Below are 72,089 nucleotides of genomic sequence, written 5' to 3'. Positions count from 1 at the left end.
CATGTGCGGGCTATCGATGCCCATGATACTTCATAAATGCACAAATAATTCTGCACTGTAGATGCAAACTATATAGAAATCTTAAGTAAGAAATGTGCTGATCTATGTTCACAGTGGCAAACAAGGATAATGTTGTTAAATATGCAATGTGTATTGACACTTAGAATTTATGTAATAATAAAGATAAAATGCAATAAAGATATTTAAAAAAAAAAAAATTAGACCTCCCTATTAAAGGATCCGTTGAAGCTTAAAAAAAAATGGGAAGAGCAATGAGGCAGGCATGTATACCAGGACACAAACTGTTGAATATATCTGATGACTTGGTATTGGAATATTGCAAAGAACTGGCTGAACTAGTGTGTTCTATCTCTCACCAGGTTGGAGAAGACGCAGTTGCCAGGCAGCTGAATCAAGCACATGATCTGAATCCTGGTGATTGGGTGGTGGTGAAGGAACACACTCAAGAGTCGTGTCTAGCACCCAGGTGGAGAAAACCACATCAGGTTATATTGGTTACAACCACAGCAGTGAAATGTGCGGGCTTGCCTAATTGGATTCATGCAAGCGATACTAAGAGGTTACAACCACCTGACACGGAAGGTTCCCAACTGACACAAGCAGTTGAGGCTGCAGAAGTTTGTGCAGATGAATGATCTAGAATATCAGATCCTGAAGTAGCTGATCGAGAACAACCGAGCACAAGTCAGGATGACTGGATACCAGTGGTTGACATACCTGAAGTAATTGTAAGAACAAGAAGTCAAACCAGGTTAGAAAGACAGGAGAATAGTGAGGACCAGATAGGTATAGAAGAACAAGCTCAGGAAGGTGAAAATACAATTAATGGAGAACCTGAGCAGGACCAGATAAGGAAAGAACAATCTACTCAGACGGAGGTGGATGAAATCAATCACAAAACTGAGGAGGGACAGATAGGTCTAGAAGAACACGTTCGGGCTGCAGAAACCCAAAGTGCAATAAGACCTGAGCAGGACCAGACAGGAAAAGAAGAACAAGTTCAGGTAGAAGAAGAAGAGAAAAACGAAATAAAACCTGATCAGGGTCAGGTCAGGGAAGAAGAACGCATCCAGGCAGAAAAAGATATTGCAAAAACAAGCCCTGGACAGGGTCAGACAGAAAGGGTTTCTGAAAACGAAAACGATCAGATTGTGCCACAACTTAATGAAAATAAAAGAACACTTGAAGACAGTGACAGTGCAGTACAAGCAAAAAGGGTCAGAAGAGGCGATAACAGGCCAAGTGTTGTGAAAAGGTTAAAGTATCATTTCAAAACAGTTAATGAAAAACCTGACCAAGTAAACAAACTTTCTAGTCAGTCTGGGATATCTGCTGAAAGGCCCATAAGACGAAGTCAAAGATTAAAAGTATTGAACAATAAGTTTAAAGGTCCTGAATGGACCTATGTAATTCTTGAAGATTTCGAGAATTTAGATTTAAATGAAGAAAGTGATGAAGAAATAAATGCAGAACAGGTTGCCGAAGAAGTGAGATCAACTTGAAAATTTCCCAAGAAATTATATTTCAAAATGTAATCTGAATTAAAGAAGAGAAATCTTTTTAGCCCAAGATGGCTGATGATAGGGCTGCTGGAAAACTGAAACGAAATTGTGTACGAAAATGTTGTAAAATATGCATATGTAGTATATTTTTAGTGCTCATAATTTGGTTAGTACTGACAGTAGCCATTCCTTATTTGATGGTTACAAAAGAAAAGAATAACACAAGTACGCATGAAAGGGTAGATAACATTAAAGGAGATAGACTAGTATTAGAAGCACCACATGAAGTCAAGACTAAATGAGATAGAGTAGATTTAGAAGCACCAGATGAGTTAGATGTACACCACACTGCGACAAATAATGACACTGCTTTAAATGTTTTCACAAATTTATTAGTGCAATATGTAGACACCATGGAAGTGAGTGATTGTTATGTATGTATGAAATTACCAGCATCAGTAGCAGAAGGTGTAGCAGATCACCATATTCCCTTAACCTATGGCATTTCTTGTAGCATTTTAGCAAGTTTGTTTTATAGAACAGAAAAGTTACAGTATTATTATTCAAATGCAGATGGGATTTTTTCTGAGGTTCCTATGCAAAAGAACATGACCCCAGTTCTTAGTACTAAGGATGCACAGTTTATGGGAGAATATTTTCGTAATATGAAAACAACAGATATAGCTGAAGCACACAAGCACATTTTAACATATAAATTACGCGGAGAAGAAAATATATTTTTGAATTTAGTTGAGCAAAGGAGACAGGACTTCCAAAGAAAGGCTTCTGAACCGAAACCTCAGATACCTCAATGGACTGAGAAAGAAAATATGTACACAACTGGCAAGACTCATTCTGCTATGTCTCTGGACTTTGAAAAGAAAGGTAAGATCTGCCTCCATCGATTAAAGACTGACTATAACAATTTATTTATTGTTTCCAGTGAATGCAAACATAATGTTCTTGTAATTGGGGAATGGGGACTAAAAGGTGAAACAGGTCCAGTATTTCCTGGAATTTATTATGTATGTGGTGACAAAGCATATTTTAGGCTGCCTGATCATTGGTACGGAAGTTGCTATTTTGGAATAGTATTCCCAAAGGTGTACCATGGTAAAAGAATCACTGAAAGCAATGAAAACGCAAAAGAACTAACACGTATGAAGAGAGCTAGTTTTTCAGAAATAGTAGGTGATATATTCAGTGCATTGATACCTTCAGTGGGAGTAATTCTAAACTCACATAGAATTTGTCAATTATCTACAGTGGTTGACCATCTATCGACTGATACTGCTGGAGGGTTCTTGATGATTAATACAGAAATGGTTGCGATTAGATCTATGGTTTTGCAAAATCGACTTGCTCTTGATATATTATTGGCAAATGAGGGCGGAGTCTGTAAAATGCTGAAATCGCAACATTGTTGCACATATATACCTGACAAAACTGTCGAAATTGGAGGATATTTTAAAAATATTACAAAATTGGAGGGAGATCTGAAACCACTAGAAGTTGACAGTGTATTGAAGAAGTTAACAAATAGTATTACAACCATAGGCGGCTGGTTTTCTAACTTAGGTAATAGTATTATAGGTCAAATAATACTACCAGTATTAGGAATAACATTATTAGTTTTAGCAATAATGACATGGTTCAATTGTTGCAAGAAAAGAAAGAGATATACAGTAAACAAAAAAGGAAAGAAGAGAAAATACAATGAGATACAGTTAGAGGAAATGAAAGGGGATCTATACAAAAAGATGAGAAATTTACAGATTAATAACGAAAAAGAAAGAAAAGAAAGGATTGAAAAGATTAAAGAAGGAATTGAGATGTGCTAAAGTTTGCTTCTGATTTGGTGGTGGGAAATTAGTCATGGCATTACATGCCATCAGAGACCGGATTGATGGAGCAAGGACTCGTATAAAAGGAGACGTGCTCGGAAGCAATTCCCTCAAATAACTCGTAACTCCGTAATAATTGTGTTTGTAAATACTAATTCGCACTATAAATATGTACATTTGAATCTAGGGGAAGCTTGCCTATGTGTTTTACTAACAAGTAATCTGTGTGTCACTAAAGATGGCTGCTAAACGCGGGACTCTGCATTGCGTCTACTGCATCTACGTAGTATGACGTGCTGTCGCTTGGAGGGAAATCTTTGCAGCTGCGCAGTTGCTCTTAAAATGGCCGCTTGAAACCCACATGATAATGCGCATGCTTTGCTGAAACTAAACCATGCAATTTTACTAAAATGCTAATGCGAAAGGTTATTATAAGTAAATGGGGGTAGAGTAGAGATAGGTGGTATACAGTGAAATCATTTATTTTTTATTTTAACATTCTTTTCTTTGACCTTTCTATTAGTTCGTATTTGAGCCTCTGAAAAAGACCGAAGCTTGTGTACCATGTGATTAGTTCACATGCGCAGTAACGAGAAGCCAGGAACCGCGATGCAAAGCCTTGAATGCCATCCAAAAGAAAACAGTAACATGTCCTGGGAACAAGCATGATGACCTGTGAACAGGAACCAAATTGCATACAATGTATTGATTAAGATGTGAATGCGGGTGGGAAATAAAGTTTGGGAAAGTAAATTAAGGGGTGGGAACATTGAACAATAAGCTTTAGAAAATATTCAAACTTAGCATGGTGTGATGATCATCTCCTCTTGCTTGTCCAATCAGAATTAGGCGTTTCATGAATTTGAAACATTTAGGGGTGGTGTCTACCATTAGAAGAGTATCATTGAGGTAGTTTAGTTAGTTAGATATGCATGCAAGAGAGCTTGTGCTGCAGAGATGGTGAGAGACCGAGATGCTGTCCGAGAATTGAGCAGATCCTAAGCAGAACCGAACTTCAGAACTTAGAACCAAAGCTAAATTAGAAGAACATCGCGGAAGAATCGAGGAGGGAACTAAGTAAAGAACTAGAAGAAGATCACGGAAGGATCCAGGAGGAAAAGAGTATCAGAGAGGGGTGTGACGCAGGTGTCGGATCTAGAAGAGGTCACCTATCCTGTCCTGAATCCGGTCCTGAATCCTTTGGTCTCCTGACCTGTCCCAGGTGATCCTGTCCAGCTCCTAGGCCAAGGGGTTGGTTTCCACACCATTTTAGGTAACTATAATTCTGTGTAGTATATCATTGTACTACGCTTTCTGTTTTCTCCCTTTTCAGGTACTGTCATTAATATAACTTAGTCTGAAATTTCTGACTTAATTTGATTTTCCTTCCTTGAAGAAAACAGTGTTCGAGCTGCACTTTCTATTCATTGGTTCACATGAAATTTACTATATAAACATTTTAAAACTCTCTCGAGTCAGTGGTCATTTAAAGTATTTACTTTGATGATATTACACCTATACTGCTAACAACTAGGTCCATTGATCAGAGGAAATTAACTACGGACAAAAGGGTTGGTAAGAATTGATGAGGTAAATTCATCTCGCAGGTATAAGCACACTAAATTGATCCGAGCGGAGCTTACTAGCTTATGTATGAATGTTTATGGGCCCAGGTGAGTATGTGAATTGTGTGAATCTCTAGCTGGTAGCCCTCCACTGCATCACTACGACGCAGCAGTCACAGTGCTCAATTCGCACTTCGACCTCCAACTGAGTCCAGACTATGAGAGATTCAAATTGCGCCAAGCAAGACAACGGGAAGGGGAGTCCATTGACGCCTTCCACACAAGATTGAGGGAGTTGGAGAGCACGCACCTAGTCGACGATAGGGCCGTAGAGGAGATTCATGCCCAGCTTATACAGGGGTTGCGCAGCAAGGTCCTACAAGGACTCAGCCTGAGGCAGCCGAACTTACCCCTAAATGACATACTGGTCATGGCCCGGTCACACGATTTGTCGGCTGCACGAGCAGACGAAATGGACCTAGCGCTGACGCACACGACCGAAAAGAGCACAACCATCAAAACAGAGAGAGCTGACGCCATCACGACGTGGGATAAACTGAGCAGTCCACAGGACCACCCGCCCCAAATTCCGAGAGGCCAGTGCGGATACTGTGGGCATGAGAAACATCCACCACACAAGTGCCCTCCCCAAGGGAAAGCATGCACCAACAGTGGAATTCCGAACCATTTCGCGTCCGTGTGCCGGCGGAAGGGCCCGTGATAGGAGAACAGGGGAGCCAGGCCCATGCGCAAACTCATGAGACAACTATCAAGCGTGTCTCTGGCGTCATCCCAGGGAGGAAGGAAGAATGAGAGAGCCACTTACCATGTCGAAGACTCGTCCACTGAAGACGATGAAAGAGAAAGGTACCTCGTGTCTTTCACGCAGGCACTGAAGAAAAGCAGAAGGCCGCAACCCACGTTTACGGTGAAGATCACCGGGTCAGAAGTAAGCGTGGTAATTTACACCGGCGCGTCAGTAAATGTCATGGGGATCTAACAATATAACCCGGTTGAGACCCAAACCAGAGCTCCAACAATCAAAGACGAAAATGTTTGCATATGGGAGCTGTGAGCAGGTGGGTTGGTATATGCTGTCCACTAGTTAAAGTGGGCACCTTGTACCAGGCCACACGACCCGTATGATGTATGAGGTCAAAGATAACCTTATTGAAAGCTATCCTAGTGGTAGCTATGGAGAGCAGCCTTCAGGCTTAATCTTGAAGGAATGTAAAGCAGCTTGTTTTACCAGAATATCACCTCCTAAATGATTAAATGAAAGGAGAACCACACAGTGTTTATATAAAAATGTGTTTATTAATATAACACTCTCTACTAGTCTCTACACGGGACTAGGGCATAAAGCACACAATACTAAATCAATAGAACAGTCTCAAATAGTGAAATACACAGCGGGCTCCAGGGGGAGACCGAACCATATACAAAAAAAATTGGTGTATCAACAGTGACTTCAATAGACACAGTGCCTAGAACATGTAGAATCGCTGGGACCCCAAGAAACCACTCAGAGGAGTGACACAGGGAGCCCACGGAGGACGGGTGCAGTGAGGAAACACAGACGCGTGCTCCGTACAACTCTATGGGAAAGTCGCAGTTGGAAAATTACAAGTTAAGGCCACTTTTAAGAGGACTTCAAGCAAACCCTTTGGAACTTAGGAGGTTCTAAGGCCAACCCACCAGTGAGTACCAAAGTACCCGTGTTACCTATCCCAGAGGAGCCGGTTGCATAGGGGTCAAGTGGTGTCGGAAACCTTATCATTTTCAATGGAGAGCTGCAAAGAAGTCCTGCTGGCAGGAGGGCGAAAGATGTCCGGTGGAATCCAAGCCTGGATTCGAGGTGAGAAGAAGCTGAAAACAGAGGGGACAGAGTCTGGGTCACTTCAAGTGACCAGGGGCTCGGTAGTCGAATGCCCACCGATGTGGGGTGCTTTATGGATGAAAAAGGATTGCTTGACTCTGCAGCCACAGGGACCAGGAGACATTGAGGACAACCAAAGTCTGGAGGTGAGCTGTCCCACAAAGGATGTTGGGTCGATGTCCGGCTGGAGGATCAACAAGCCTTGGCAACTGCAACCAACGCGGTCAAAGGAAACAGGTTACGGTGTGGACCAGCAAGGTCCAGGGGACTCTCCAAGCAATGGAGAGTCAGGGCACGTCTGAAGCAACCAGATAAGCCCAAGAATTAGCAAGGTGACCCTTGCCAGGACCCATGCCCCAACGACCAGGGATCCCGAGGAGACCTCAAGCAAGTCTGCAAAGCACCAGCCCACAGGACACTCAGAGAGTGAAGGCTGGAAATCTTCAGTGCAAATACTGCTCAGGGTCAGGACTACACGGAGTCCAAAGTACAGGCTCAGGAATCATCACTAAGCACATGCACTTGCAAAAGTACGAGGTGTACAGGGGTTCGGGTTGCATGGTACCCACGAGGGATACCGGTCTCAGAATCGCTGAGAGGGCAGATCGACCTCAGGGACCTCCGGGAATCCACTTCCTGTGTTGCTGAAATCTTCGGAGTCCTCAGGAGCTTGGGAGAAGCAAACCGGTCAAATGCATTTAGGTGCCTGCTTTTGCAGGGGAGTAACTCCTTTACTCCAAGGGAGATTCTTCAGTCGTCCAGTGTCGTGCAGGCAGTCGAAGTACTTGGTTTCTTCTTAGCAGAATCTTGTCCAGGTAAAATCTAAAGTCCTGTAGTCAGGTAACCCACTTTATACCCAAGGGAAGGGGTTGGAAAGATTCTGTGGAGCCTCCTAGGGGAAGGGCAGGACAGAGGGGTGGCTACACTCATGTCCTTTGTCCAGTTTTGCACCAGAGCAGGAGCAAAAGGCTCCTGGAACTAGTTTGAGCTGAACTATGCACAGGGACACCAAATGTGCCCCCAGTGCAGACTTTCTGGCACTCTAAGAGTGCACCCGCCCAGCCCCAATACACTAAATCCTGTCTGGGAGGTGGTTACACCTCCCTTTGACAGGATACCTATTGTCATGCCTCCCTCTGAGCGAGCTTGGCTCAGCAGCAGGAGAGCAGAATCGTGTCTGTGGCTGGCAGCATCTATTTTGTGCTGCTCAGGTCGAGAAAGTTGGTACCGGGTATATCGGTGACCCACATATGTCCCTTTAGAAGGGTGGAATCATACCTCCCACACCAGTTACTGGTGTGGAGGTATGATTTGAAGGTGTTTGACACCAAACACAACATGTTTCTAAGCAACCGTTTTACAGTTAGCATTTACCCGGAGGTTATAATGCACTTAAACATATATGTCTGGCTGCATCACAGACAACCCCGGAGAATGGTCTCCGAAGGCTGCAGAGGGGTTCTGCTCATGCAGGGGCACCCACTCATGTAAAACCCAGCACCCTGCCTTCAGGATTGTTAAGGCCTGCCATAGGGGTGACTGAAAGGTATTTAAGTGTAGTGATTTAGATAGATATAGTGAACCTATATCTTAATTAAGTGATGCAAGCACCAGTTTACACAGTCTGTGGTAGCAAGCTGGTCGTGTCAATTTGGATGGCCTCTCAGGGGGGCACAATACATGCTTCAGCCCATGGGAGGCCTCTGGGGTACCTATGCCTTGGGTACATGGTGTACCATATACTAAGGACTGATAAGGGTACCCCAGAATCCGATCTGGAGTGTACCTAAAGTACATGCATCTCAATTTACAGGAGAAAGCAGATAGACTGGGGTCCTGGATAGAAGGATCCCAGTCAGACTAGGCCAAAAATAGTGTGACATCAGCAAAAAGTGGGGGTAACCATAAGAAGCAGATACTACTTTCCTACAGGAGCGACTCACCCCTACCACTCCGGGGCTTAATGACAGTGCCAATACGGTCGGAGGACAATGAAATCACGACTGACATTCACGTCATCAACCAAGAGGCTGACAATCTACTGAGCAGCCACCCAGCGGAGGACCTGGGACTAGTAATGTTTGCAAGAAGTGTACAGGCGAACCAAACCAAAGAACTACTAGACCAATTTGCGGGTTTGTTTCAAGACTTGGGTTGGATCAAGAAAGCACCAGTCAAGTTACACATTGACCCGTAAGTCACACCAACAGCACTACGACACAGGAGGACCCCTAGTGAAACAAGAACTGCAAAACCTAGACGACCAAGGGGTGATCGAAAAGGTCTCCCCCATGGTGATAGCCGAAAAGTCCAGACAGCCAGGGAAGATCAGGCTATGCATAGACATGCGCCTACCCAACAAGGCTATAAAGCGTGAACGTCACATCACACCAACGATGGATGACATCGTGGCTGACGTCAACAGGTCCCACTGGTTTTCTAAACTAGACCTGAACGCCGGCTATCACCAGCTGGTCTTAGCCAAGGAGAGGTGCTACATAACCACGTTCAGCACCCACCTTGGACTACGAAGATACAAACGCCTCAACTTCGGGATATCGTCCACAGCAGAGGTATTCCAGGACGCAGTGAGGGAGATCCTAACTGGCCTACCTGGGGTGCTGAACGTGAGTGATGATATCCTCATCCACTCGGAGACCGCTGATGAGCACCACCGCCATCTGAGGGCAACACTGAAGTGGCTTCAAGACCATGGCTTCACAAGGAAAAGTGACTCTTTTTCCAGAAGCAAATTGAATTCTTCGGCTACCTATTTAATCAGGAAGGCATCCAAGTGGACCCACGTAAGTCCCAAGCGATCAAGGAAGCCCCAGCCCCAGTGACAGTATCCGAGGTACGAAGCTTCCTGGGGATGGCCACATACTGTGGCCGGTTCATCCCCGATCTGGCCACCATCGCAGAACCACTCCGCAACCTCACCGGGCCGACGCAATGTGAAAATGGAGAACCCCGGAAGAGACAGCATTCCTGAGGATCAAGACTGCCCTTCTCGACCACACTACCCTGGTGTACTTCGACCCCACCAATCAGACGGACATACTAGTCGACGCCAGCCCCGTGGGCCTCGGGGCAGTACATACCCAAGAACCCGGAAGATGGGTGGCCCTGGCATATGCCAGCAAGGCACACTCACCCACTGAGAAGCGCTACGCGCAAATTGAGAGGGAAGCCCTGGCCACCCGGTGGGCGTGCCGTTACTTCCATTTGTACATCTGTGGCCAGCCGTTCAGGGTCATTACCGACCATCAACCCTTAAGGCCGCTGTTCAGAGGGTCTGCACCACACCCACCCCCGAGGATTGAGCGATGGGCCATCGGGCTCCAGCAATACGAAATAGAAGTGGCCTACCACTCAGGCGCCAAGAACCCCGCCGACTTCCTCTCGAGGCACCCAGCACCCCAAGACGAACAGGAAGATGAGTCGGTCATCGATGCGCTGGATGCCCACCTAAACATGATTTCAACGATTACTTGTCCTAAAGCCTTGGCGTTGGAAGATATAGCCACAGCTGCAGAAGGAGATCCTGTACTGTTCAAGGTGCGAGCGGTCGTTCAAGGGGGGCACTGGCACCAATTCCTACAATCGGCCAATGACTTGACTGGGCCTCTGAGGGAGTGCCTCCTGAAGATGTGGAGGATAAGGAACAAGCTGAGCATAACTCAAGGAAGAAATTCTGCTAAGAGGGTCCCGGATAGTCATACCGACGTCCCTACAACATCAGGCAACCCTGCTGGCCCACGGAGGACACCAAGGAGTCGAGAGAATGAAGGCCAGGATGCGAGAGAAGGTATGGTTTCCGGGGCTTGAGGCTCAGGTAGAAGAAACCATGAAAAGATGCCCAGCCTGTCAGTTGACCAGTTCCCTGGAGAGGCCAGCACCAGTCCAAACAGAAGAGCAGGGAAAAAACCCATACGAGAAGGTGAGCATCGATTTCGGGAGCTTCCCTGACAGTCGGACGACCGAAGTGATGGTCGACAGCTACTCCAAGTATCCCATAGTAGAGGAGTAGAGGTAGTCAGCTCCACCGCGTTCTCCCGGGTTGCCCCAGTGCTCGAGAAGACCTTTGCAATGTTTGGGTGCCCGGGGGAGATCAAGAGCGACAACGGGCCTCCCTTCCAAGGGAATGAGTTCCATGACTTCATGCAGCAACACGGCATACGACATCGCGTCATCACCCCACAATAGCCACAAGCCAACGGGGAGGTTGAGAGGTTCATGAGGACCCTCAACAAGGCCTTACGGATCGCTGTGGCAGATTATGCAGACCCTGAGCGACACCTGCAACTATTCCTCCGGGAGTACAGGAGCACCCCCCACAGCACCACCCGGTGCCCCCCTTGGGTGCTGATGTTCAATGGAGTCTGCCGTGATATGCTCCCCGTCTGCCCAGGATGGACCCCGCCACCATACCGCGAGATAGATGTCTTAGAGTGAAGAAAGAAGTAATATCGCCCAGATAACTACGAAGGAGAGACTCCATGATCATGAAAGACAGGAGGCCAGGAGGAAAATGTTAAACCAGATACGAACCGGGCCACTGGACAGTGGTCAATGTGACGGGGACCATGGTGACTGTGGTGAAAGGAGGATAGAGAATGATACAGAACATCTCCTGGCTCAAAAGAGTGCCTGAACCTCACTCTATCCCGGAAGCTGTCAGCGCCCAAGGCACGGGAGAGCACAACGAAACAGAACAAGAAGAACCCTCGGCGGATACCGTGCTGCCACCAACCTTAGCGGCATACAGCAAGGTGCGTCAGGCATTTTAACCACCGACCACTGGTACAGGTGTGACGGCGATGACAATCCCTGATCAATCGGAGTCTGGCGTGGGTGCTGGGGGTGGTCACCCCAGGGACCAGCTAAGAGAGAACCCCAGACCAAACTCCCAACTGAGAGACTGTGCCTGTCAGGTGGTGTAGCAACCAACCTCTAGCAGGAGAAAGAGACTGAGTTGGGAAGGGATGTAATGAATGAAGCAGTCTAGTTGTTGCCGACCGCCGCTGGATATGTCGCACCCATGCGCTCCCGCCAGCGAGCGGAGCGCGCACAATAAAAGGAAGGGGCGTGCCCACTCGGGGGCAGTCCGCACCCACGAGACAACTGGTGTGTGTGTTTATTTGCATGCGCGGCACGCATATTATTCAGCGTGTGGCTGGCTCAACGTCGAAACTCTTCCAGTAGGCATGGGGAGATTGAGTGATTTGCCCAGAATCACAGGAAGTGGAGTGGACCCCGAGGCTCGAACCTTGGTCTCCCAGCTCCAAAGTCGGCAGTCTTGTCTAGCCATAAGACCACATGCTCTTCCCTACATTGACACCCTAGATGAAAAATATCGATCGTTCTTTTGCACGCTGAGACTGTTAAAAAGATAGATTTATCTTGTGACATGTTCACCCACATCACGGGGAAGAAGGAACTGCTTCCTTGTGCAGACCAATATAACACCCAGGAGGAGAGGCAAAAATGTTCTGTGCACCCAGGAGGAGAGCTAGAATTCTATTACAGGACCGGAGGATTCGGATTATGCTTCTCTTTCTTTTATTTGCTACTCACAGCAGCCAATGAAAATCGTTTTGTATGCAAATAAAACTACATTTCCCATGATGCTCGTCCATACATCACATCCTGTACAGCCCAATCAGAGCCACTGTATCCCGCTTCTGTGCCTCTTTCTTTGCTGCTCACGCAGGAAGTTAAGTGCTCAGAACATTATATTGTGATTTATGTCTCATTTGACTGTTAAATTGCCTTTGACGATGTTGCAATTATGTTTGCGCTTAAATCGCGCTAGGTTGAATAATTGTGTTTGAGTATGTGCGCGATTTTGTGCTGTGGGCAATTATGTCTTCCTTTCAGGTTGCGCTGTTGCCATATGTTTTCCCGCTTTAGTGCTTGCTGGCGCCATCGTTATCAGCCTACGAGCGTCTGAGAGGCTCCCGCTGGGAGCGGCGGGATCTGGGGGGCGCTCCCGCTGGAGGCAGTGCACTTGATTGCCGCGGGCGGCCCCATCGGGCATTGTTTCATTCCCTGCTCAGAGCAGGACATTTCGTTAACACTGGCGGCCCGATTGGGCTTCGCTTCACTCCCTGCTGGCCTCAGAGTACCGCGCTGCCTTCTACGCGCATAGATCGATTAGATTTTAAGCAGGCATACGCTGCCATTTTTTACTTAAATGCGATACTCGCACTTTGTTTTCGGTTACTTGGTCTGTTCATCACAGGGAGCATAACACAAGGTGTTTCACGAGGCAAGCTCACATTATTTATACTATATATTAAAAGTTTTACTGCAGCGAGCCGTACTCAGCATTTAGCCTACGCGCTCTTTCAGGGCAAGCCTCCCGCTGGGAGCCGGCGATCTCCACTGTTCGGGCAGCGTTTGGACTTAAGGAAAGTTTCTTGATTTCCCGCCTATGTCGGGATGAAAACGAACATCGCGGCCCGCTTGGCCAACTTCATTCAAGCTCCACTTGGAGTACTGGTACCGCGCTGCCTGCGGCAGCGATCATTGGGTGATTATAGCTCGCTGAGGCTTCCCTCATTGGCCAGACGTGCCCAGAACCTGCTTATTCCAAGTTTTTTCATGTGCATAGCCCTATTGGGTTACTGTCTAGTAGATTGGACTACGTATTTCTAAAGCACTTAATTAGCAATTTGTGTGCACAGGCGCGTTCCCACGAGGCGCGCTTCGAAACTCCAATGCATTGTAGATGTGTTCCTCGGTGGTCTAGTGGATAAGGCACCGGACTTCTAAGCCAGTGCTTGTGGGTTTGAGACCCACCTGAGGTGCAAACTAATATCCTTCTTAATGCGTGATAGCGCTACGTAGTTTGCCCTGGGCACAGCATAATGAGGCTCCCGCGGGAGTGGAGAGGCGCGATGGCATTGCGCAGATTGCCCAGCTGAGCACGAAATCAAGATGCTCCCTCGAGAGCGGGGATACCGCGCTGTTGCCAACAGAGTTCCTAACGAGTCACTGTGATGTAGTGGTTGAGGTATCTGACTCGGATTCCAAAGGTTATGTGTTCAAATCCTGGTGTTTTCAATAATGTTTTTTCAATAATAGTGTTTCGGAAGTAAAATTTTTAGGCAAGGTAGTTTCTCTGATAGATGTCAGAAATATTTTATATCTTCACTGCGCGACTTCGCGCTTAACCGCCAAAGGCTTTCCCCTAGTTGCCGAGTGCGGGATCTAGCCGATCATGCGCCGAGGTGCGTAACCCAATTGGGCTATATATATAGATATATTTGGACGTTTGAGCTACGCACATCGCACGCGTCCCCTGTTTGCTCCGAGGCTCATAATGCCTCGTACGTTAGACGGAGCAGTTTTTCTTTTACGCCTTCCCGGCTGCAACAACAGGCTGGCCCTTGGATTGTGCACACGCTCCTGATATTTATATATGGCTCTTACGCCCTTTGGGCTGGAATAATTTAGACTACAGCATTGCTGAGGAGCTAGGTACATTATTTTCACTTCTCGTGTGCATAGGGTTGGCTCCCCCTCTATTCCTCAGTGATTTTGTCCTTTGCACTATAATATTACATACAGACACCCCTAAGCTTTGCATGGGTGAGATATACGGAGGATGTTATCTATTCTGAAGGAGCGCAGAATAGTCTCCTAGAAGAACTTGTTGACACTCGGGATATCCCCATCCTAGAGTCGTCCACAGGGCCTCAGAATTACAGTCTCTAGCACTGTGTAGCAAGCCCTGTTAGCGGCCATCACTATTCAACCAATTCTTAACATGCAAGCATTCATAGGAGGGTGCCCAGCTAGGCCCTCTTCCATCCCTCCGTCGTGTCCTGCTGTTCTGATACAAAACAAATATTTGGAGTCTTTGGTCCTTCCCTTTCGGGCTCCTCCACCCCCTACTGCTTCACCACCTTACTAAAATCGGTAATTGCTCCCTTAAGGGAACAGGGCAGCCTTCAGATCGTGTTTATCGAGATATATATATATATGTTCATCTTAACACAGACTTAGCTCTTAACCTCACAATTTTTCCGACTATAAATTCAGTATCCTTCTGTTTTGGGTTAGAACTTTCCAGTATTATCTCGTTCCCTTGTCCGCCTCGACGGTGGAGTTCTGATTTGATTATGAACTGTCAGAGTAATGGTGCTATTAGCATCCTTTATCAAAGTTTCTTCCCTCCTCCTCCATTCGTTTCGGAACTTTCCCACACAGGTCTTTGACATACCCTACCCAACATGCGATGACGCACTGTCGTCTAGTGGATACGATTGCAGAATCAGACTCAAAACCTTCTTAGTTCAACTAAACTTGTCCCCTTCGGCCTCTACTTCTGTCTTCACTGTTTCACGTTCTCTGGGCTCGCGCCGGAACACTCTTCTGAGTAGCTGCGCGCGTGATAAATCACTAACAACATAATATAACATAAGGTGCAGACTCCTAACCAAAGATCACGTGTTACATTCCTGATATTTTCTCTCATTTTCAATTTCTTGGCAGTGAGGACCATCAACAAGTTGGAAGGTATTAGGTCATCTTCCTAGTGGAGATAGTGAAGGACTTGAGACATTCTGCCTCAGTCATCTGAGTTAGGTCATTGCAGAATACATTCCACGACAGTTGCACTCTGTGGCGGATTGATATCTCAGGTATCTCCTAGATTACAGCAAATGGCAGTTTTGACCGAATGAGATTCAGTGGTTGTTGAATTTTTTCATGGTCCTTGTCCAACTGACCTTTTAGCGTCAGGACTACTTTGTCACTTACAACTGTTTTCAGCTGGAGACCGGATCCATCAGAAACCCGATGAACGCCCTGTCCCGCAACTGTCGGTGGGACTGACCTATGCCTCCCTCCGTTCATTCCAATTGTCGATGAGCAGATACAAATATCACACCAACTAGCGGAGGCAATCTTAGCATCTCCCTTATGGAAGCCCCATCTTGGTTTCCCGTAATCCTTGTGACAGGCTGCGACCTTCTCCGAGTGCTCCGTGCCTCTCCACGATACTCTAGGGCCCTCATGCACAGCGCCCGATGGTCAATGGGGCAGTTATTCTTTATGGCATATAGATTTTTTCCGGCACCAATGGCACTGGCCAGGTTTCGGTCACGCTGCAGGCGTTCTTTTCCCAAATCGGAGTCCTTCCAATCACACATGATATTCTTCAACATGGGAAGGCTGGGTTCGCCGGTAAGTACACGACGCGTGGTTTCTGTGGGGGATGAATTCCCCACATTGTGAATGATTTTCCAGCACGAATGTCATAGGACTTGGCGTATAGCTCGGTTCGCAGCGGCCGTCCGGCCATTTTTTCCTGCAAGTCATCCTCGGATGCTGGGCAAACCGGTGGGCTTGTGCCAGTATTCTGTTAGTTATTTAAAGTTATTAGAGTAGCGAAACTTCCCAAACCAAAAAATTCCCCTATGTGGCATGTTTCTATAGTTCTTTATTTCTTGGATAAACGGCCAACTAATATGTTGACAGCTATTATCGTCCGTCTTACGTTTCTAAACCTAGCTACCTGTCGGTGTTTCTATGACGAGAAAGCCCTGGATTTTACAGGTACAGTATCTACTCCAGAGGGAGGTTCATTTAGTATTAATGTCAGTACGACAATTTGTCAAGAACTGTTACAAATTATGCGTTCCAGCTACTGCACTTATTTGGGGTTCATTGCCTTAAGGCTTACGAAGGATGTTCGTCCTGATGGGTGATCATATTACATACGTTTTAAAACTGTGTCTGCGGCTTTTATAGCCAGGAGGTTAAGGTAAGCTGACGGAAGTCGGTATTCATACCCTAAGTTTGAGGCACCTCCTGTTCGTGGTGCCATGGCATCTCAAGATTTTATGTTGATTTTTACTGTTCCAGACATCTGGAGATCTGTTGATTGGTTTTCTCGGTCTACATTTAAACAGTTGTTATAAACTGGTGGGTGATATAGTTGTGGTTGTGTTTTGCTAAGCGTTAAACTAGCATAATCCGAAGCCTCCGGTCCTGTAATAGAATTAAAAATTTAGCTAGCATTCGCGCCAAGAATTTTCAATTCTATTAAGGACACGGAGGCGAGGATTATCCCACCCGGTTTTATTACAATGTTGATAATAAATTACCCACCCACATGTATTTGATATTCTGTATAAGCAGAGGTTATGGGTTTTTCCCTGTCTCATTCCTTTCAGGTTCTGGAAAAGAAGACGGAGCAGAAGTACTTCTGATTTAGAAGATATAAACTTTCCAGTTTGGTTATGGTTCTTCCATGTTGGAGGATGATTGTTGGGACTCATGTTCCTTATTTTGGACTGAAATTGTTAATGTTATTGACCGTCAAGGTTCGAGCAAAGAAAGAGGAGCCGAAGCGGGATACGGTGGCTCTTATTGGGATGTACAGGATATGATGTATGGACGAGCATCATGGGAAATGTAGTTTTATTTGCATACAAAACGATTTTCATCGGCTGCTGTGAGTAGCAAATAAAAGAAAGAGAAGCATAATACTCGCTTCCGTGTCCTTAATAGAATTGAAAATTCTTGGCGCGAATGCTAGCTAAATTTGTATTCCCCCTGTGGACACTCCGTACAAGGCCCATTTGTTACGTTTTCACAAATATTACACCTCCCCAGGGGTGTAACACAGGACCCGCATCCCCCGCAGTGCGGGGGGGGGGGGCAGCTGCAGGAAGCCCCCTCAGCACTGTACTCACACCAAAGAGCTCCGGATTGAATCCGGAGCGGGCCCCTCTGTGAACCTTGCAGGGGGGCCCCTTCAACTTTCATTAAGCCACTGCATCTCCCCATAATCTCCGTGCTGACAGCTTTGTGTCAATAAAGACTTTAAATAGTGTGTGTGAGGAGGGCGTGAGGGGGGTCAGCCCTTATAAAAACTTTGCACAGTATGTAAGTAGCAGCTTATATCCGACATTATTGCTGTATCGATGTCTTTCATTCATGCTGTATGTACCACGCATGCTCAGATGTTGACTATCCCATCTGTGAGTGCGCACTGTGCAGCGCAATTCAGATAATCTGCTTCTCTACCCTGAGCCCGCTCTGTACGCATGTCGTAGCTGCGTGTCGAGCTATTCAACTGCGCGCGCAGATGATGTCTCCGCGCATGCCCTCTAGATAAGTGTTATGAATGTAGCGCATGGGCACTATAATGTTATCGGCTCTAGCACACTTTAAGTGCGGAAAGGACGCTCTTTGTCTGGTTGGTACAAAGTATCAATACTTTTTCTACATCCCGTTCTGTGACCCTTTGCTGAAGGTCTCTGAAGAGAAGGCTCATACGCTGTAGTGCAGAGGGATGTCCGGGCAGGGGTCCGCTGAGGTGAGTAATTGCCTCTGGCCCTCTGCAAGATGGGGGTCACACCAGCATCTCGGAACCTCCAAGAAGAACAGACAGGGAGAATTTCTAGGCCACACGTCGGACATCAGAATCAGGATTATTTTAAGAAAAAGCTACTGAAACTAGATAAACAGACGAGCAAGTCTGACTCAAAAGAGCCCCCTCCATTTAGATAATTGACATCGGTGGCACCGAACGTAATTAGGGTTGCTAACTTGGAGGTCAGCTAACAGTTTGATTTCTCAGCTGACCTGGCAGTCCAAGATTAAACCTGTGTTTCAGAAGGAAAGACATGTTAGTATTGGTGATGCACACCTAAACCAAACTAGAATGTATTCTTTATTTATGGGAGGAGTTTTATAAAGAGAGGATGTGGTCTGTCGGCTATACTGCCGACTTTGGAGCTGGGAAACCAAGGTTCGAACCTCGGGGTCGACTCCACATCGTGTGATTCTGGACAAATCACTGAATCTCCCCGTGCCCACAAAAAAATGAATGTGTCCTTGTGTTACGTAACTAATGCTCATGTAAAGCGCTCCAATGCCTTCGGGTCGAGTTCGCGCTATATAAATCTGCACACAAAAAAGCGCTTATATGTCACCAAACTGTCACGTCAAAGTATCATAGAAGATGAGAGGTAAGTGAGGAGGGAGAGAATGGCACCAGAGAAGGATGAGCTCTATGAAAGGTGACTGGCAGGGTAATAACTCGGATGAACCTAATCAGCCTTGAACAGGGTAGGTCTAAGCATCAGAGTGGTGTGCCGGCGTGATTTATATTAGTTCAATATTCATTTAGGCTGTGTTTATGCACAAGGATGAAAATTGAAGGCTCACTGAAAAGACAGGGTTTGAAGTCTTTACTAATTGGATGTAGTTTTATTGGTTTCTTAACAATATAAAGAACAAATATGTATTTATATGGGGAATGCTTCCACAACTCTGCAGCTGAACGCAGTTGATATGAACTGATGACCCCATTGTCCAATTCAATTGTAATCGTTTACAAAACTTTGGAAGGATGATGAACGACTGAGTGGATGTACAGGGATACTGTTATTTGGCCTTCATGTTAGTGGTAGATCACTGTAGAATAATTAACTCACCTACCCAACTTAACAGTATATATAAAAATCGATCTTTGTTCACATTTCAGGATGCTTTAGGAAAATGTGTATTAATAAATATTTTTGAATGTTTGGGTCCATTGAAAGAAAGATGTGAAATGGTCATTAGGTGTCAAGGGATAGTCGGATTATTAGATATTACATGAAATGCATGGAGTCTTGATTTTTCTTCCCTGCCGTTGCCATGCGTGCAAGACCTGATATACAGTATCAAAGTTCTTGTGATACAAATGTCACCTGCACGAATGAATAATTAGCATCTAAACAAACCCCTTTAGGAGGTACATTTACCACTCTGAGGTAAAAATACTGCCAGGCAAAAAACAAAGCAAATTTAAATGGTGGGGGACAGGCTCCCATGCAGGATTTCTTTTCTTCATCATTTCCTGTTTAGCGAGAACCCATGAACAATGTTTCACCCTGCACAGATGGCTATAGCTTTCACCCTTTTTCTAATCAGTTGAGGGACTATCTTATTTTTTTTACTGTACATGATAAAACCTTTGGGAAGTATTTTTTCTTCTAACATGGAATTGCTCACATAACTTCAATTACTGCTAGTGGTAACTTACCTCCAGGTGGGGAGAATTTTAAGTTTCGGGCATTTTTGTAATGAAATGTACTTATTGTTGAAGATTGATTTCATCGATGTAAGTATTCCACCGGCTTTATATTTATAGTCCTGATATAAGCTGACAACTCTGCACCACACATTCAACATGCTGCAGTGCTGACCATGCACCAAGTACACCATAGCGATGGCAGATACTTCTCCAGCCAATCCCCATAATCTAGAACTCCTCTCTCTGACATCACGGCTAGTGCCTCCATTTACATATATAGGCAAGTGATGAATAGGTTGTCTACTCACTGCCATACTCCCACGCTGTGGCATCATGCAACATACCTCTTCTGTCCCTAAACATGTACCCTCCTGGGATAGAGGCAGATGCACAATCCCCTTGCTGCCTATGATTAACATCACTATAATGTCAAACCCCTCTTTGCGTCAGTGCACACTCCTCTCACCACTATTGAAGGTGGTCCTTGTTCGCTTTTCTGGTCAAAAGCACCTTGATATGATTCCGTATACAGCGTGTGCACTTTAAATTAAATAAATAAAATTGACTCTTCCCTACATCCCGATGGTTGTGGCATCATTTAACACTGACAGGGTGGCAGCCCCTAGATATCAAGTGTATATTCTCGGATTTACAGGGGTCTCTAGTTTTTAGCTCTTTCGTGAATACCCAGCTTGGAGCACTCTAGCTCTCTACAAGACCGAGCAGTCACTTCCCCTGATTGACTGCCGGATCTTGGTTTCTTAAGCTCCAACAGCCTGTTTCTTCTGCCACCTGATCCCTGACTCTGGCGTAGTGTTTCGCTGGCGTTGCCTGGTGACCCACACTAGAGCCTTCAGTGTTGCTCGGTCGCACTCCACTTTTCCTGCCCTCTAACCAGGCCCGCTCACTTTCCCAACCAGCCTGTCCTCCATAAAATGAAGCATGTTGCGCGGCCTCAGTGAGCCCTCCTGCTCTCTGCATTACCGAACATCTACTTCCCTTGATTGCTCTCCGCCACCCACGTCCCCTGATTGCTCTCCGCCACCCTCAAGTCTGACTGCCGGGTGTCATTTTCTTCTGCCCCAACAACCTGATTCTTCTGCCCCCTGACTCTGGTGTAGCAGTTCGGCGGCGTTGCGTAGCAACCCATGCCGGAGCCTTCAGTGTTGCTCGGACGCACATGCGTTTTCCTGTACCTGTCACCAGGCCCACCCACCTCCCTGACCAGCCCGTCCTCCATAAAATGAAGCGTGCTGCGGCCGCACCATTGTTGCACCAAAGGCAAGCCCTTCTGCACCCGTCCACAACTGGACTGCACCCAGCACCAGGACCCATCGGATCTCGCCAGAGAATCAGCTACTCGAACGCTGCACTCAAATCCGTGAACCTCGAAGGACCCAACAACACATGCTGCTCCGAGGCACTGTGGCTTCTCATGCCACACCTCCAAAACCACATGGACATCCAATGAACCAGAGAGCCGGCTACAGTGCATGCTAATCAACGTCAGATCCCTCAGCAAGCACGCCATGGAAATCTGGGACACCATTGCCATCACCAAACCAGACGCAGTCTTCATCACCGAAACCTGGCTCAAGCAAGCCTCTGCCCCGGACATAGCATCAGCAACCTCCCAACAGTTACAAAATGATCCACAATGACTGCCCACGCAAACCAAGAGGAGGGATATCCATCATCCACGAAGACTCCTCCATCGCCACCACAGAGGACGCCTTAACCCCCATTATGGAACATCTCATCTTCCAAGTGTACGTGAACGCCAACGCAACCGTCAGGAGCTCCCTCACCTTAAGACTCGAAGGCCCCCGCCCAGCATTCTGCAACGCCGTCGCTGAAATTATCGCCCCTCTGGCCATTTAAACCAATCAATACCTCTTCCTGGGGGACCTCAACGTCCACCTCGATGACCCGACTGACACCCACGCCTCCAACCTCCTAGAGAACATGCACAACATCGGCCTGATGCAAATCGTTAAGAGCCCCACCCACAGCACCGGACACGCCCTCGACCCCCATCTTCACCACCAGCGACAGAATCCGTTTCAGCCACACCTCAGAAGTCACCTGGTCAGACCACAGCATCGTCCATTTCACCACCTCAGAAACACTCCAACACACATCTACATCGCACACCCCTGAACAGCACAGGTGGAAGAAAGTTATGCAAGACCAATGAACAACTGCCCTCCGCACCACAACCCACCACACTACGGATGACGTGAACCAGGTCGCCCAAAATTTCTCTGACTGGATCACTGCCAGTGCTGACAGCAGCATCACCCCCATCAAGCAACCCAAAACCAAGAGCCCCAACAAACACGCCCCTTGGTTCACCCCGGAACTCCAGGCATCAAAAAGAGAATGCAAACAACTAGAATGACTATGGCATTACAGCAGCAATCCTACGGACCACTCTTTGCTATAATCCGCCCTCAGGAATTATCACCACTTCTTTAAAGAAGCCATCAAAGCCACCCTGGCGACTCGCCTCGATAACAGCAGCAACCTTTTTACACCATCAGGGAATTCTCCAACCTAACAGCTGTCAAAAACACAGCCCTTCCTCTCAAGACCCCTGTGACGCCCTTTCTAATTACTCCCACGCCAAGATAGCAAACATCCACGGCAATTTTGACGCTTAACACTTGGAGCTCACTCCACACACGTCCCCCTTGGAAACCCTGCACAATGACCTCACCGACTGCACACTCCTCAACACCACTGCAACCATCATGACTTCCATACACTCTGCTTCCCGATGGACCCCTGCTTACAACACACCTTCAACCTAGGAGATCTACCCTCCACTCACCCACATCCTCAATTCGGCCATCGACTCCACCACCTTTTCGGAAACCTGGAAACACGCAGAGGTAAAACCTCTACTAAAGAAACCAACCACAGACCACAGCGACCTTAAGAACTACTGCCCCATCTCTCTTCTCCCATTCCCAGCGAAGGTCCTTGAGAAAGCCATCAACTACCAGCTCACAGACCACCTTGAGAGAAACAACCTGCAGGACACCTCCCCTCCCAATTAGGCTTTCGCTCAAACCACAGCACCAAAATAGCCCTCATAGCCGCAACGGACGACATCGGGGCCATCCTCGAGCAAGGAGATTCAGCTGCCCTCATCCTCTTTGACCTCTCCGCAGCCTTTGACACAGTTTTCCATCACATCCTGGTCGACAGACTACATCACATCTGCATCAGCGGCAACGCACTCAACCTCATAATCTCGTTTCTCTCATGACGCACTCAAAGAATATGCCTCCCATGTTCATCTCCGAACCCAAAATCACCATCTGCGGCGCCCTCCAAGGCTCCTCACTCAGCCTCACCCGCTTTAACATCAATGTGACTCAGTTGGCTAACATCGTCTGCAGCCGCAGACTCATTATCCTCTAATACGCCGATGACAGCCTACTCATCCTCTCTCTCACCGAAGACACCTCCACCACCAGAGCAGACTTCCAGAACGCCATGACCAACATCACGGACTGGATAAAGTCCAACTGTCTAAAATTGAACACGGACAAGCCAGAAGTGCTTCTCTTTGGTCTACCCCACCCCCTCCTGCCCCCAGGCTAACTCCTGGTGGCTCTCCACCATCGAACCCGCATCAGCCCCCACCACCCACACCAGGAACCTGGGCATCATACTGGACAGACTGGATCAGACTATCCATGAAGCACTCGGTGAACGCAGTTACCGCCTCAAGCTTCCACATCCTCCAAATGCTCCGTAATATCTTCAGGTGGATCCCACCTGGCACCAGGAAAACAGTAGCACCGGCCCTCATCACCAGTCCATTGGACTACGGCAACGCACTCTACGCCGAAATCACAAACTAACTACTGACTCCACTCCAGACCATCCAAAACACAGCAGCAAGACTCCTACTGCATCTCTGAAAACTCTCGAGCATAACCCCTCCAGAGACCTACACTATCTCCTAATCAAGAAGAGATGCCACTTCAAACTAATCATTCACGCGTTCAAGACCCTCCACAACATTTCACCAGCTTACATCAACCACCAACTGACCTTCACCAGCCCAACAGACAACTCCGCTCAGCCCATCTAGCCCCTGCACACGTCCCACGCATCCGTCGAGCCCAAGGGGTGGGCCATTCCTTCTCCAACCTCGCTGCCAAGTCCTGGAACGACCTGCCCCTCCACCTCCGGACCTCCACCACCCTCATGGATTTCAGAAGAGCACTCAAGCCCTGGCTGTTCGACTGACTTGCCCTTCCCCAGCACCTGGGTGATAAGCTTTGCTTTACAAATTTGAATAGAATTAAATCCTTTTCTACCCTAGTCATCTTCTAGAGCTATGGAGCACCGCCAGAGGGTTAACATAGGAAAAGGCAGTGAACAAAGTACAGGGAGTCCACTTGCCACAGCTTGAATGTTTTTCAAGTTACTGCAGATTAGAAGTCTAGGTTTCCTCATTAAACAGAGAGTGTGTGGTTGCCTGGGTGTGTTGGCCTCTGAGCAGATGGATGGGTGGATTTGATGGGTTTGCTGACGGGTGGATAGGTGGATGGAACTCAGGGCGTGAATGGATGAGGAGGGCTTCTAAGTATCATATTTTATGAAGAGGTGATGCCTAGCCTCACCCTAGGAACGGTGCACTAATAAATTCATTCTGCTAAACACTCATGGATAATTAAGCAAGCAGTACACACTGGCATGATATTTTAGAAGGTAAGTGAATGGCCCATTACTTTTATTTTTACAGTCCCTGGGAACCACTATAAAAGGATGAAGCAGAAAAATGGGTCCATCCATTGCTGTTGTGGGAAAAAGGAGAAGAGAGGCCTCCAATGTGTGGGGTAGAGGAATGCCTGTTATATTATAAATTACCGTATTGGCTGCGCCTATTGTATTTCACTCAGTACTGTAGCTGAGTAAGTGATGTAACATTTTATTCTCATGACACAGGTTGCCTTCCAAGACGCTTCTGCCTATTTCTCCCAGGAGGAGTGGAAGCTTTTACACGAATGGCAGAAAGTGCTTTACAGGAATGTGATGAAGGAAATTCATCAAGCTCTGCTGTCACTGGGTAAGTATAAGCAGGGCCACTGGAATTATGCGGCAACGGAGCATCCAGTTATACGGGGAAGGTTGACAAAATTATGCAGTTAGGAAAGGCAAATTATTCAGTAAAATGCATCAGATTTTCTGGAAATGATTTTTGCCTCTTTTTTCAAATTTAACACACTTTAATTATGTTTGGGCAAGCGTTACGCCATATTATTACCAGTTTAATAGCTACGTGCAGTAATTAGCAAATTAAAAATGACCCATTAACCTTCTTGGAAGATCTGCTAATGACTGCATTTGAGCTGGACACATTTTTTTGTTGAAATCTGCATATGCAACAGACAATGAATTATGTGGCAAATCCATAATTATGCCGAAAACCCTTCGGCCACAGAACCACATAAATTCCAATTGGGCTGAGTGTAAGCTGTATCTAATTACATGCTTTACAATCTACAGCCTACATGGCTTTCCATTACATGATTCCCCTGTGTTTCTTTGCTTGTGGTATATCTTAAAGATATCAGAGTTTAATTATGAATATGTAGTGGTTATGTAGTCACCCTCATACATTGTAGGCAGCAGTTAAATGTGATTGGCAGAAGGCCTCACCCTGTCAAGTTTTTATGAACACACAGACCCTACAAATGCCATTTGACCAAATATGTGAGTTTACAGCATTTTTAAACATATGTTTGTAATCCTCCTGAAAGAGGCATTAATACTGTAGGCAGAGGTCTTGCTGCACAACCGGAACTGGAACTTGAGATGGTGTTGCTCGTTAATCCAGAAAATGGGAGGAAAGATAAAACACATCAAAGATGTAAAAAACTTAATGAAAGCTTTAAAATACTATTGGGAAATAGTTAAGTAATCTAAAAATAGAAGAGAGTGAGACCTGTTGCCAGTAACTGCTACAAGATATTCTGAATGCCATTTCAACCCATTAAAATGTAGGTCCATGGAGCACTCTGTGGCCCATGCATATTTGACAATATGCATCAGAGGAAATGCTAAAGCAGGGGTGGGGGTGGGGGGGGGGGGGGGTAGTACACATTGTGCAGTGTTTGTACGAAACTTTTGCCTTCAGCTGTCACCATCTCAGGTGTGCTATATGTCTTGCATGCAAATCCATAAGAACACTAAGCAAAGGAGCAAAGATCAGAGAAGGTCCAGTTACTAAAAGGCAGACCATGGATCCATGAGCTTAGAGATCGTTCCCCAACATCCCCAGTTGACCAACTTATTTGAGAGGCTGTCTCTGATTTGCCTACACTTTAAGCACTTAGAGAATCCTTTACTTTGCAAATTGCCATATACAGAAAAAGACAACGATATTTGCTGTTTTCTATTTATTTTTATTAACAGGGCCTCTCATTGCCACAACTGTGTGTTCGCTAAGAGAGAAAGAAAAGGAAGACCTGTGGGCCATGGATGAGCAGCGCCCCACAAGAAGGGACAGGGTTCCAAGTGAGTGAAACTTGCTATGAACTGGTACTGTCACCAATGCCAGAACACTTGAAGTTGTACACTTGCATTATAACTAGACCTTATTGCCAATGGCAGGATTGAGTCAACATTGAATAGAACCCGGAATGGAAGTGTGAATTAAATCATTTCAGGTCAGTCTGCAAATGTTATATACATTTTTTCATATAGGTGATGAAACAGAAGGCTATGGTGTACTTTACAGGGCAAACCGAGAGGAGCGCCCCAAACCGGACAACCACAAAGGCTCTGAAAGAAGGCAAAGACCTCGTCCTCGAGCAGGTAATGGAGAGAGATGTGCCCACAGTGTTGCTTGTGTTCATCCTCCCACAACAGCTGAATGCGTTGCAAAAAAATAATGGGACCTAATATTTTATTTTTACGCCTTGAGTGTTTTCACTGTTGAGAAGGCGTGTTGTGTTAAAATAACTCTATTTGTAAGGATTTAATCATGGTCTTTTAGATAACTGATGTTGAAACTTGTCAGTACCAACTCAAAACCACTTCAAGATGTCCTAAAAAAACAATAGGGGTAATTGATTTAATGTTGTAATTGAATGGAAAGGCAACATTTGGAAGTTTAGAACCACAGTCATTTCGTTTCTGAAAAAAATCTTATGTTTATCTTATTCTACAGGATTTCAACATGAGAACATCCGTTTGAAAAAAGAAGAACCAGTTTCCATTTTTATTGATCATCTTGGTGCTGAAATTGAAGAAAGTAGTATTCACCCCAACTCGGGTATGATCCTTTGGCTTGCTATTACTTAAAATTAAGAAATCTGCAGGAAGACTCCACTTTCCTGCAGATACAGATGCTTGACGTTTGAGTTTGGAAATAGACAGATTCTTTTTAGCTCTGATAAGTTTCAGACATGCTGTTGGTGGAAATAAACGTCCTTGGACTTCATCAGTGATGCACAGCACCGGTTTTATGCTACATTCAGCTCGGCACATTTATCTGGAGACTTTTTTTCAAAAGCATAAATGTGATTCGTGGAAATTCAAGAATTAATATCAACTACTGCTAAATGCCCTATGCACATTGCATTCAGTAGATTTTATAGCTGTTCTTTGCCTTCTGCATAAAAGAACCAACATCTGCTAATTCGGCTTAGCACTCTCAAAAACCTAATGTGACCCTGGCTATTTTGCCTATTTTATTCCCCACTCTGTGTGCTTCGCTAGCTCTCCCAGTCTTATTACTGGCCCACTTTGTGTCACTGTCAGAAATTGTTGTTGCTCTTCCTTTCCATCCGCTCCCATCCTAATCTTCTATCCATTCCCTTGTCATGCCTTGCAGTATCCTCCCATGCATGATCTTTGTCCTTCCATGATTCATGTCCGGGCGTGCCCTCTCATTTTCCTTCCTTGCTTGGTTCTCTTTCGGGGTCCTCACTCCTTCAAATCTTCCACCCCACTCTGAGCTCCTGCATGCTACCCGTGGCAGGAAATGCAGCTTGATTGGGGTCTTCCGATGTGGCAGGCTGGATAAGTTTGACTGGAAAATGCTTCATTGAACCGTAGCTGCACTCAGTTCAGTGTGACAGAGTGAAGACAAGATAAACCCCTTGAATGATTTGGGCTGCTGTAGGCAAATGAGCAAAAGTTGGAAAAGAGCTCAGATCTGTGTTTCGGCTGCGCCTAGCCTTGGTGCCACAACACTGTGCTGTGTACCACATAGATAGTCAAAAGACACTGGCGGAAACCAGGGTTAAAATAGATTTCAGGATTCCCTTCCCTGCCCCAGGGCTATGTAAATGTTCGGGTTGAAAAGGATTCACATGCTTCATTCTCTCAACTCAAACCACTCCCCATTAAAACAAGCATTGGCATAGCCAATAGGTTTTGCCTTTGGGACATTATAAGTGTTTAGCCATGCAACAGTTGGTGTTGCACCAAGGATATTGTGCCTCATAATTAAATACTTCTAAGGTCCCAAAGGCAAGACCTATTGGCTATGCCAATGCTTGTTTTAACATTGCACTGTCAGTCCGACCTAAAAAAAATAGCAAACCTATTTTGGCTTTAAAGAAAAAAATACTTTAAAAAAAATACTAAAAGTGAGTTAGAAAAGATGGTCATTCAAAAGCACAGTGTGAAACGGACACGGAAAAACAGGCTCTAGAAATAAACCAACTGAACAATGCAGATTAAGTTCTTTAAACTGTGCAGCGTTAAAACATTTGTCTTTAATGTACCATTATTTCCAACAGTTGCTGTCGGTCCGACCTAAAAAATGGCAAACCTATTTTGACTTTAAAAAAAACCTACAAAATAAATAATGAAACACAATTAAAAAAAAAACTTTTTGTGTTCTCGTTTACCAAAGCCTGAGTACGGCACTTCAAAATATGTGGTAACAGGTATATTGAAAACTCTACTGGCCCTGGGGCGCTAGATTACCGAGCTGCAGTTAATGGTACTGGAAAGGAAATGTGCAGTTGTCACTATATATCAACAAACCGGGTTACGTCAGCGAGAGCATCTGTAGAGCACATTCCTGACTGTGGATTGCCTAGAGGGAATGGGGGATGTGACGTACAGCAGCGCAGTTCTTCTCCGCAAATAAATCCGCGTAAAAATCTCAGATGTAGGGAAGACAACTCAGCACTCGCACTGACACATGAACAATTAATAGCATGTCTGAGCTGTAGAAAACCAATGAATTACTTATGTTGTGACCATTTACAAAAAGACAGAACACAAATAAGCTTGAAGCCGCCTGTCAGCACAGTTCTCACCCCAAATACCCAATTTGTATGTTTGTTTGTGACCGAGAAAGGTCGCGTTCCTGCGCTTGAATTACATAAACCTACAAAAAGGTCTACCAGGTAGAAACGCTCAAGCGCTGGATTCAGAAGGTTGCCTGAAAGGTTGTCCATTATAAATAACCCTCCTAGGATTAGTGAGCAGTTAATTAATTTTATTAGCTTCATTGCTATGGTAATGCGGGAAATATGTTCTCCCGTCAATTGTGTAACTGCTTTCAAATGTATTGAGTTTGCCGTACCTGCAGACAAGCACGTTGCCTGTCGCAGGGGTGCTCCAGGCGCACCGAAGTCCGACATTTAAATACACAAAAAACAAGATGCAGGTTTATAAGGATCTTCACCACACAGAGACCGATTCAACGCTTAAAGTAAAGCTTTTGGGTTGCTTCGGGCATTTGAAAGCCTGGTGCCGCCGCAGGGCTGATAGCTGTGCCCCTGCTGGTCTGTAGACGCTGAGGGGGGAGGGGTCGGGGGAGTGCGGCCGAGAGCACACAAAGCGGTTCCCTTGCGGGAACGAGCAAGTGCACCATCTGTTTGAAAGTTAATTACAAACAGATGGTTTCAAAGCTCGCTCCCGCAAGGGAATGGCCAAACGTGCTTGCGTTGCCATTGAAAGCAATGCAATGCATGCACGTTTTTGGCCTAAAAAGGGAATCGATTCCAAGAGGTCTCCTCCTATGCAGCGAATGCGCGCTGCGTAGGCGAGACCTTAAAATGCACATATTCTGCGGTGAACGGTTAGGACAAATCCATTTAGCAAGTCTAGGACTCAAACAGCAATAAGTCTGATAATCATTAGGAAGATGTTTTTAACTACATATGCACAACCCATCTGTAAGTGCAAAATGTCACTGGTGGGGCCTGACCTGAAATGAGTCTTATCTAATGCGCTCTGAATGTTTCAGACCCAGAAAGGCTCAGTACATGATGAAGTTGCCCTTTTTCTGGAAACTTTGACCAGGCGCTGCCAACGCAGGCAGTGCTGTTCCTTTGGAACTCCCCTTTAGGAGGATCTGCTTGACACCAAGCAATGTTCCATTTTGTTGTATAGACCCCTTCCGGTGATGAATCTGCAAGTACAAAGTAAGATGGCTGGTGTGGGAATGTCGGAGGAATGATTATGAGGCCTGTCTGGGGAGAAGTGGGACACAATGGGCTTTGGTGACGGCCGAGCACTCAGTGATTGTGTTTGGTGGCATCTCTTCACTGTTTTGCATTTTTGTGGACTCGCTAAGATTCTGAGTGGCAGGTGAAGGTGTGCAGTTTTAAAGGCGTCACAATGAGGTGTGAATTGCCTCGAGAACAGCTGACCTGACCATTGGGAGTGCAGTGGACGAGTGCAGCAAAGGTTCCAGAGTGCCTAACTTACCTACTCATTGTAACAGTTGGCTATGGGAGAGCTGTCTTGATGGTGCATTGGACCCTGGATCTGCCATCACTGTGATTGGGGCCGTGGGCCTTCTACTTCGTAGGCCGTCTGGAAGACTGCTGAGGAGGGTAGAGATGCACCCCATAACACAAATCTCCTGGTAGACTCTCTCGGGCACCTAATTCAGTAGATCGGCCATTGTGCATGAAAACACCAGATCAGAAGTGGTGTTGGAGTGACTAGCTATATGTTAAGGCTTGGAGGCACCTTGAAGGTGCTTTAATTTCCCCTGCTTATTTTGTGCTACCCCTGTTGGCATGGTAGCCCTTGATAGAACCTCTCTCTGGTGTGGACCTGGAGGTACTGTCCTAGGGTACCTGCTGGCACACATGTTCTAGTTTCTGGCAAATTGTATGGTGCTAGGCTGCACTATTGGTGTTTGGTACTACTTCACACTTGTTTGATCAGTGTGTGAAGGCAACTGTCAGTGACAAATTACCACGTGGTGCGTTTGTGGTGCCTGGAGCAGGACCATGACTCCAACACCTGAGAGAACTGCCTCGCCATGCTTCCCAAGGCACTGAGGGAGCGGTCCCTGAAGCTCCTTCTCACCTAACATCGGTCAACTCAGCAATGATCAAAGTCCTGTTCACATGGAAGGTCTTGGGACCTTTCGCGGAGCATTTCCTGATGTTCGTCATCGAATTCCAAGTCGTCGGGGGAAGTCGGGTAAGTCCCACTAGCAAAAAACGTCTAAGAGTCCTTCAACTGCGCCGCGTCCGTCAAAGTCTTCTGTGCAGACACAGGAGCGTTGGCACTCCAAGCTCGCAAGTCGGCAGAATGGGTCCGCTCCATGCTTCTCTGATTTTCCCAGAGCTGGTGCGACCCCCGCCCAGCTGAAAGAGTTTTATGAGGACATGTGCCTCGTATTTGGGTAGCCAAACCTCTATGGAGCGCCTTCAAGCTCCATGGGCTCGGGAGAGGCCCCTATAGGATTCACACCAGCGGTTTCACCCTCAGCACGGATTCCTTGCTCTATCCGGAGCAAAGTCGTTGGTGGGACTGGGAATTTCTTAGATGGTTACACCAGTGCCGATGTCGCCAGCGCCTCTAGGCAGTGCTGCCCCTATCGTTTTTCCTGACTTTAACACGGAGCCGGAGCCACATTGCTTGACTCCAGCACCAACCGGTCCATGCTTCCCAGAGTGGAGACTGTGCCTTATTTATTTGAGAGGCCTGGAGAGGGAGACAAATGGGAGGAGCACTATGGACCCTTATCCTTACTAGCTCCCTAAAGAAGAGCAGGAACAGAACAACTATTATGAGGAACTGGCAGAGGCTCGGGAGTTAGACATCACTCCTGACATTGGTCTGGACTCTCCTCCTACCATGGCCACAGAGGAGGGTGCCTCTTTTGCGATCGTGGTGCATAGGGTGGCTGAGGTTTTGGACCTTCAATTGCCCACTGTGGTGGTCAAGACTAACATCTCCCTTCTGAGCTCCTTCTCCTCTTCAATAAAGCCCTTTCATATGTCCTACTCTGGGCTGGTCAAAGCCCTGCACAGGGGTTCTACGCATAGGACGATTGCCAGCCGCCATTGCTCTGCTACTATGGATACCAGTTTTCTCACCAAGCAACCCTCCCCAAAGAAGACTTGGTGATCCAAGCCCCCACGTCCAGGATTAACCCCAGTGCATTGACTACCACTCCACCGCATAGGGAATCCAAGGGACTGTGCAACTTTGGTAAGAGAATGTTCTCTTCTGCCAGCCTAGCTCTGTGGTCGGTGAGCACCACCTGCTTCTTGGTACGTTCTTCCCATACTAATGGAACTCAATTGCGTAAGTGCAGCCCATGGTCTCAGTTGAGGTCTGAGCCATACTCACCCAGGCTATTGCCGATGGGGAATCCAAGGGGCTTGACAACACCCCCCTGCACCTTTATCAAAGGTTCTCTTGTTAATATTGTCCTTGGCCCAGCAGGGCTAAAAGAGCTATCCTTTCTGCCATCTCGGCATTCTTGAAGTTGCCGGACCAGCCATCCATCTTTAAGTTATCTGTTGTGGCTAGGTTCCTTAAAGTCCTGAGACATGTGTTTCCACCTACAACACTCATCATATTTTACTGGGACCTCAACCTGGTACTCCCCTTTCTCATGGTTGCACCATTCGAGTCTCTGCACAATTGTCCTCTTAGGCTCTTGACTATAAAAACTGCCTTTTTATGGCCATAACATTGACCAGGTGGGTCGGCGAACTACAACTGCTCCCTGTGCACCCTCCTTATACTATCTTTCATCTGGACAAGCTGGTTCTCCGGACACGTGCATCCTTTCCATGTAGGCCAGACCATCACCCTGTAAGCCTTCTTTGCTCCGCCTCATTCCTTCAAGCAGGAGGAGTAACTCCACTGCCTGGCCTCAAAAAAACCACTGTCATTTCACCTTTACCACACAAAAGAATTCCAGGTGGACGATTAACTCTATGCGGGCTATGTGGGAGCAAAAATAGGAAGGCAGTACAGAAAAGGACCATCTCGCAATGGATTGTCCTATGTATTAAGATCTGCCATACATTGGCCAAGAAGCAACCTCCCAAGGGCTTGCGGGCTTACTCCCCCAGAGCCAAGGCTGCAACCACTGTGTTGGATCATGCCATCCCAGTCCTGGACATCAGCAATGTGGGACATCCTGCACACGCTCACCAAGCACTTCTGTCTGGACAGTCAGGTCCTTTGTGATTGGTGCTTCGCCTGTTCCATCCTGCTGGACTTTCTGATCTAGTTGGTTTCTCAGTCCCACCTCTGGGGAGGTATTGTTTGGGTATCTATTCTAAGGGAAGGAATTTGCAGCTAGAAGTTTCTATCAGATGAACAAGTCACTTCCCTTCGGGAATGCCTGGTAGAGACTATCTAGCCGCAGATTCCTTACCTTAAGTGGGAAATATATAATATTCCACAGGAAATGCGTTTTTTTTGTTGCTTATAACTTTGGCACCAATTCACGAAACTCCACAAAATATATCGCTGATGACATCATCCAGTGACTGAGAGTGTTTCTAAAAGTTTGAGTGTTAAATATATATACCAAGGTGGATTGGTGAATCAGTGGGTGTATGAGTGCCTGTATGGATGATTCAGTTTGTGCGTAACCGACTGTATAAATGAGTTATTAGGTGTCTCAGTGAATGTATGGGTAAGTGACTCTGTTCTGTGAATGTCTGTATCAGTCTGTCAGTTGGTTTCTAAGTGGCTGTATGGGTTGGTGAGTGGGTACGTGAGTGGCTGTAGGGTGATTGGTTGTCTGAGTACCTGTATGAGTGTCTGTGTGGGTGAGGGAGGGGGGTGTGACTGCCTGCATGGATGAGTGAGTGGGTTAGGCAGTGGTTGTATGGGTTAGTGAGTGCGTCTGTGAGGGGCTGTATAGTTGACTGAGTGTGTGTATGGATGTGTCGGTGAGTGAATGGATGTGTCAGTGGTATATGGACGAATGCCTGCATATATGAAAGGCAGTATAGGTGAGTGTTGGAGTATATGAGTTATTATATGTGTGACTGAGTGATTGTGAGTGGTTGAATGGGTGAGTGTGTGCTTGTATCAGTGACTGAATAGGTGAGTGAGTATGTGTTAGTATTTGTATGAATATGTGAGTGGTGTGTCTATAACTGTTTAGCTGAGTAAGTGGCTGTGTAATTGACTATGGGTTAGTGACTAGGTTTGTGAGTAGCTCTATGGGTGACTGACTGTATGGGTGTATGAGTGGATATATCAGTGATTGTATTAATGATTGGGTTAGTGACTAGGTTTGTGAGTAGCTCTATGGGTGACTGACTGTATGGGTGTATGAGTGGATATATCAGTGATTGTATTAATGATTGAGTTGGTGTATGTGTGGCTGTATGGGTGACTGAGTGGCTGTGTGTGTGTAGGCACAGGTACGAGTGTGTCAATGGTTTTGAAAATGGTAGTGTGGGAGTTGTAGTTGGTGTATGAAAGGTTATATTGGGGTGTGAGTGGGTGTGTCTGACATTCTGTGGATGATGTCATCAGTGATGTCATTTGAGATGTCATCAATGATGTCTTGAGTGAGGTCACTGACCATGTCATGAGTGATGTAATATGTGAGGTCATAAGCAGTGCATTGCGGGGGCGCAAGTTATTGTTAGCTCAGGTGATAATTATTACAGTGCAAACCTCTATTCCTTAAGGAGCAACCAACACAAAAATCCTTCCCTACCAGTGTTATCTGTGAGTTTTCATGTAGCAAAGTACCTGAATGCAGACTTTAATACGGTGCAGAAACAATTCACCCTTAAAGATTTGTGTAAAAAAAAGTCTGCCCTACTGCCTGTGTTGTTTATTTTTCTTAATAAATAAATCAGACAAAAACACTCTACAACTACTGTAATCTTTGAGAATCCATATAACATAATACCTGTCTGTAGGTTTTAATATAGAGTAATCACAATCCACACTTAAAATGCCAATTGACTTTAACATATGCTTCTCACAATCAGTATGTCAGGCCTACTGCCTTTATCGTAACCTTATAGCAAACAATCAGACCTGCAACCTTTATCATTGGCTTGTCACCATAGACAACCCAAACCTATGTGTTGGGCATATGCTTCTCCACAAGGTAACCACAAGTTAAACTTGTAAAATGACTAATACATACAATTTATAGTTCAGAGATTCTAATAAGTATTATCTTAGTGCAAATCTTTTTTCCCATGGTTTGTTCAGGTGGGTCACGAACTTGTCTACTTTGGTAATCAGTGACATTCTGTGTAAGAAAATGCCTGCCTATAGTCTCTAACACAATCAAATTTGAATTCACCGTAAAAGCTGATTGTCTTTTACACATGATTTTCAAAATGTGTAAGTCAGGCCTACATGTTTTTTGTCCTAACATTTCATAATAAAGAAATCAAACTTATGGCATCTAGCATAACGCTTCCCAATCAATGGACACTGCCTATAGCTTTTATCATTGACTTGCCTATTGAAGTGCAAATATGACTTGCAGTCATAAAATTACATATATATGCCTTGTCTCAACTGGAGCTTCAAGAATCATTTCAGTAAAAACCGCCAGGGTTTGTCAGAGTTGGCGGCCACACCGAAAGTCTTGTTACTACTGTAACTGTGTCATGTCTATAGCATGTAAAACAATAAAATAACCCACAGTTTTAAGTTCTATTGGCTTTGATAAACTCTTTCACATACATAAGTTTCCTACTGCCTATGTCATAACGTTTCATAAGATGATACCTATGGTATTGTTCAAAACATATCCAGGCGCACCAATCAGACCTATAGGTTATCACCATAGCCAACTCAGTCCTGCTCTTTTGAGTATAAATTTTGCTAAAGGCCAGAATGTCCAGTAGAAGCACTCTTTTCAACAAAAGTATACTACTTGGGTCCAATCAAATCCTGTACTCGGAGGATCCAATATGTGGGTAGAACCTAAGCCTCTATCAGCAGTGCTTTGGAAGCTTATCACACAACATATTTTTGCTATGTTTTTCGAATTAAATACATTTTTGTACTTTTCCCTGAACTTTACATAGGAAGTTTCCACAGCCAGGGAGTTAAAAATCTTGGATAATATAAAATAAAGGTTTATTAAACTGTAAAATGAATTAGTAAAACTATTCTATGTTAAATAAAAATGTAAATTAATGTTATACATTTATTTTAAATGTAGAAATGAATAGAAAATGCTACAGCACTGTTAAGTCAATTTTGAATGAAATCTTTCATTTAAATATACTAAATAAAAATATTTTTCTTGTTTAAAAAATTAATTTGTACCAGAAGGAAAAAATGTTAAACATTAATAATTAAAGTGATATAGCGATTTAATTAAAAGTAATTTAGTTATTTTTTAATAAAAATTAATTTTACATCAATTTATAAATTCACAAAACGATGTTGAATATTTTTAGATTTTCTCTAACATATTTATTTAGATGTTTAGCTAATTTGAACAAGTTAATTTAATGTAACATTATTTCATATGTTCTTTTTTTGTTTCGTATCCCTACCTCCGTTATTTTACTGTGGGAGGGTGTTGCACTATCAATGGTTAGCGATGTGCGGTGCTGGACGTGATACTTTTTATTTTTGGCCTTAGTAACATATACTTGTAAATTTGGCTCCACCATATTTTTCAGGGTATGGAGACATGCAGGTCTACTCTTTGGAGTAACTTTACACTCCGATTTTGTGAATAACCAAAATCAGTAATGTTACTCAAATGTGTATGAGTAAATACATGTGTAAATTACTGACCATTGTAAGTTACCTTTGTGAATAGCCCTGTATTTTTTGTGTTGTTACCTTGAGAAAACCCCGTTTTTGAAAAACTGCTTCAAAGAAAAATATTAGATTGCAAGCCGCTTGAGCAAAAAGTCTAACCCGCATGCATGGTGAGCAATAATGGGCTGTTCTCAGACCAATGGGCTTGGTAGCATTAGGTGGTCAGATTTCTCCCAAACTGCAACAAAAGTTTCTAGAATCTGTAACATTTGGAGTGTGCATTATTATTTCTCTGTTGCTCACAAAAAGTTTTGGTAGACTTTTTTAACCCTTTAATCCATGGCAGGCCTTTCTGTGATTCACCCTTTATAGTACACAATAAGATGTTTGCCTTCTCTATATACTGTCCCTTGTTTTCTTTTGAACCATATCCTATAGAATACTAGATTGTTGTTTAACGAGATATATGAAAATATTTTGTATAACAGAATATGAGCTGGTTTCCCTACACATAAAAGAAGAGGACAGAACCTACTGCTTGGACCCTCAGGACTGTGAGCAAATGAAAAGCACTAGACATTCTACGGGTGAGTGATTCTTACATGGCTACTTAGAACTGGAAGTTATTTAGTAACCGGTCAGAAGAACAAGCTCCACGCATCTCTTCAAAAATGTTAAATTAGAATCTTCACTGTTCATTTTTCGCTCTACATACAAAAGAATCTCTTTTTATTGAAGCACGGTCAACATAGTATACAATTACCGAGTATTGTAGCTCGGAGATTTTAACCTTACAGTTGTAAACATTTCGACATGTAAGATATCTTTGCAATATAATCAAACTGTGATCCTCCCCATTCAAGCCCTTCACACACCCCCCCAATCTAAAAAAAACCAACGAATCGCTAGGTTATTGCAATTATTTTCAATGTGCACCCCCTACTCTACCCCTTTTAGACTTCAAAAGGAGAATAGAGTATGTTGTTTTGGGGGCTCCCTATTGATTTATAGCCCTCTATATGTTTGCCATCCACTCCAGATATTTTTCCACTTTTTTGGCCAGCCCCTACTTTTGCATACCGTTTTTTCAGCTAAGCTGCACCAGTCCATATCAGACTTCTAGTCTGCAATTTTTGGAAAAGTCGCTGCCCCCTAGTATCTAGCCACATTTCGTTTCGCCAGTACCGCTACAAGGGGCAGCCAAATGTTCGTGTGTCGAGGCCATGCTTCCTCTCCCGTAATGTGCGACAGGATCCATTTGGATTTGATAGGTACCAGCTGGCCTATGCTGGTCATAATCCCACCTATCCCTTCCAGTACATCTGAATGACCGGGCACTCCCATAGGATGTGGTAGAAGGTCCCCTGCAGGCCATACCCCCTCTGGCACTGGCTTGTCTCTGAATGTCCTTTTCGATGCAGTAGTGTTCTGGCATAGTACGTCCGCTGTAAACGTTTTAGTTGTATCAATCTAAACCTGGATCTTACTGCTACCTCCCAAATACCTTGCAATGCATCCACCCATTCCTCCTCATCCAGGTTGCCCAGGTCGCCCTCCAGCGCAGTTGTCAGTGGTCCCATCGTATCAGGAGAGTTGTTCATTATTTGTTTGTATATTAATGATATTGCTCCAGGTGTAAGCGGGTCTGTGAGCAAACGATCTTCTAATGGGGGGGGCGTCCACTCGTGCCTCTCCCTTAACAACGTGCACCCTAAGGGCATGGCCAAGTTTTAGGTATTTCAGCCCCTCACCCCTTCCCATTTCATATTCTTGCTGTAATGTTTCATATTCAATATAGGCCTGATTCCTCCACACATCCCCAAGTCTCTCCAGGCCCAGTAGCTTCCACCTACTAAAGTCCTTCAGTTTGTTGACCTGAGGAAGACCCTCATCATCCCATAGTGGGGTCTTTTGTGTCAGTCTCTCTTCCCAGCCTAAGCATTTTGTACTGTGCGGGTATGGGCGGGCAACTCTCTTACTCCTTCGTACTGTAGAGTAGTGAAAGTCACCCCTTTTGCCCAATTTCCACCCTCCAAGCGGTCCCCAAACATCCAGTCGTTGACAGTAACCAGTTGTGACGCCCATTCGTTAATTTTATTCACACTTTTTCAAAGTTCCAGTTCCCACCAGAAGGCAAAACACATCTTGAATGCCCCTAGGACTCTGCATAGTACATTGAGGCTGCTCGTTCTTTGTCTAACGAGTAATTCATTAATTACTTGCTGCAGTAGTAGCCACGTTTCCCCCATCTTCTCCACCTTTGTAGTAAGTGTTGGATAAAACACAAATCTAGTTCAAAATACAAATCTTGTTTCAATTGCCTGTAATGTAGAGTTTTTTTTGTTGACCCTGACAAAGGTAGATTGCGTTTTTCCTGCTTAGAAGTATGGCAGTTGTTGTGAGACATTAGTACTGTCAGATCGTTTGGTGGTGGCAGGAACTTTATTAAAGAATTTCCACATTTATGTGCTGTAAGATTTAATTCAAGGACACAGCATTATTTTTGGCAGCGAGTATGGGATCCTGTGCAGAGGGCAGGATTGGCCCTCAACCTCTGTCTTATGTGACGAACAGAATGCTGACATGAGGAAAAAAGGGAAATGAGTGTGTTAACTGGATGAGATGGTATGTGAAACAAGAACTCGTGTCTCCGTGGCTATTAAAAGTAAGTTTTGCCAGAATGGTGCTTAACTGGTATTGGCAGCTACCGCCTGTGAGGATTGATTTGGCTTAAAGCCTTGAATGTTAAGCATGCGGCTGCAATGTTATTGTTGAGAAAGGAATCCTGAAGAAATCTGACATGGCAAGGAGGTGAAAGTCACATTATAAAAGGGACACAGACGACAGCGAAGGAAGAATACTCCAGTAATGGAAGTTTTAGAGATTCACATGCTTGAACCATTCTCCGTCGTGAAATTGGGAGTCCCACTGTGTCATAATAAAGCAATGTGTATTGCTATAAAAGGCACTAATGGCAAGGACCCATTGGTTCCATAGCCTATGTCCTGTATAAAAAAATGGACCAAACTAATTAACTTTAGCCAGTCAGGTGACAGAACCCTCTACAACACTCCCAAAAGAGGCTGAGTCCTTCTACCGTACGTTGTTTGATGGGAGTCTCCCTGAGCTCTGCTCAGTTGCCAATACTTTAATCTTTGAGAAGATTTCTCTTATATTTTCTGCCTGGACACTATGTCCGAACCAGCTAAAAAAGGACTTCTCAAAGCTTGCGACACTTGTAGGGAAAAGGAGGCTTCATTCTGATGACCCACATAAAGAATGCATGTATTGCCTCCATACGGAGCACAAAGTTAGAGATTGCAAGATTTGTCACCCCTTTTCTCAGAAACCACTTAAAGACCGGGAAGGTAGACTTTTGCTAAGGATCCAGAAGCTTAAAACTATGGAATGCCCTCTTCCGAAGAGGAAAGCGATGAGTCTTCAAATACAGTGACATCCAAGAAAATTGATAGATCTGGTGGAAAACTGTCTTCAGCATCACTGCGTAAAGCTATGAAAAAAATTCACCATAGTTCTTCTGGACAATTAAAAAAATACATGAGGAACATCCATCTTCCTCAAAAAAGGGAAAAATTCCCTCAGAAAACATTAGTTCTGAGCCTACTTCTCCTGCCCCGAAAAAAGGTTCAGGCTAAGAATGCCTCACAATCATTACCATCGGCAACGAAATCAAGCTCAAAGATTTCCGTCCCAAAATTCCATTTGTCGGTGATGACGCAGTTGATGACTTCCTCATCGACGATGGTCTCAATGATGACTACCATGACTTCAACATCGAGGTTTACTACAGCTGCGATGCCCATGATCATTTCATCATGGCCTTTGTCGTCAACGACTATTATAACAGCGGAAAATACTTAAGCAGTCGCCAACAATGGTTCCATCGACAAAATCCTCATAGTTTGTGGCCCATCCCTAAGCCCAACGAGAAGAGACCTGTCGGCGAGAGACCTGTTGACAAGGGAATAACCGTTGACTAGAGATTCAACGACCAGGAAGCCGTCGATAAAGGAACCATCGATGACTAAGGACCCACCGACAAGGGACACTGCCTCAGTCCCTAACAATATGGTTATCTAATCCCATCTCCTTCTCCGCCAGTACTGACCCCAAAAGATTCCCCGCTAGAGGATATCGGCGGATTTCATAATCTGATGGAAAGAGCTGCCAAGAGGTTTGAGCTTCCGCTTCTCACTAAACAAGCAGATTGTTTCCTTAATGATTTTAAAGAGCCCACCACAAAATCTGTTCGGGCTATCCCCATCATTGACCTTATTTGGAAAGAAGGCCTCAAAATCATGAGTAATCCAGCTATAGTATCTGCTCACAACCCCAGGCTTGATAAATAAAATACAAAGTACCTGAAGGCTCTCCAACATGCTTGATTGACCAACCAGACTCCATTGTATACCAGGTGGCCCAACGTCGCTCCAAGAATCTGTCCACTCCAATCTCAGCACCTCCTGACAAGGATGATCACAGGCTCGATAATCTCATCTTTGGCAGCCACTACAGTTAGGGCGGCAAACTCCTTGGCAATATTAGGCCGCTACGACCACCAAATGTGGTCAGACCTTTCCACATACATTGAACTCTTGCATGAAGACGCCAAAACAGAAGACCATAAGATCCTCCAAGAAAGAGAAAGAACATCAGCTGAGATCATAGATTGTGCTATTGATGTCTCAGCTACAGGATTCAGACAGCTTGCTGGTGCGGCACTCCTATGTAGACATGGATGGCAAAAAGCCTCATTTTTCTGCCCAGATGTCCAAAGTAAAATACCAGATTTACCTTTTGACGGTGAATCATTGTTTGGTAAGAATGTGGATGACTCGCTCCAGTCCATCAAGGCTGATACAAACACTGGCAAGTCCCTGGGAACTCTTAAGTTTCGTAAGGAGCCCTTTTGAGGAGCTAGGAGCAGAGGAACGTGTTCCTATAAAGGTGGTTATCAATCCTACAGAAACCAATACCTATCTGGTCAGACTCAATACCGTCAACAACATCCTCTATGGCAACATAATTACAGACAACCACCAACGGCAGCCTATAAACACTCAACTGGAGGAAAGTTCTCTTCCAACAGAAAGCAATGACCTCTGTATAATGCCGGCAACCCCACACAACTTGCCCACTTCACTGGAGGGTCGGATTTCACGTAATTTCCACCAGTGGTCTCTTTAACATCAGACAAGTGGGTGCTCTATGTGATCGCCCGGGGTCTTACCCTAGAGTTCATCAAAACACCGCCAAACACCCCGTCAAATGGACCACCTGCTCCACTCCTGAAACAGCTCCTCATGCAAGTGTCCACCATGCTAAGAAAAGGAGCGATAGAAGTAGTCCTGAAACCACAGAGGAGCATGGGGTTTTACTCTTGTTTCTACCTCATTTGCAAGAAGTCAGGATATTGGTGCCCCGTTCTATACCTCCGCAAATTGAATACGTTCCAGAAGTAACAATCTTTCCACATGGTGAAGCTCCAAGATATACTTCACCTTCTCAGTCTATGAGATCATGTAATGGCCTTAGATCTTCAGGACACACACTTTCATGTACTATGTCACCTGAAACAATGCAGGCTTCTGTGATTCAAGGTAGCTGGCACCCACTACCAGTTTACAGTCCTTCCATTTGGACTAAAATCAGCACACAACATTTTCGTCATAGTCTTAGCTCCAATGGAGGCCTATCTCAGACAGGGTGGAGTTCAGGTATTTCCATACCTGGACAACTGGCTGATAAAGGCACAGACACAACAACAAACCGTAAAGGCCACAACAACCTGTCTAACATTATTCCGCAGACTAGGTCTATTAGTCAATGACCAGAAATCTCACTTGAATCCGACAACAACATTGCCCTACTTGGGAGAATTCTTAGACACAGTACAGAGCAAAGCTTTCGCATCACAAGACTGGCAAATAAATATTCGATGACTATCAAAAAGATTGTCCACAATAAAGTCTGTGACTGTCCTTATATAAAAATCACTCCTTGGAATATATCACCTCATTCCGAACTGTCGTCTATGAATGTGTACACTCCAACGGTAATTGGACAAGCAATGGCTGCAGGCCCAAAGCACGTTTGAGGACATCGTTCACATCACTTCAACAATGACACGAGCCATGCTTTGGTGGACACAGACATAAAATCTGTCCAAGGGTCTATAATTTCTGGCTTAAATGACCAAGTATGTCATAGCGACAGATGCGTTGCTGGAATGTTGGGGTGTTCATCTTGTGGACCTAAATATCAGCGGAAAATGGGATTCCAAGGAAGCAAAACTGATCATAAATCCGCTGGAGCTAAAAGCCATCACTTTGCTGTTAAGATCTTTTCTCCTCAAGAAGGCACTCATCGGTGCGCATTCATTCAGACAATACCACCAGCATGTTTTACATCAACAAGCAGGGAGGTACACGCTCACCAGCGCTATCTCTCCAAGCACAGGAGATCTGAAACTGGGCTCTGCTACATCACAAAACGCTTGGAGCAGAACATGTGCCAGGAGTATCCAATATCCTTGCAGACTCATTAAGCAGGACCAACATCACCTGCCACGAGTGGTAGCTCAACCAAGACACTCTGGACAACCTATTCCATTGTTGGGATAAACCAAACTTACACATGTTTGTTACAAAGGAGAAAAAAATGGCAATTCTTTGCAAGTTGGAATCACCAGGACGGATCGTGGGGAAATGCTTTTTCGATGAGATGGTCAGGAATCTAAGCTTATGCTTTCCCCCCGATTATATGGATCCCAAGGTTTCTCATGAAATTTAAGAGAGATCCTTGCTGTGTCCTCCTCTTCTCCAAGGTGGCCCAGACATTTTTGGTTCACAGAGCTCCTGCTCCTGTCTGAACAACCTCACATTCATCTCAAACCAATACCAACGCTGCTGACAGTGAGCCAGGGTCAGATGCGTCATCTCAACCCAACATAGCTACGCTGATCAGTCTGGCTCCTGAGTTCACTGAGTTTGCCATGCTAGATAGCCCTTCAGACTGCAGAGAAATTCTTGTAAAGGCCAGGGCAGAGACCACAAAACCTACAAATGCAAATAGAAGCGCTTTTGCATCTGGTGTACAGAACACGAAATTCTCACTTTCTGATCATCACCCAAGCAAATTCTCCTCTATTTAGCAAAATCCAAACTAACCCATTATTTTATCAGAGTGCATCTTACAGCAATTTCCAGATTTGGACATTCTAGTGATGCACTGTCTTTGTGGTCAAGCAGAATCATAAAGCAATTCCTAAAAAGACTATTTAGGATATTTCCTCCAGTGAAGAGACCCCCACCATCGTGGCTCCTGAATGTGGTTCTAGGTCAACTCATGAAAGCTCCATTCAAACCCATTCATAAGGTAGAATTGCAATACCTCACTTGGAAAACCTCACTTCTCCTAGCTCTCACATCTGCCATGAGAGAGCTAGTGACACTCTGGCATTTACCATGAAAGAGCCTTTCCTTCAATTCAAATCAGACAGGGTAATTCTTCGGACCAATCCCAGATTTATCCCAAAGGACCCTTTGGACTTCCATATAAATGATCTGGTAGTGCTACGGACATTCTTCTCAAATCCACAAACTGTTGCAGAGAAGTCATAGCATTCTTTGGGCAATAAAAGATGTCTCAAGTTCTATTTGCACAGAACCCATCATATCCGCAAAGGGAATCCATTATTTGCGGCATACAGAAACCTCAGACAGGATTGTTCTGTTTCTAAACAGGCCATTGTCAGATGGATTGCATCCTCCATCCAATTTTGTCACAGACAAGCAGGGAAACAACAGCAAGACAAAGTTAAAACTCATTCCACCAGAGCTGTCTCCACCTCCACAGCTCTGTTTGCTGGTGTGCCCATCCAGCACATCTGAAGAGCAGCAACAAGGTACAGCAGGCACACCTTTACGAAGCATTATTGCCTTGATAAGGCTGATGCGGCTGTGAGTAAAGCAGTATTGCCACACCTATTCCAATAAGGTAAGCCTCTCATACCTTTATTTCCTACCGTCTTATATATTTATATATATGTGTGTGTGTGTGTGTGTGTGTGTATATATATATATATATATATATATATATATATATATATATATATGTGTGTGTGTGTGTATATTTATTTATTAAGTGTGAGTTACTGCTGGCTATTCTGATTCAAGCATGTCAATCTGTAAAAGATGCAATAGTGGAGAAGAAAATTGGTTACTTGCCATTGACTGTAATTCTCCAGTATTGGTATTTTTGATAGATTCACATGCGACCCACTCTCCTCCCGATAGGCTTCCCCTTTTTCTCTGAGTCTAAAGCAGGGGTCTTCAAACTGTGGGGCGCGACCCCCAGGGGGGCCGTGGAGTGATGCAAAGGGGGTCGCGCCTTCCCAGTCACACTTCTGCCCAGGCCCAAGGGCTTCAGCCCCCCCCCCCCCCCCCCCCACACTTCCCCCGTACTGTGTCTCAGCCCGGGCTGCTGCAGTGAAACTTGAGCTGCTGGGGGCTCAGCTGGGCAGTGTCTGGATTCCTATCTCCGGCACCCCCGTGTTTTTTCACAGGTCTTTAAAGACCATTTGCATTTTAACATGCCTTTGTAAACTGGTTACAGAGGCTTAGGTTTTTTTGCTGGTTCCAGTACCCCCTGGGTCCCCACTGTGCCTATTCCTTACATTTGGATTTTACATTCACTGCCGTAGTGTGAGAATGCATTTCATGGAAAGGAATACAAAGTTGGCTTCCTGGGGGCGCCGTGTGTGAAAGTTTATTGTGCTTTTGAAGCACCTGCTGCAGCGTTTCTTTCCGCCTGCAATTACCAGGCCTCACATAAATGTCAAGATAACTCGTGTGATTAATTATCTTCCTGGAGAGAGATCAGAATTTTGTATAGTTGAGGTTTTGACTTAGGTGAAGTTAGTGCAGAGGGTTAATATGCCTGCTGCAAAGAACGTGTACCAAGTAGATTACAGAGTGCGTATGATGTGAAGAGATCAGCAGGTTACTGCTTTCAAAAGAGACATCCTTTTGTTACTTGCAATTTATAACTTAAAGTACTAATATAGAATAGTGAGCTATTAACTTTCATCCTAGAACAGCATGCACACTACAAAGAATACCTTATTAGACCATTGATTAATGTTGCAAAAAGGGTTAATTTGGCTAGAAATCAATTCTTATTATTAAAGGAAACTCCCAACTATGCTGTTTCTTTTTCGACTCTGAGTTTGTGCTTCTCCACACCAAGCACTCTTGAACTATACTGCCTACCAGTATGGATGACATGTGACTCCTATACTTTTAGTCCTTTGGCTTATGTAACATTTCCTATACACTGATTTACACACTTATGATTGATTGTCTCTGTGTAATGTGTGTGTGATGCAAAGTGCTCGGACACCCTACACTGGTATGAGTGGCACTATATAACTAATTCAATGCATCTGAGAGTGTGGGGTTATGGAGACTTGGTCACTGTTAAAGGGTGCTAGTGAGAGAATCCGTGGTGGGGGTGGTCATTGGGGGGGCACCAACAAACATTGTCGCACAGGGCACCACCAGCACTAAAGCCGGCCCTGGGAAGTATGCACAGATAAGCGCTGAAAATACCGCTTTAGGTGACTGCTTTTTTTTGTACCGACTGGGCCATCAAAATAATCTGCTGGTAACCCTAACCATAGGACTGGAAGTTTGTTGCAGGATCAGCACATTATTCATTTCCTTCACCCTCGATCCCCGATTAATGCCGCAATAGTTTTAACTTAGATCTTAAAGTCTACGCCCCGTCAATAACATGCTGAGTTACTTCATAGGTCTGGGAATGCACCCTGCATTCAGACAACTCATTCCTCATTCTCGCCCTTTATTGTCACGCTCACCTTGCACTCACAGTGATCACAATGCACTCACACTGATCACCATGCACTTGTACCATTCACACGCTCACCTTGCACTCACAGTGATCACTCTGCACTCAAAATGCACTTGTCCTGCTCACACTATACCTCAACCTGCAGCCACACGAGTACACTACTCATCCTGCACTCATGTGACACTTCACTCACCTGTCCCCCTCACTACTCAATATGCAACTCACTCAAACAAGCCCATCAGTAATCATACATTCATTCATCCCATTCTGAACTTGCATCCGCACCCAAAATGAGAGAGGACAGCAAGGGAGTGAGAGAATTTGATTGAAGAGGTCAGGGATGAGGAGAAATGTGAATTGCCGAAGAGAAGTGTGGACACGCAAGAAGTGAGTGTGATCCAAAGGTGAGGGCTTCTGTTAGAACAAAGGGGAGATGTGAAAGAGGAATGGGGGGACTGGAGAGGTGTAAGATACAAATAGACAAAAATGTGAATGAAGAGACGAGGTGAATGAGAAGTGCTGAGGGGCACGGGAGGTGACAGGGCCAGAGAGGCCATGAGATAAATGTGAGAGACTGTTAGAGATGAGGGCAGTGAAAGGACAGAATGGCAAGAGGTGATTAAAGGTGAAGTGAGAGGTTGAATGGGGAGAGTTCAGAAGTTGTAAAAAGGGGTGAAAGAAAATGACCTGCAAAGTGAGAGAGGGATCCGGGGTTAGGAGAGGAGAGAGGGATGGAAGGGAGGGTGTGAGAGGAAAGCTGCATGGGTAAACGGCTTAACTCTACACAAAACCGCCAGGGTTTTAAGGGACCCCTGCTTCTTCCGGTCAGGGCCAGGTGAGCTTCTAATGTGGCAGCACGTATTGCTGCAGAGTGGAAGGCCCTTCACAAAGGATGACTTGAAATCTTTCTGATGATAATTGCTGTATTTTGGTTATAAATGGGTACTGATTGGGTGAAATCTTTCCTCAGCGTTACTGTGTGTAACAAATATCAAAATAATGAAGCAATGCTATCCCAAAATACGCGGCATCACATAACCTCATTTACATTTTCATCCCACGCAATTTAGTCAACAGGTTTAGACATTTTTGTCAGGAGGGGGTCCTTACGCCTCAAAATGTTGACAGGGGGGTCTCGGCATCCAAAAGTTTGAAGACCTCTGGTCTAAAGTAATACACTTGTGCTCGAAAATCTGAGGGACTCAGCCTCTCTTGGGAGTGTTCTAGAGGTTGCTGTCAACTGATTGGCTATAGTTTGGTCCTTTTTTTTTTAAAGGACCTAGCTAGGCTATAGAACTAATGGCTCATTGCCATTTGTACCTATTATAGTAATGCACATTGCTTTATTATGGTACATTGATGACGGGGAATGATTCAAGCATGTGAATCTATAAAAGATGCCAATACTGGAGAACTACAGTTACAGGTAAGTAACCAAATTTCTTGCCTTGCATTATGACATTGCACATCATGAACCAACAGTTTTTGAGCAAGGAAGCCTTTTTCGAGAAAGGCTACAAAGAGGAAATCATTCGAACTGAGGAGATGGAGATGTTTTAAATAGCAGAATTGAGGCACTGTTTCCCATTTTTTTCAGAATTTGAAGTTATATTAAGGAAAAAGGAGGAGGAAAAAAACATTAGTGTTGTCAATCTTCATACAGCATGGGGAATCTGAGAACTTTGCATTGATTGACAACTTGGCATTATTGAAATATACGTATTCATATTATAGTTGTTGTTATAATTTATTTTAAATTCTTCTGTTTGTTCATTATTTTGATTTATTGTTTCTTCTTTAGAAACTTTTACAGTGTCACCATGGCAGCTGTTAGAATGTTGCAGCTTTATCTAATGCTGGTAAACTCCTGTTAATGGTCACTTTGAAAGACACTATTAATATAGCAATTCGGCGAGAGACGTTGTCTACTATACAAGAGCAAGGGTTATAACCACATAATTTAGGCATAGAAGGAAAAATATTTACAGAAGCATGGATGACATTCCAATAGGTAATGCTGGTGGGGAACCTAAAGATGAGTATGAAATGACAGTAAAAATGTTACAAAACATCTTAGTGAGCATAGAAGGGATGGAACATACCTCGAGTTGGGTAAAAGAAATGAAACAAGAAAAAAAGGAAAGTGCAGTTGTGGCAAAATTGAAAACTGTTGACTGATTCTTCCTCTAGCCAGAAGAAGAATGTTTGGCTGAGCACAGTAAAGGGGAAAAATGCAAAATTCAGGTGTTGTAGACATGGAAGTAATGTACAGACTGCAAACAGTCCAACTTGTCAGGGTAAAAATTCCACATGCAGACAATGTGAAAAGAAAGGGCACCATGCACAAGTTTGCAAGAGAATGGTAGAGATGGAAGGGATAAGAGTAGAGAAGCACATCATATTTAATCAATTTAAGAGAATATGGGAAAAATAGTGTTACGCTTGACTGATGAGAAAATATTCAGAGTGTGCCACTGGTAAGATCAATGTCCCTGATTGAAAAATTACCGTTGGGGAGAAAGAAATGGCAGTACTTGCAGATTTAGGTTCCTTACATGTTGTACATAATAAATATTTGTAAAATGTGGGAAAGAAGATATTGTGTTAGATAAACCTGACATAAATCCTTTTGGGTGTGCGTGTGTTACCATTGGCCTCTTTGGGTAAGCTCCCGTGTCCATCAGATTGAAGGAAAGATCAACAATAAGGAAAGTGTATGCTGTGAACAGAGAAGACCATTTACTAGGGTGGGGCCACCAAATATACCTGGGGATTACGTTGAACCCCAGTGCGCCTGAGCAGTCGATGATCATAGCGCGATTGAGTGACAAATTTGGCATTATTGAAAAGTTTCTAGAATTATTCAATGAAGAGCTGGGTCTGTTGAAAGACAATGAACATAAAATTTTATATTTAAGGATTGGGCAAAACCGGCAGTTTCCAAGCCGATGAAAATTCTCCACATGATGATGGAACTTTGACGTGCTAGAGAAATTAGAGCCCTCAGAATGGCTTGAGCCTATTGTGTTGGCTCACAAACATGGAGGGGAAATTATATAACTGTATACAACGAACCTCTGTGACTTGAATGTTAATATCTGGATGGGCAGTCAGTCAACCGTTGCATAACATTGCAGAAGAACTGATAATTATGAAGGATGCTTAAGTATTCATTGGTATAGATGTTTCCTCAGCATATCATCAGGTTAAGTTATTGCAGTAAAGTAGACCTTTTGCATCTTTTGTAACATCACATTGGGCTTGCCGATTCATTAAGATGCCTTTTGGATTAACGTCGTCGGCAGCTGGTTACCAATGGATTATGAAACATGTGCTAGATGTATCAAACCAAGTTATGGTTTTCCAGGATGATATTGATTTATGGTCAGACTAAGAAACAACATGATGAAGTGTTGCTGATTGTGTAGGAAAGGTTGAGAAGGAGTGAATTGACGATTAAGAAAGAAAAGGTCAAGTTTATAGTCAGGACAGTATCGTACCTAGGGGGCACTGTATTTGGCAAAGGTGTGAGACCCAAATTTGATTTGGCAGAATCCATTGTAAAGGCTCCGTCACCAATTAATAAGGAAAAATGTAGATCTTTCCTTACGTTGGCGGACTACTCCAAATTCTTAAATAATTTCATCAGTGCAGTACTTCCTTTGAGAGTGTTATGTAAAAAGGGAACTTAGTATGGCTAGACGCCAGAGTATGTCTGTAAGAAGACCGGTTTAACTATGGGTGCCAGCATGAAGGGTCTGGGAGCGGTGTTCTTGCAAGTTGAGGATGCCCTGGAAAGCGTGGTTGCTTTTGTTTGAAGGGAGCTGAAGATAACTATTCAGTGATGGAAAGAGAAGAGCTAGCATGTACCTAAGCTATACACGGAGCCACTGGAATTATGCTTTTGTGCAGCCTTGTCCTTTTTTCGCTTAGTTATGGTTTGGCCACATTTGCCACATAATCCATCATCTGCTCAATAATCTGCAGATTTTAACAAAACAAAATTGATTTTTAGCACAAATGGTTCAAAAGTTACTAAAATCGCAGCAACACGTGTCCCATGCACTGTGGAAGAGCAATTGCAAAGGTTGTCTCTGTTGCTTATTGCTGTTTCAGTGTTAAGCTGGTAATAATGAGGTGTAACCTATGCACAAATCACGTAATCTCCCCGTGCCTAACAAAAATGAATGTGTCCTCATGTAACGCAACTGGTGCTATGTAAATATGATAAATAATGAAGTATACTATCAGAAAATGTGCCACATTAATTGCCTTTTCTTGTTGCATAATTTAGTGAACCCTGTCGCATAATGTAAAATATGTGTCTGGAATAAGAAAAATTGCAGCCGATTGTGTATCAAAGTTGTCCTTAAGACCACATGATGATGAGAGCAAAGAGGAGACCGAGGGCCTGATTTATTATATGGAGGATGGCACGTCGTTCTGTCAGGGGGATGGACTAAATTGCTCCATCCCTAGGACGGAGGGACTGTCTGCTACATTTTTTAATGACCACCAAGTAGGCAATCATTTATAGTGCATTGGCAGGAGCTGCACTGACAGCAGTTCCTGACAATTAATGTCGCAGTTTGGTGCAGGGCTGTGTCAGCATGACTCAGCCTTGCACCAAACAGTTTTCTTATTTTATTTTCAAAAAGAAAATTCCGGAGCGGGATTTTCTTTTTAAGAATAAAACATGTAATGGTCTGCTCACCATGGGAGCCTTCTCCCATTGAAATAATTGAAACTGAAATATTCATGTCTTTAGCCTTGTTTGTATGTTTTGAAATCTCTTGAATTTAGATGTATTCTTCCAACAGGTGACGCATCTCAGAAAACAAAACATAATGAAGCAGGTGTTGTAAGGACTACTAAAAAAGCAATACCACGCAAAGCTTTACCAGCCAGCGCCACAGTGAAGATTGTCGATAGTTATGAGAAAGAAATGCAATCTGGGGGCTCCCTGTGGTCGGAAATGAACCAGGAACTAGAAATGGAAGAAAGCCCTCAATATGAAAGCGATTTCAGTGATCCAACAAATCTAGCTTTTCATCCTGGAATTCCTGAAGTTCAGAGATCAGAGATCTATAGTGATGGGAGTAGTATGGACCATGCAAACCTTTTTGCATGTCTACCAAACATACAGACAAATGTGAATCTCTATTCATGTACTGAATGCGAGAAAATGTTCAGTAAGGAGGAGGATCTTATTGGACACAAGAGAATACATATGGTAGCGAGGCCGTACCAGTGTACCGATTGCAACAAAAGCTTCAGACGCAAGGACACTCTTTTTGTGCACAAGAGAACACACACAGGAGAGAGGCCATTTCACTGTGCTGTATGTGAGAAGAGCTTCAATCAAGTGGGGGCTCTAAACAGACACCAGAGGACACACCTGGGATACAGACCTTATCAGTGTCACCAGTGTGAGAAAAGCTTCAGCCAAAATGGGACTCTCATTGCACATCAGAAAACACATAAATATCCCAAAAACTGATAGTCTTCCAAGAAGTAAGATGGGAAAAATAGTATTACTAAATGATGTTCAAACACTTGACCTATTTTGTCTAACAGTAATTCCTCTTGTCCATCTCATTAGTAGTTTTGCCAAAGGTTTAATGGCTAAGGCCTAACACTCCAGATAAAAGATAACTATCACACTTGCCTTTCTGCAGTTTGTTAGTTTGAACTTAATAACAGAGTTGAGCAGCATCCAAATGAAATGGCCATGGGGTGAAAAATGCCTCCAAATATATTATTATGGGCTTTGTCTTGACAAAGGTGCAAACAGTATTAGGGAGAAAATTATCCACACAACAACAGTTACCACCTCAACATCCCTGTTATTGTGCACAGTATTTAATCAACTCCTGTACTTGCTTCCATAAACAGTGCTCTCTTGCTTCCCACCTAGGTTCGCCTTATATGAACAGCGACTGATAAATAGTACAACAGAAGGCACACGGCAAGAGTACATTAACATTTCATGAAATAAAAAAAAGATAAATGTGAATTATTGGTCTTGTACGGTTAGAACATGTATTGGTTTTTAAACCGGTTTTGCCAATATGTACCTCACTGGACAAGTCGTTGGCCATTGATGAGCGCCACCATCATCCTACAGTCACAACCTACTCTGCTTTCATGTTTATTTTTCCAGAAGAGGGTGCTGTGTCGGAGAGGATTTTAATGCAGGTTGATGAACTGCTCGACTGAGTTCAAGTAGTTTCATGGTGCTGGACTGACTGCATGGGACCCTGGCTGACAGGCTGTGCACAGAGGGCTAATTTCAGAATAGATTAACAGAAGGATCCTCAACCCAAGCAGACTTAAGGGAATAACATTCATTTTCTTTATCATGGGTACATGTACAATTTGCTAATGCATCGGAATAATAAGCCTGGTTTCACGGCCAGATCCTGAAGTACTGGGATATTTCATGTTTTTCTTTTAGAACTGACCATAAAATGTATGGCGTTTTAGCCAGTATATTGCTGTGTATAAATTGTACTGTATAATACATGGTTGGCTGCAGAGAAATAGAGTGAGTGTGAATTCCTGTAAAGCACATATTCACCCAGACACGTTTTGGTGCTGAAACTGAGAAAGAGGCGGCTCACAAAAACAACCAGCTGCTAGATTTAACAGAACAAAAAGCCCTTAAGAGCACTCCAGAGGTAATGGCTTTCAGAAGAGAGAATGATAGTCGTTTAAAAAGCTGAGGGGTTACAGTCGAAAAGGCTCATCTCTAAATGCACCTTCTTAACTTGAGGAGTCTTTAAAAGCATCTTGGCCTCTGATTGAAGATGGCATGATGGAATATAGCGTTAGGGACTGGTCTGAAAATACTAAGGCCCTCTGTATCGGAAAGCCTGGTGCACCTAGTGCTAGGTCTTTAAAATGTATTTGATAGGACAAAGGGAGGCAGTGCAGACCCTGTTGCACTTCTGATGCATGATCGAATTGCCACAGACCAGCACAAGCCTCACTCCCATCAAACCTCCAGTAGCTTCTGCATTTATCCCACTGACTGACCCAAATAGCAGATGTTGGTATAGTGCAGCCGTGAAACAATACTGGCTGCTACAACTAAAGTACTGCGAAGATGTGGTAAGAATCATCAACTTCAGAAGACTCATTTGACAGAAGCTGAGGGGAGTCTCAAAGTTATCCTGATGATCCAGCTGAAAGTCCTTGTCAATGTAAAATCCTAAAGTTTTGACCCTCGCCACAGAGGATGGAGATGGTCCAATCTGAGCTGGCTCACAGGCTGCCTGCCACAAGCTGCCTTGGGCAAGAATTAGAGCCTTTGTTTTTCTTCCATTGTATTAAGTGTCAGCTAATTTTCGTTCATCCATACTTGGATGGCAGAGAGGCAGGAACATAGGATGGCATAAGCTCAGACAGAGATCAAATGAAGCACAAGATCAGCTGAGTTTAATTGGTATAAGAATAGGAATCTGCTCTGAAAAATCTAACTAGACTAGCCAGTGGTTCTAGATGAACGTTAAAGAGGATGAGGGATAGGGAAGAGCCATATAGTGACCATAGAAGGCCTGGAGCCCGAGAAAGGAAGGAAGAGCGCCACAGAAAGACTGCAGGGTGCAGGCCAACTCCTTCTAGATGTGAATCAAAATATCATGAGCCGCTGTACTAAAGGCAACAGACCAATCTAATATGATAGTACTAAGCCTGCCAAGAGGCCCGAGATAAGGTCATCCACTGCTGTCGCTAGTGCAGTTTTAGCCCATTCCATGACATAAGCCCACCTGTGCTAAGTCTAAGGCGCTATAAAATGGTTCAAAAGCAATCGCGACAGATTTTTTTTCTCTCCTATTTTAGGAATAGCAGGGAGAAAGATGGTTGTCTAATTAGACTAATCAGGTCTTTTTAGGAGGATTTAACAGTGATTTCCTTTCATTAAACTGGATCTATTGCTCCCAAAAAGGAGTAGATCAATATGCAGGTCAAATCCTGGATGATGGTAGGTGTCAATGCTTGAGATGCTCACAGATGGCAGAATATCTCTTGGGATTACGACAGTCGGTCATCTCCTTAGACCCAACTAAAGTTACTGCCGCATGAAGGGAGGCGGGCCTGGGCTGTCTTCTGATAATGTACATTGACTGAGCTTTCTCTGAAAAAAAAGTGCTCAGTGAGGTTCCAAACTACCCGAAGAATCCACATCTGATCTGATTGCTGTAAGAAACTGTTTTCGTCAGGAACAGGCATAGCTGATGTGGCATAAGTTACGACCAATAGGTTAATCGGGATTCACGTGCGTATGAATTGTGCCATTTTCTCCTAACATGTTTGATGGCAACACTTTCAGCCTGCAAGGCTGATGTAAAACATTTGGTGCCGATTCTAGGGATCTGCTAAACCTGCTTTGCAGGAGAGGAGTTGGCCAAACGGCTAGGGCGGTGAACCTCGAATCTGGGGAATGGGGTTCAAGTCTCGGCAATGACGCTGAACATCCTGTGATTCCGGGCAAATCACTTAATCTCCCTGTGCCTAACAAAAATGAATGTGTCCTCCTGCAACGCAACTGGTGCTATGTAAAGCGCTCTGATAACCAATACCTTCGAGTCAAGTTTGCACTATATAAAACTCCGTAAAAGAAAAATGGCACTGCTTTCTCAAGGTTATCGCCAGACACTCAGAACACTTGAGTCAGTGTTACTGTGTCCGCAGCAAGAGGTACAGAAGAACTTTTGAACTCAAAGTGGGCAGTAGCCCCCTCCACCTTTGTGTTGTTTTTACTGGTGTTGTTTTCCCAATCTGTAGGGAGGGCTGATTGGAGGAAGCTATCTTGATAGAGCTTCTCAAATTGGACCTAATTGGGGTCTGTCCAGGCCATTGAAAGTATTGAATTGCCAGTTACTGAATTCTAGGGTGCATAAATCTGATCAGAAGTGTGGTCTGCAGAACAGTTAGGTTCCCTCACCTATTGGAAAGAGTTAAGAGAATAGTCTGCAAGCACCTAAGTTAGTTTTGTCAAGAGGGGCCTCAAACAAAATTGTTATTTCCAACAACGATGATCTTGGATAAAGAGATTGTCAAAGTGCCAACCAGGTCTACAAGTTTATCTAGAAAAAAGCATGAGCAGAGGGAAGATGATAGACAACTATCCGAGGTATGTTAGAGAGCAACTGGCAGCAGACCAGGACATCATCTGATTCCTGGCATACTGTAGTAACATCTTACAAAGAGGTGAGATTTCAAAACCCTGCCAGCCAGACCCATAAGTGCTCCTTGTAATTTAGATATAAGATGCTATAACCTTTCCGATTTGCAGTAGCTGGGTAAGGGCCAAATGTGCCCTGTAGCCACATTTCACTAAATACCACCACATCTCAACACCTATCACTGTTAAGACCTTGAATCTCCCCACTATGTTTGGGGAAAGTACCTAGTGTTCAACAATGCTGCTTAGTTACCATGAGTCAGAATAAGGCCCGAGTCCCAGGTGTGTGGGAGCACAGCCTCTCCTAAATTCTCAATATCTAGGTCATTAGTACTTTTAAGGGTGTCAGGAAAAAAAGATAATTGTGAGCATCGGTAAGCAGTGTCATTTCTTTTGATGGGTAGCGTGCAGCCATAGTTCCCCGTGGTCAGAGAGGTCTCCGCTCCACAGGTGCCTTGTCTTTGGGGCGCTCCCAGTGTGACCACTGCACATGGCCACATTGAGGCCATTTCAAAGTAGGCTCTTACTGTCTGACATGTAACCATTTTAGACCACCACACTCACTGGTCCCCACTCCTCACAAGATGCCGGCAGAATAGTCCTAAAAAAAAGACTCTGCTAAAGCAGAACGTAAAAGATAAAGCTGTATTAGAGCCTGTGATGTCAAGTTCAAAATTCAAACAACCCAGAAACCGTTGATCTATCTTAAATGCAGCAAAGTTTTATAAATAAACTTCAACCACAACAGCAAAAATAATAATAGCGGTAAACTCAATAATCCTTAAAATTATAATGTAAACCACCAGGGGCCCAGCTGAGCGGTAAAGCGTTGCACTCAAAGAATCCGTCCTGAAATCTGCCGAAAGGGCAGCGTGTGTATAGATAGCGCTGCTAGACACTTGGCCTGGGGAGGGTAGACCACCACATCACAGTCTGCACCCCTTAGAAATGAGTTGCCGAATCGTAACTGAAAAGACTAACATTTTGGGGGAGGATAGCGGTGGGGACTCAAGCCCTCCTGGAGAGTGTTAGAATCACTTGTTTCCTTTACTCACTCAGTACAACAGGGGGGCAATATTAAGGCAATTTCCAGGATTACATCTAATGGTTTCAGGACTGCAGCGTGTGTTTCATGCTTTTGACAAATCTGTGGGCAACACTGACAAACCACAATCCTGGTATACCATGAGCTGGATACGGATGATATGTGGGAGAAAGATTAGAAAAGCATCAAGTTTGAATGACTTTGTGAGATATTGACTTCTTATTTAAAACAAAGAAATCTAATGCAGTTATGTTTCAGTTGTTGTCTTGGTGCTTAAACTTTGCTACAACATTTATACACTCATGTTTATTCGAGTATGCTACTACTTACGTTTTAACTTTGGTGTTCCTAATTGCACCAATGTGAGAGACAATTTTTACTTAACCACTTGCATTTCTTTAAGTGAAGATCTTTGTTCAAGGTCTGTGCTTCCCAGGTGGAACATAATTTAAAGTTTAAAAGGTTTTACCAGGGGTGGACGGAGGGGGGATATAGTTTTATTTCGAGGGAGGGGTGGTATTGTGTTGTCTGAAACGAGGACAGATCACATTGGTGTATTGTCAAAGGTGTTCTCCAAGATTAGGTAGTACCTTTTGAAAAGATCTAGAAAAGGTTAAGTGATAGAGCTTGGAAAACGTGCTGAATGAAGGACGACTGGAGATTCCTTCTTGACCATGACATCTGTTGAGTTTCAATGTTAACTGGGAAAGTCCACAGGCAGTAAGCACTATATAAAACTTGTATTCTTATTATAAATATGTCCAGGGCGTAACACAGACCTCTGCGGACGAGAGGGTCCACAAAATTTCAGGGGACCCCAGATTCCTTCAGAGGGCCCACAGTCTGCACAGGGCCAGTTAATATCTGCGAGAAATGGAAGACTCTGGGCTTTCTTCACATTCTGCAGGCGGGTGGGCATCATTTTATGTCACACCACCGAATATGTCCACGACTGTCCCTGTCACTTTTTAAAACAAGACACATTTTGAAACGAACAGAAAACAGAGCACAGCTGAAGTATTGGGAGCAAGGAAAATACTAATAAAAGTAAATATTGTGGAATTGTAATCTGAGGCAAGAGGAAACGGTGGCACACAAAGGTCCTCAATATAAAACCTAGCGGGAATTATTACAGTTAAAGTGAGCTACAGTTAGTGTCGACTAAAAAAAGAAAAACGGGGAAACTGTGGCAGCGTGTTAGTTGCCCAGCGTGAGTATGCTTAAAAATGTTCAGAAAACGTATATTTTGAACGACTTTGTGTGAAGATGTTTATTTATGAAATCGGCTTGAAATGCTTAATGATGGATTCTTTAATAAACCATATAATATGCAGCAAATGTGTTGGTGTCCTTTTGAAGGAAATTTGAATTTTGGGGTTTAAAGTGTACCTTGTTAAGATTACCTTCTATTTTCTTGTAAATTTCACAAGCCACATGTCTGCGTAGAGCAGAGCTCTTCAAACGTTTTGATGCCGAGGACCCCCCCTGTTAAAATCTTTTAGGTGTAAGGACCCCCTCCTGACAAAAATTTCTAGAACTTGGTACTCTTCATCATTGACAACTATAAAAGCCCCCAATTCCCATAGCAAATCATTTTTACAGTGGGAAAATAATATTAAACAGTGTTTATCAAACGAAAGATCAGTGAGCGTGGGGGCGTGGTCAAAGGTGAGGCTAAAAACAAAAGGCCTCATTTATGAGGAATTGACCTAGGGCAGCGACGCGAGTGTTCTTGCTGTGCTCCGCTGCCCATGCCAATGTGAAAGGGGAGGAATGCACCTTATTTATGAAATATGGTGCATTCCTGTCCTTTCCCACTGCGTTGGTGCTCAAATTGCTGCATAGAGCTAATGTAGGCAGGATTATTTTTGTGCAGGAAGGTGCCCGAAGAGTGGGTTTCCTTTCTTTGTGAGCTGCAGAATGCAGCACACATGGAAAGAGGAAAAAATTCGAGGAGACATGAAGACATTTCTCCTCATTACACCTGCTGTGGGGATGCGTAAGGTGTTGGTGCTGCCCCAGGTTTACAAGGTTTTGTAAATCTGGGGCAGTGTCAAAATCGATGGGTGTTGCGTGGGAACACCCACCGCAATGCCCATGGAACTCCTACTTGACAGACTAAGGCAAGGCAGCGACTTGCGCTGCTTTGTCTTACTCCATATGTATGAGGCCACACAGGGTGACTTTGCGTTGCCTCGTAGATACGATTGCGACGCTTGTGCAGCCGGAGCTTAAAAAAAATGATGCTCCGGCGACTCAAACCTCTCATAAATCAGCCCCAAAATATTTTGCTAGTTTTTTTTAGGTCTTTCACCATCAGGTAGCTACATATAAAATAAAGGGTAGCTTAAATGAAAGATACATTTTTAAAAGTTGTTACTCGGTGGCAAATGCACTGAAGTACATTCGGAAACCTCTATTAGTTAATGCATGTAGAGGTCTGTGTGTAACCAGAGAGCCACATAATTAAATTTGGTTGGTGCAGTGGGAAATAGTGGCTTGTGGATTTTTAGTGCTACGAGGTCAGAGCCTGTGACAGAAAGCACTGAGAAAGTGTAAGTCATTAATTTATTCTTGCATTACACACATTGTAATGTAGACTGCTACAAACTGTGCAAATAGTTGTAGGATATAATGGAGCTTTCAAAATGTAGATTTTAGTAATACTAGAGCATAAGTAATGCATCAAGCGATTAAAAACATGCACTCCACAACCCAGTTGTTAACTCTTCTTACTACCGCAAAAAAAAAAATCTTGGCCATCACAAAGCAATTAAAGCCAGAACCGCTCCCAAACACCATTTACATTTGCAGATTATCTCAAAACGCTCATTTGCATTTCATTCAGGCAAGTAGGCACCCTGGCACGAAGGATTGTTTCATCTGTCTGCCCAGCCTCTTCCTTTCATATAACAGGAAACTCTATTACCTTCAGCTGAAGCATTTTAATGACTGGAATGAAGCGTCCAGGTATTTAAAAAGAATAGCACGTGTTTAAATTCCAGGCAGATGGGAGGCCTGGAAATGCGCAACCCCCTTTTCCAGGACTCCACGGCCTCTCTGTGGGTCACGCCCCACAGATTGAAAACCTCAGACGTAGAGTCTTGAGTCCTGGGTTTTCCTTGAATTTGGCATATATCTGATAGAGACATCTAGCTGCGGATTCCTTAACTTAGAATATCTCCAGCCGTCAGACTGGATCCGGAAAACTTTTCCCCAGTAGTACCTCTGCGTGCCGGGAGGCGTCGTCGACCGGCTCCGTCCTGACGTTGTCCACGGATATGACGTGACGTCAATGGAGCCCTATAAGTCTCTCCCAGCGCGCTGACGTCAGTTTCCTTCTTTTCCGCGTCCCAACGCGGATCCAGGAGAAGCAGTTCCTCTGGCCTGTTTGTTGTTTTAAGGCCCTCTCGACCTTTTTAGCGTCCGGGAACAGTGTGCGATGCCTAGGGGCTTCAAATCGGGTGGGACCTGTATGCGGCAGATGTTGGCGACAGATCCACATGAGATCTGTATGTGGTGCTTGGGAGAGCACCACGACTCCATGGAGTGTGACGCCTGCCAGCAGCTGAAGCCGAAGTCTCTGCTGGAACGTCGTATGAAGTTGCTGTCTGCCCGGTTGTCCCGTACAAAGTACTCGCAGCGCCAGTCTCCAACTCCAGCGGAGGGGTCCAAGCAGTGCCCATCTTCTCATGCTGGGGCTTCTGGTCGAGACTAGCCCCGAAGTCGTTCCCGTGGACGTCGCTCACCTGACACAGGTAAGCACAGGAGGAAGTCACGGAGGTCGTTGGCCTCCCATAACCGTGACGTTGGGCCTGTCATGGGCCCACAGGTGTCGACCCCCACCTACCCACCATTCCCTGGTGCTGGGGCGACTCAGACCCTAATGGAAGCCTATTCTAGGGCTTTTCAGGCCATATTTGGGTTGCCCCCTCTCCCTGGCGTGTCTTCGAGCCCCACAGAGGGGGTAGGGACTCGGGTCGGGGATTCACCAGCGTGTTCGCCCTCGGCGCCGATTGAGTTCCCTGACTCTGGTTGTCGGCCCAGAGGGGCATCCCAGCCAGATGTTAGGCCCTCCTGCAACGTCTCCGCACAGCCCTGTGGGGCTCCCTGCATCGACGTCTGATGCGGCTACAGCGCAGAGCTCGACTCCGAGTCGATGCCATTCATCCCTGCTTTTTTCCACCCCGGTGGAGGTCGAGTCGATGCCGCCTCCGATGCTGGGTGGATGAGTCCTCTTCCGGTGCCATCCCCGGCTGTTCCTCTGTTAGAGGATGAGGCCCCAGAGGGTTCACCACCCCAGGGTTGTTTAGCTGCTCCTCTGAGCAGGTGCCCATGGGGCACTGGCCGGCTCTTCATTCTGCACTGTCGTTTGGTGGACGGATTAGCCTGCAACTGTCCCCTACAGATGACTTGCTGTCGCTGCCTAGGTCGGCCACGGAGGCCAGTACGGCGTTTGCGAGGGCGGTTCGCAGTGCTGTTGATATCTTGGAGATGCATCCACCTTCAGTCTCTCTGCCTTCTGATCCTTGTTGGATCTTCTCCACCAGGGCGCCGTGGACGTGGAGCCCTTACTGCCTTTTGGCGGGTCATTACTTAACATCCTTCTGGGTACTAGTGCGAAACCCTCAGCGGGGGAACCTGTGGATTGTGCTATTGCGCATTGCCATTGCCCGACTCCAGATAACCCTGCCTGTTTGTCCCTCCATCCTAGGGCTCAAGGACTGGTAGTCCAGGCAGCACTCTTCTTCTCCTCCTCCGTTGCTTCCTCCCACTAGGGAGTCTAGATGATTGGAGTCCTGTGGCCGCCATGTCTTTGTGTCCACCAGCTCGGGACTTCGGTCCCTGAACACGTCTTGTGTGTTTGCTCGGGCTACTTTTGCCCTTTGGGACTCAGTCAAGCACCTCCTTCCATCCTTGCCGGAGGGCCCTCATGCTGACCTGGGCCGGCTGCTTTGTGATGGCTGCCACATGGCTCAGTTTTTCATCCGGTCGACCATAGACACCACTGATTCCATGGGTCGGGCTATGGCCAGGTCGGTTGTTCTGCATCGCCATGCCTGTCTGCGTGATGGCAGTTTCCCTGAAAATGTTCAGGAGCTTCTCGGGGATCTCCCCTTTGATGGGGGTCGTTCTGTTTGACAGTCATGCTGACTCGGCTATCCAGTGCCTTATGTCTGGGTTCCCATGAATTCCATAGTTTATAGTCCTCATCCCGGACTTTTTGTGCAGCTGATCAGCTGTTTTTTCCCTTAGTTTGGTACAGCTAGGCCAGCTGTTTTCTGCTTTTCCTTTTTGAGCCCTCTGTCTATGAGCTTGTCTCAAGAGGTGTCCCTTGCATAGGAGGACCTTTAGCCGTTGCTCTGCTCTTTTTGGAAGCACACACTCGTGCTTGTGGCGGCATCCAGCTTGTTGGAGCGCGCAGGGGCGCGCCATAAGCACGAGTGCAGTGCTTCCAAAAAGAGAAGACTGCGCGTGCACGTACGCACGCACCACGGGTATGGGGCAGTGCCACGCTCCCCCACGCTTGTCGCTTGTTTAATTTATTCATTTATTGCTACCTGCATCCGAGCTTTTGTACACCACTCTAATTGGTGCCATTTGGTAAAAGGTTTCTTATCTTTATGGGGCCAAACACATGGCCCCATAAAGATAAGAAACATTTAACTTCAGAAGGAAAGCAGGTGAGGCCGTCCAAGTGGGACGGCAGAAAAAGAGAAAAGTATACGTCATGGCGAGCGCTTGTTTATGTACGACCATGGTTTGTGTGCCTCGGGCAGTGTACTTCCTGTGCAGTTTGACGTGCGACGGCCGAATTGTAGAGTATGCACCTGGGTGCGCAACGTTCTTTCTATGGATTGTATGTGGGCATTTTAGTGCCTCTTTCGTTGTGAAAGTACGTTTATATTGCTGGTGTGTATGCGTGTGAGATTGTGTGAGTGAGAGTGTGTTTGCATCTGAGCGCGACGCCCACTTTAGGGACACCGCGCTCAGTTTATTTATTTTACACCAGTGCCCCAGCGCCATTGCTTCTTCTACACGGGGAGGGATTTGCACATCCAGCTTGCCGCTGTCTACATTTTGTGACAAAGGCATTCCCAATTGAATGGCTGCCCTCCGCTCCGGCCCTCGCTGAGTCCTGGTGCACAACAGTCGGTCTTTGCAGGGTCCTGGCTCCACAACCCCTGCTGCGTAGCAGACTTGTTTCTCCTCACTCACCCTCCTTCGCATACCAGCATCTGGGGGACAGCCATGTTCGGAACTGAATCTTCCTGTAAGTAAACGCACCCAGCTCCTCGAGCCGCCCCCTTTGGATCAGTTTGTCATTCCTGCCTTCGACGCCTCTCGCACTTTTGGGGGAAGTAAACGCTGGGGCCCTCTCACACCACTGCAAGCATGTCCTCCTCCCCACAAGCATCTCTAGCGCCTAGATACTGGGTGCGTGCTGCAGGGCGGAAATCCGGAGTGTGGGTTCCAGCGCCTAGATACAGGGTGCATGCTGCAGGGCAGAGACACGGAGGCTGGGTTCCAGCACTTGGACACAGAGTGCCTACTCCAGAGTGGAAAGCCGAAGTGTGGATTCCAGAGCACGGGTTCTAGAGCAGGGGATCTGCAGGTTCATGGTCAGGAGACGGGGAACCAGTGACCATGAGCTGCCCCTCGGCGTGGAACAAGGAGACGGGCGAACCCCTCACCTTTCTCGGGTAAACCTGCGAGGCGCTATGTTTCACATGTGTTGGGCGTGGAGTAACATCTCAGGTGGTTCATGCACGTTTAGAGGTGTGTGCGAGGGTGGAATGCAATGCACAGCTAGTTCAGTACCTTTTGACCCTCTGTGTGACGCTCTTTCAAATAATTTTACACAAACATGTAGGGGGACTTGAGCTCGGGTGCTCCAAGCACTTCGTACACAAATCCTGAAAACCTTAAGTCGCTAATCACTCTCCAAATGTCGGAGCGTGACTAGCGTCGAAAGCCGTGAGGCACTATATAAAGCAGCTCCCAGAGTGAAATGCCGCTGCCCGCGTCCCACACAGAAGGACATCAGCAGGGCAGCCTTCTAGTGGCCGCCCGTCGGAGCCTCCCCCCCCCCCCCCGCTCCGCCTTGCTAGCGAGGCCGCGCCTCGGGGAGGGGAGGCCCCCCCAATGGGCTTGGCTTTGGGAGGCGGGCCAATAGGGTGGGCGAGGCTAGACCTCCTTTTTAGGTGCCTCTCCCCCCCCCCAGATCCTCCTCTGCTTCCTGCGCCGCTCCTACCTGGCCACGCGTTTTGCCTGCCGTCCGCACCACGCGATTACGACCGGGGCCCTCCAGCGTCGTCGTGGTCTTCGAAATACCAACATACTGCGGTGAGTCTTGCTAACCCCCTCCCACCCCGGCCCTGTCCCTGGGCATGACCAGGTGAACGGGGCCCTGTGGCCCGGATGGCCATGGGTGTGGGGGGCGCAAGCGGGGTCCCGCGTCTCCGAGGGGCGATGCGGCGGGGTTATGGGCATCTTGCGTGGTGCGATTCCGGTGTGGCAGGCTATGGGGCGGTCCAGAATAAGGTTAGGGCGGCAGGTTGCGAGTGGGTCGGTTCGGCCACGTGCGGTTTCCGTGTCGCTTGTCCGGGTGTCTGGGGTGGCGAATTAAGGACTTAGCCGCACCTTCGCGCCAAAACTCTGGCCGGCCGCCCCTCCACTAACCACCCATCATCCCATCCCACGCGGCCATCTTGCTGTGGGAACGGGTGTAGCGCACCTAGCGTGGCGGTCGACTCTGGCAAGGGAATCACGCGTCTGGCCGAGGTTCGTTGCCCGCTCCGGTGGAACAGTAACCCAGGGTAATCGTGGCAGAGTAGGCCCTCCGCATGGTTCTTTGGGGTTTGGGTTGCGTGCGGTTACAAACGGCGGTATCGAGCAGCCCCCCCACCCCCCCACCGGCACGTCCCATCGACCAATTCCCCACGGAGCCGCAGTGCGGGCACGTCCGCCGGAGGTCACACTCACCAGCCGTTCCATCCCGTTCCCCTCCATATGGGCGCGGATCGGGGGGATCTGGTCCGTTGGCGCCGCCGCCGCCTCTGGTGCGTTTGATGGGGTTTCGAGCTCGGGGGTCGCTTCCTCACCCTGGGGGCTGGGGCAGTCCGAGCCGCTTCATTTGGGGCGTTGCACGCGCGTATGGGTGGGGTCCTCGCGCACCGTCGTAGCTTCCGGTTCGCTCGTGGTTGATGTTGGGCCCTCGTGCACCCTGGCGCGGGACGTGGCTGTCGGGGAGGGGCGCGGATCTCCCTCGAACTCACGTTTCGCCCCCCGCGCCACGGTGTGCAGGGCGGATGCGGTGCCCACAGATTTGACCTGTTTTGATCGGCCGCTTCTCAGCGGCGCTTGTACACTGGCTATGCGCGTGTGGCGGCTTTCGTCAAACGAGTTTCACCGGCTTGATGAGGGTGGGGCTGACGCGGCGCTCCACTGCGGGGGCACGCGCTTGTGTGCATTGTGGCGGGCGCATGGGCGCGCATCGGCAGGGGGGAGCAGGGGCGCCTCGCGATGGTGGCGGGGGCGGGTGGTCTCGTCTGGATCGGGGACCGGTCAGGAGCCTGAGATGTTGTGGGCAACCTGGCCCTGCCTCATGCACGGCGACCCCCCCCCCCCTCCTGGTATACTTCGCACGAGCTATTTGTACATGCCAACCTTAGGCCCTCCCCCCCGCCTTGCGCCGTGCGTATAGTTGGGATGCGGCGCGGGGCGCTCTGTACCACCAGAATTGCGCCGGGTGCCAGACAGCGGTTGGAGCGGGCTGCCCTGGGGCTATACTAATTTGCCAGGGATTGCAAGGCTCTCGTGCCTGCTGCAGGGGTGGGGCCGAATTACCTATACAGAGGGCGTGTTGCTTGTGAGTGGGTCTGGGCTTACTGTATTTAAGTGAGGTACAGGCTATGTTACAGATGGGTTGCGTTTGTTCACAACCAGGTTGCTAGGTTGCGCAGAGGGCGGATTCAGTCCCGCAACCAAGTACACCGTGCTAACGCAGTTTCTCTCCCCCCCCCCCATACAGATCGCAGGGGCCTGCCCGCAGAAGATAGGAGCAAGGGACCGTGGGAAAAAGCGAGACGAGTGCGAGCTTTTAGCGCTAGGTCGTGCACCGTACCATGGAGGATATCGGGACACCGGGTCCACTTTTCTCCCAGGAGACATCGATCGATGAGACGCAGTCGAGCGCACCGCAAGATGGGATGTGGGCAGAACTTATGGCAATTGCCCGTGAGAAGGGCCCGGCATGGGTTTGGGGTTTTATTGAGGCCCGCAGGCAGGACGATTCTGGCGTGGTTGTCGCATCCCCTCCAGCCGAGGGCATCCCCGGCCCTTCGGGGGCGGAGCCCTGGAGGTCTACTCGGGTACGCAAGCCCACCACAAAAGACATGCCTGAGGCCCCGCCGGCAAAGAAACGGCAAGCGTCTGCACCACGGAACACCTTGCTGGCCGTTGTAACACCGGTGGTGCATGACTCTGCCACAGGCATCTCAGACATGGCGCAAATGGGCAAGGCCATGGACCACATGCTCAGCCTAATGACAGTATTTCAGAGCCGCTTGGACGCTTTATCTGCCCCGCCGCAGTCGACCCCAGCGGCGGTGCCCGCGGCAGCCCAATCCCCTGTGCTCCAAGTTTGGGCTGGACAGACCGCAGCCGCGGAACCTCGTAATGGTGAGCCTGGGGGTGCCCCGGGGTTGTCACCCACAGTTAATGCTAGTCCCACCGCAAGTATTGCAGCGATTGCACCCACAGCTGGTGCGTTGGTTTCCTCACCCCCCCCAACTGCGAATGGGTCAGACCACCACTATCGTTGCTCTTGAGCCCACGCCCGCCGCGGCACCAGGTTCTGCTGTGCCAGCGGGGTTGGGCACAGGCCAGGTTCCCAGACCCCTCGTTACTCAGGCACCATTGGCATCAGGCCGCTGCTCCCTAGCATGGTTGGTACCGCAGGCCGCAAAAGAAGGGATTTGGAGGCGGGAGTACATTGACATCCTGACACTACTGATGCACGGGTCGGCGGGGGTGGACACCAGAAAGATGGGGCGGAAGGAAGAGGAAAGGGTCAGATATCAGCGATGGCCTGACAAGACAGTCGAGAACTGGACGTCAGCATTTAACATTCTGGCGGCAGTGGTGGTCCAGAAATGTCCTGAACAGAGTGAGGCCCTCACGCAATATGCTAGCACGATCCAAGAGGAGGCGAGGCTCTCTGGGGGGTTGGGTTGGTTCTACTATGACCAAGATTTCAGGAAAAGAATGGCCATATGCCCGGAACTAGGGTGGGATCAGAAGGAGATTCAACTTTGGGTACAACACATGTGCAGGCCCACCCAGGAGAGGAAAGATCAGGCGTATAAGGGGCAAGGGGAGTCAGACGACAGGAGAAAGGACCAGTTTCCCAGGCGCCCCTTCAAGCAGTCTTTTCGTGGGGGCAGGGGGCGCGGGCAGAGGCAGGGCTCCAAGCGATTCAACTCAGGAACATGTCGGCTTTATAATGGGGGCAACTGCACTTGGGGAAGGTCATGCAAATTCGCACACAGCTGCAGCAAGTGCGGTGCACAACACCCTGCGAACACATGCACCTCCAGCCAGGGCGCGGCCCAGCCTACCACTCCCAACAGGACAGACACGCAACGCCAATGAAACCACAAAGGACGGACCTCCCCCCGCGCCAGGGCCCACCAGCACCACTCCCTGCGCTCTTGGGCCAACTGCGCAGCGCCCCAGGCCCGTGAAGGGCCCTTCCCCCATCATGATGGACAATTTCATCCCGCTCATTAGGCGCTACCCGTTGGCGAAGGACAGGGCCCTGCTAGCGGGGGGTTTCCTCGATGGTTTTAGGATTCCATACAAGGGACCACTGGAGTCCAGGGACGCACTAAACTTGAAGTCAGCCAGGGATCTGCCCGGGGTGGTGGCGCAAAAGATACAGAAGGAGTTGTCAGCAGGGAGGGTGGCCGGGCCGTTCAACAGCCCCCCCCCCGGATCATTTCTTGGTTTCACCGCTGGGGGTGGTACCGAAGAAGCAGCAGGGCGCCTATCGCTTGATTCACCACCTATCGTACCCCGAGGGGAATTCTGTGAACCATTGGCTGGACGAGGGGATATGTTCTGTGTCATACTGCTCCCTGGACATGGCCATTGATATGATCCGGAGAGTGGGGAAAGGGGCGTGGCTGGCCAAGGCGGACATTGAGTCCGCATTCCGCCTGCTGCCGGTTCATCCTGACAGCCAGCACCTGCTAGGTTTCAAGTGGGCGGGGCAGTTCTTCTATGATTGCTGCATGCCCATGGGTTGCGCAGTCTCCTGCGCCTACTTCAAAGCCTTCAGCTCGTTCCTCCAGTGGGCCCTGGGGGACCTCCATGGGATCACGCAGGTGACCCACTACTTAGATGATTTTTTGTTTTTTGGCCCGGCTGGGACAGACAGGTGTGTGACAGGGCTGAAACGATTCGAGGAACTGGCAGAGTTACTAGGAGTTCCCCTTGCCCCAGGTAAGACCGAGGGGCCTGCGCAGGTCCTGACCTTCTCGGGTGTGGAGCTAGACACGGTTAAAGGCGAATCGAGGTTCCCAGCGGAGAAGGTTCAGGGCTTGTTGCAGGACATCCAGGCGCTGCTGGGCAAGGACAAAGCGACCCTAGGGGCTGTCCAGAGCTTGGTGGGCAAGCTGAACTTTGCAGCTAGGGTAATACCAGCTGGGAGGGTATTCTCTAGGAGGCTGGCAGGGGCCACGGCAAATGTACTCCAGAAGCTCCATTTTGTACGGGTGACTGCAGGCTTGAAGGCGGATCTAGCAATATGGTCAGAATTCCTCGTTGGTTTCAACGGTACAGTGATTTGGAGGGCCCCGTGGATAGCCAGCCAAGAGCTTTGCTTGTTCTCAGATGCGTCTGGTAGGGAAGGTTTTGGCGTCATTCTGGGGGAAGAGTGGTGTGCAATGAGGTGGCCAAATGCATGGCGTAAAAAGAAGGTAACAAACAACATTGCAGTGTGGGAACTCTTTCCCATCCTTGTGGCACTGCATTTATGGCGGGCCACCCTTAGCAACATGAAGGTAGTTTTCTGGTCAGACAACATGGCGGTGGTGCACGCCATCAACGATCTGACCGCCTCGTGCCCGCTAGTTTTAAGCCTGCTGAGGGAGTTAGTGAAGGCAGGGCTGCGCAGCAACATTGAGTTCAGGGCGCGGCACATCGCGGGTGTCAAGAATGTGGCAGCTGACGCTCTTTCTCGCTTTCAGTGGCTCCGGTTCCGAGAGGCATGGCCGCGGGCAAGGGCGGAGATGACACCATTCCCAGACCTCCTTTGGCGCCTGCTTCAGTGGGAGAACGACTGAGGAAGATGGGGAGAGATCCCTGGCGCCGGCGACACAGAAGAAGTACGGCTTCCAGTTAGCGACATTTAGAACAGTAGTGGAGGCGCAGGGTGGTCTAGCCTTGGGGAGCGAGGATCAGGTAGAGACCTTCGTGGTGTGGGCCAAGGAGAATGGCAAAAGCCACTCTTGGACATGTGGTCACCTGGCAGCCGTGCGCCATGATGCCAAGCTAGACGGGGGGGGTCGACCCAACGGGGTCTTTCAAGATCAGGGCGGCCCTGAAGGGCTGGGCCAGGGAGGAGATTAGACAACCAGACACCAGGGCGCCCATTGAATTCATTGACCTGCAGTGCATCCTAGACACAGTACCGCTCGTTACCTTCTCCCTGTTCGAAGCTAGGCTCTTTTCAACGGCCTTTTGCCTGGCCTTTTTCGGGGCCTTTAGGGTTAGTGAACTTGTGGTGAAATCCAAGATTGACCTGTCTGGCACAGCGCTGGATATCGCAGACGTGGGTCTCAACGTATCACTGGAGCTCCGCATTCGCAAATCCAAGACTGACCAGGCGGGGAGGGGAAAGACAATTGTCCTGCACGCCCTGGGGGACAACAGGTATTGCCCGGTCCACTCTGTCAGAAAATACCTGGCTCTACGCCCAGCGGCCCCGGGGCCCTTCCTGATTCATGCGGATGGGGCCCCCCTCACCAGGTTTCAGTTTGATCGCATTCTGGGGGCTGCCCTTGACAAGGGGGGTTTATCTGGGAGTGGGCGCAGATTCTCCTCCCACTCTTTCCGAATTGGTGCCGCCACCTCTGCTGCCAAAGCCGGCATGGGCCCGGAGGGTGTGAAGGGTGTGGGGCGCTGGGACTCCGACTGTTTTAAAAGATATGTCCGACCTTGAGGCCGCATGTACATTCCTGAATTTTCATACCGAGTGTTCCTTAGCTTATGAACTTATCCGAGTGTCCTTAATGAGTGTTCCACAGCGGGTGTACCCCGAGAATTGTTGTGTGCAAATGAATATTCAACTACCTAAAGCTGCTTCATCGTTTCATTGGCAGGTCACCAGGTATGGTTAATGGGACACTCCTACATCTCAAGGTTGGAACGCTGGGCAGCGCACAGGAACTGACCGCAGAATTTTGTTAACACGCAGTTTGTTTGGTTGGGTGCCCCGGGGATGAAATGGAGTGAAGCACGGGGCACAATTGAACAGCGCTTGGCGGCCGGGGGTGCACAGCCGTCGGTCATCATCTTGCACCTTGGGGGCAATGACCTTGTTTCCAGGGGAAGGAGGGCCCTGCTTCTGTCCATGCAAGCGGATCTGCCAGCCATCAGCCAGGCTCTGGGTTAATGCGAACTGTGGTGGTCGGAGATCTTCCCCCGCAAGACTTGGAGGGAGGGCCAGGTGTCCGGCAGCAGTAGATCGGTCACGCAGAAGGGTCAATAGGTCCATGCAAAAATTCATGGAGCGCAGGGGCATGGGCTTCATTAGACACGCATTGATCCAAGAGAAGGTAGAGGGGTTCTATGAGCCGGATGGGGTACACCTGTCCAGGGTAGGGATGGACATGTTTTTGCTGGACGTACAAGAGGCGCTAGCAAGGGCAGGGCATCAGTAGCAGCCATAGAGGGAAGGGGGGCTCTGGCATCGACGGAAGCCTCCCCAGAGCTGTGGCGGAGTTACAGGGCGATCTGGAGGCAAAAGGGTACAGTAAGGGTACCTCTGCGACAGGCGGTACAGTAAGGGTACCCCTGTCCGGCACAGTAAGGGTGCCCGAGCCAAGGTCCGGGAGCCGAAGGAGGTTCTGGGAAGACCGCGACGGCGCCCCGTTAGTCCTTTGGGCGGTTGGGGGGCCTGACCAACCGGGGGTGTGCCACAACACGCTCCGCCCCCGTCAAAAAGGGGCGGGAGTAGTAGACAGATCACGTGATCCAGTGTATGATCTGAAAATATGTGCCGCACTGCCGGGCATCGACCCACCGTGCGTGCTGGCTCGCCAGGCGGGCGGAGCAGCGAGGGGCTGCTTGCCCTGGATCGCCCGTAAGATAACCCACTTATCGTCATACTTATGTTGTATGAAATAAACCTGCAGCAGTTCTTCACCCACATTGAAAGTGTCAGTGTAATCCTTGGGTGACGTCTGTGCATGCGTGTTGTGTGGAGCGGATGACGGTGTGGTCACTATGCCGCTGCCCGCGTCCCACGCAGAGGGACATCAGCAGGGCAGCCTTCTAGCGAGGCCGCGCCTCGGGGAGGGGAGGCCCCCCCCAATGGGCTTGGCTTTGGGAGGCGGGCCAATAGGGTGGACGAGGCTAGACCTCCTTTTTAGGCGCCTCTCCCCCCCCAGATCCTCCTCTGCTTCCTGCGCCGCTCCTACCTGGCCACGCGTTTTCCCACCCTTTCCGCTTACCCTGCGCGGCGCAGGCAGGGCATTATTGGAATGTTTTAATGTTTTTTCTTGCGTTGCAGGCGAAGTTACAGGGCGATCTGGAGGCAGAAGGGTACAGTAAGGGTACCTCTGCGACAGGCGGTACAGTAAGGGTACCCCTGTCCGGCACAGTAAGGGTGCCCGAGCCAAGGTCCGGGAGCCGAAGGAGGTTCTGGGAAGACCGCGACGGCGCCCCGTTAGTCCTTCGGGCGGTTGGGGGGCCTGACCAACCGGGGGTGTGCCACAACATGCTCCGCCCCCGTCAAAAAGGGGCGGGAGTAGTAGACAGATCACGTGATCCAGTGGATGATCTGAAAATATGTGCCGCACTGCCGGGCATCGACCCACCGTGCGTGCTGGCTCGCCAGGCGGGCGGAGCAGCG

The 72,089-nt window shown here is 46.8% G+C and overlaps 1 protein-coding gene across 1 annotated transcript; it reads left to right on the top strand.

Annotated features, from left to right (window-relative positions):
- Nucleotides 1-17,986: 17,986 nt before the first annotated feature.
- On the top strand, nucleotides 17,987-58,280 carry LOC146856137 (uncharacterized). Its single transcript, XM_085654175.1, has 7 exons — nucleotides 17,987-18,146; nucleotides 24,822-24,942; nucleotides 26,292-26,393; nucleotides 26,583-26,693; nucleotides 27,049-27,153; nucleotides 37,307-37,405; nucleotides 51,533-58,280. Exons 1-7 carry the CDS (start codon nucleotides 18,123-18,125, stop codon nucleotides 52,210-52,212), a joined length of 1,242 nt encoding a protein of 413 aa, XP_085510301.1. The 5' UTR covers nucleotides 17,987-18,122; the 3' UTR covers nucleotides 52,213-58,280.
- Nucleotides 58,281-72,089: the final 13,809 nt, after the last annotated feature.

The sequence above is a fragment of the Triturus cristatus genome, chromosome 4_1 (genome assembly GCF_964204655.1).
Source record: "Triturus cristatus chromosome 4_1, aTriCri1.1, whole genome shotgun sequence".
NCBI lineage: Eukaryota > Metazoa > Chordata > Amphibia > Caudata > Salamandridae > Triturus > Triturus cristatus.
Note: the sequence above shows the minus strand (reverse complement) of the source record. Positions and strands in the feature narration are given on the sequence as shown.

Excerpts from the sequence above, each read along its gene's own strand:
- LOC146856137 (XM_085654175.1), top strand. The coding sequence starts at position 18,123 with ATGTCCGGGCAGGGGTCCGCTGAG. Across the intron at positions 18,147-24,821 it reads CCGGGCAGGGGTCCGCTGAG|GTTGCCTTCCAAGACGCTTC; the intron begins GTGAGTAATTGC and ends CTCATGACACAG. Across the intron at positions 27,154-37,306 it reads TAGTATTCACCCCAACTCGG|AATATGAGCTGGTTTCCCTA; the intron begins GTATGATCCTTT and ends TTTGTATAACAG.